The sequence below is a fragment of the Heptranchias perlo genome, chromosome 20, assembly GCF_035084215.1.
Source record: "Heptranchias perlo isolate sHepPer1 chromosome 20, sHepPer1.hap1, whole genome shotgun sequence".
Classification (NCBI taxonomy): Eukaryota; Metazoa; Chordata; class Chondrichthyes; order Hexanchiformes; family Hexanchidae; genus Heptranchias; species Heptranchias perlo.
In genome coordinates, this window is record NC_090344.1 from 2716494 (window position 1) to 2787748 (window position 71255).

At 43.5% G+C, this 71255-nt stretch overlaps 16 non-coding genes across 16 annotated transcripts; 11 read left to right on the top strand and 5 right to left on the bottom strand.

Moving 5' to 3' along the window:
* Positions 1-9825: 9825 nt before the first annotated feature.
* trnai-aau (transfer RNA isoleucine (anticodon AAU)) lies at positions 9826-9899 on the top strand. Its single transcript has one exon. It is a non-coding gene; the product is annotated as a tRNA-Ile (tRNA).
* Positions 9900-10428: 529 nt separating this feature from the next.
* On the bottom strand, positions 10429-10518 carry trnap-ugg (transfer RNA proline (anticodon UGG)). The gene is given in 2 exon segments: positions 10429-10464; positions 10483-10518. It is a non-coding gene; the product is annotated as a tRNA-Pro (tRNA).
* Positions 10519-12401: 1883 nt separating this feature from the next.
* trnai-gau (transfer RNA isoleucine (anticodon GAU)) lies at positions 12402-12474 on the top strand. The gene has a single exon. It is a non-coding gene; the product is annotated as a tRNA-Ile (tRNA).
* Positions 12475-14982: 2508 nt separating this feature from the next.
* trnai-aau (transfer RNA isoleucine (anticodon AAU)) lies at positions 14983-15056 on the top strand. Its single transcript has one exon. It is a non-coding gene; the product is annotated as a tRNA-Ile (tRNA).
* A 2490-nt stretch (positions 15057-17546) lies between these two features.
* On the top strand, positions 17547-17620 carry trnai-aau (transfer RNA isoleucine (anticodon AAU)). The gene has a single exon. It is a non-coding gene; the product is annotated as a tRNA-Ile (tRNA).
* A 3654-nt stretch (positions 17621-21274) lies between these two features.
* trnap-ugg (transfer RNA proline (anticodon UGG)) lies at positions 21275-21364 on the bottom strand. The gene is given in 2 exon segments: positions 21275-21310; positions 21329-21364. It is a non-coding gene; the product is annotated as a tRNA-Pro (tRNA).
* A 1874-nt stretch (positions 21365-23238) lies between these two features.
* trnai-aau (transfer RNA isoleucine (anticodon AAU)) lies at positions 23239-23312 on the top strand. The gene has a single exon. It is a non-coding gene; the product is annotated as a tRNA-Ile (tRNA).
* Positions 23313-26966: 3654 nt separating this feature from the next.
* trnap-ugg (transfer RNA proline (anticodon UGG)) lies at positions 26967-27056 on the bottom strand. The gene is given in 2 exon segments: positions 26967-27002; positions 27021-27056. It is a non-coding gene; the product is annotated as a tRNA-Pro (tRNA).
* A 1876-nt stretch (positions 27057-28932) lies between these two features.
* trnai-aau (transfer RNA isoleucine (anticodon AAU)) lies at positions 28933-29006 on the top strand. Its single transcript has one exon. It is a non-coding gene; the product is annotated as a tRNA-Ile (tRNA).
* Positions 29007-32662: 3656 nt separating this feature from the next.
* On the bottom strand, positions 32663-32752 carry trnap-ugg (transfer RNA proline (anticodon UGG)). Its single transcript is given in 2 exon segments — positions 32663-32698; positions 32717-32752. It is a non-coding gene; the product is annotated as a tRNA-Pro (tRNA).
* A 1875-nt stretch (positions 32753-34627) lies between these two features.
* trnai-aau (transfer RNA isoleucine (anticodon AAU)) lies at positions 34628-34701 on the top strand. The gene has a single exon. It is a non-coding gene; the product is annotated as a tRNA-Ile (tRNA).
* A 9661-nt stretch (positions 34702-44362) lies between these two features.
* On the top strand, positions 44363-44436 carry trnai-aau (transfer RNA isoleucine (anticodon AAU)). Its single transcript has one exon. It is a non-coding gene; the product is annotated as a tRNA-Ile (tRNA).
* Positions 44437-52866: 8430 nt separating this feature from the next.
* On the bottom strand, positions 52867-52938 carry trnac-gca (transfer RNA cysteine (anticodon GCA)). The gene has a single exon. It is a non-coding gene; the product is annotated as a tRNA-Cys (tRNA).
* A 10416-nt stretch (positions 52939-63354) lies between these two features.
* On the top strand, positions 63355-63426 carry trnac-gca (transfer RNA cysteine (anticodon GCA)). Its single transcript has one exon. It is a non-coding gene; the product is annotated as a tRNA-Cys (tRNA).
* Positions 63427-67189: 3763 nt separating this feature from the next.
* On the top strand, positions 67190-67261 carry trnac-gca (transfer RNA cysteine (anticodon GCA)). The gene has a single exon. It is a non-coding gene; the product is annotated as a tRNA-Cys (tRNA).
* Positions 67262-69544: 2283 nt separating this feature from the next.
* trnac-aca (transfer RNA cysteine (anticodon ACA)) lies at positions 69545-69616 on the top strand. The gene has a single exon. It is a non-coding gene; the product is annotated as a tRNA-Cys (tRNA).
* The last annotated feature ends 1639 nt before the right edge of the window (positions 69617-71255 follow it).

Consider the following 71255-nt stretch of genomic DNA (forward strand, 5'->3'; position numbering starts at 1 on the left):
AGAGCCGTGCAGCCACTGTAAAATTTCGCTGCCACGCAGCCGATCAGCCATCCTTTCAGAACACCATGGACAGCCATTCTCGCTTTCTTCTACAATATATGATGTACAGCGAGATCAGATTCAACACCAATTATTTCTAGTCAACAATATTATCCTCTCTTCAACAAATTCGTTTTGAATGTACGACTTGTATTATAATGAAACACATTGCAGAATGAATTGCTCTGAAGCTCCATAAATGTGGAGACATTGGCTATGAATTCATCAGCTGGGTTGTAACTTTACCATTCCTAACATCTCAGCCTGCTGGTGTTGCCGGTTAGATCAGCTTTCACATTCCTGGAAGCCTGAGAATTCTAAAAGGGAACGAAACCGAGAGACAAGAGACAGAGTCAGTGACAGATACAGAGATGCATGCAAATAAACAAAGAGTATAAATGCCAGGTTCTGCAAACTAGCAGAATTCAAGATACTGATTGGGAGATATTCCTTCTCGTGTCTTGAAATCTTGCTGGAGAACAATGGGCGCCCGCCACGGTGGAATGCCTCTCCTGCTTTGAAAAAGGTAAATGCGGTCAATTAGTTCCAGTTTATTCATTTGGACATTGAACAGATCGTTGAACAGCAACTAACCGAGTAGAATTTAAACCGGTGCAAGAAAATTCCAGTGGGGTATGAGTCGAACTCTTCAAACACTGGGCCATCGCAGATGCACACAGCAGTTCTTGCACAGCTGCAGGCCAGTCTGCGTCGGGTTGTCACAGGACCTCCGCCAGACTGCATGTGTTTTCAAACAGGATTCCAAATGGACACATACAGCAAATAGCCAAGTGAGGATTGATGGTATTCGTGTTGAATTCTCGCCTGCTGATTATGCGACCCGGGTTTGATACCTGGCCAATGCAGGATCGTTTTGCATTCTGCACCAATGAGGAACACGGGAAGAGGAGTCGGCCATTTCGCCCAACAAGCCTGTTCCGCCATTCAGTCCACAAAAAGCAGGACAAATCGAATCTGGACAATTGCCGCACCATCAGTCTGCTCTCCATCAACAGCAAAGTGATGGAAGGTGTCGTCGACAGTGCTATCAAGCGGCACGAACCCACCAATAACCTATTAATCGATGCTCAGTTTGTGTTCCACCAGGACAAATAGGCTCGAGATCTGATGACAGCCTTGGTCCAAACATGGACAAAAGAGCTGAATTCCAGAGGTGAGGTGAGAGTGACTGCCCTTGACATCATGGCAGCATGTGACATCAAGAAGCCCTATTAAAATTGAAGTCAATGCGAATTAAGGAGAAAACTCTCCAGTGTCTGGAGTCATACCTAGCACAAAGGAAGACGGTAGTGGTTGTTGGAGGCCAATCATCTCAGCCCCAGGACATTGCTGCAGGAGTTCCTCAGGACAGTGTCCTAGGCCCAACCATCTTCAGCTGCTTCTTCAATGACCTTCCCTCCATCATAAGGTCAGAAATCGGGGTGTTCGCTGCTGCTAATGTTTAATTTGATTCGCAACCCCTCAGATAATGAAGCAGTCCGTGCACGCATGCAGCAAGACTTGGATAAAATGCCGGCTTGGGCTGATAAGTGGCAAGTAACATTCGTGCCAGACAAGTGCCAGGCAAGAGACTTTCTAACCACCTCCCCTTGACTTTCAACGGCATTACCATCGCACAATCCCTCACATCAACGTCCTGGGGGTCATAATTGATCAGAAACTTAACTGGACCAGCCATATAAGTACTGTGGCTACAAGAGCAGGTTAGAGGCTGGGTATTCTGCGGCGAGTGAATCACCTCTTCACTCCCCAAAGCCTTTCCATCATCAACAAAGCACAAGTCAGAAGTGTGATGGAATGCTCTCTACTTGCCTGGATGGATGCAGCTCCAACAACACTCAAGAAGCTCGATACCATCCAGGACAAAGCAACCCGCTTGATTGGCACCCCTTCCACCACACTAAACATTCACTACCTTCACCACCATCGCCCCGCTGCTCCAGTGTATACCATCCTCCAGATGCACTGCAGCAACTCGTCAAGGCTTCTTCAACGGCGCCTCCCAAACCCACGACCTCTACCACCTAGAAGGACAAGGGCAGCATGTACATGGGAGCAACACCGCCTGCACGTTCCTCTCCAAGTCACACACCATGCCGACTTCGAAATATATTGCCGTTCCTTCATCGTCACTGGGTAAAAATCCTGGAATTCCCAATTTAAGAGCATTGTGTGAGAACCTTCACCGCACTTACTGCAGCGGCTCAAGATGGCGACTCACCACCACCTTCTCTAAGGCAATTGGAGATGGACAATAAATGCTGGCCTTGCCAGAGACGCCCACATCCCATGAATATTCAAAAAAATGGCTGACCTGTGACCTAACTCCAAAAACCCACCTTAGCCCCATATCTCTTAATACCTTTGGTTAGCAAAAACCTGTCAATCTCAGATTTAAAATTTACAATTGATCTCGCATCAACTGCCGTTTGCAGAACTGTGTTCCATACTTCTACCAACCTTTGCGTGTAGAAGTGTTTTTTAACTTTTCTCCTGAAAGTCCTGGCTCTAATTTTTAGGCGATGTTCCCTAATCCTTGACTCCCAACCAGCAGAAATAGTTCATCTCTATCTACCCCTTCAGTTCCCCTTAATATCTTGAAACTTCGATCAAATCATCCCTTAATCTTCTGAATTCCAGGGAATGCAACCCTAGTTTGTATAATTTCTCCTCGTAATTTAACGCTTAGAATCCAGGTATCATTCTAGTAAATCTATGCTTCACTCTTTCGAAGGCCGATATATCCTTCCTAAGCTGCGGTGCCCAGAATTGATCACAGTACTCCAGGTTTGGTCTAACCAGAAGCTTCATATAGCTGCAGCATGACTTTTACCCCCTTTGTATTCTAGCCCTCTAGATATAAGGGGCAACATTCCATTAGCCTTTTTGATAATGTTATGTACCTGTCCATGACATTTTAATGATGGATGTACATAGACCCCTAAGTCCCTTTGAACCTCAACAGTTTCGAGTAATTCACCATTTCGAAAGTATTCTGATCTAAACTTTTTGGGTCCAAAGTGGACGGCCTCACACGTCCTTCCATTGAAATCCATTTGCCACAGTTTTGCCCATTCACTTAATCTAGTAATATCTCTCTGTAATCTCATTCTTCCATCTACACTGCTTCCGATTCTGTGTATCTTTGTGTCATCGGCAAACTTGGATATGTGGTTCTCGATCCCGTCATCGAATATCAATGAGACCGCCCAAACTGGGGTAAATTCACAATCAGCTTCAATTTCCAAATCATCTTGAGACATTTTATTTACTCCGCGTGTGTTGCGCCTTGTAAACTTCTGCACTTTATCATCTGGACATCAACTATCATTCAATTCTCACAACTGCAAAGATGTCAGAATCCAATTGGTGACTTTTCACTAAAAACATTGATATAACAGGAATCGTCTGGAATTTGAACCCGGGACCTCTCGCATATTCAATTAATGAAACGCCCAAAGCGAGAATCATACCCCTAGACCAACGAGCCACTGGGTGCAAGGCCGTGCAGCCAGTTTAAAATTTCACCACCCTCTTCAGCCGATCGGCCATCCTTTCAAACCGCTCCTGTCCATCCAATCTCGTTTTCGATTCCTATGCACAGCAATATCAAGTAGTATACTAACTATTTCCAGTCACCAATATTAGCCTCTCTTTACTAAATTCGTTTACAATGTACGACTTGTTTTATCAAATAAGACTTTTCAGAATTAGTTAATCTGAAGCTACATTGGCATCTGTCTCGGCATCGTCAGAGTATACAAGCTACCAGAGGTACACTTTACTCAAATTGCTGTTTTCTATCGCTGTGAGGGCGAAGAGACACAAATGTGGAGACATTAGCTACGAATTGATCAGCTGGGTTGCACCTTTACTTTTCCGACCGTCTCAGTCTTTTTTTCCTTTACCTTTCGCTGCTGGTGTTGCAGGTTAGATCAGCCTTTACCGTTCCAGGAAGCCTGAGAATTCCATCAGCGGACAAAACAAAGAGGCAAGAGACAGGGAGAGATAGAGAGATACATGTAAATAAAGTAGAGTATAAATGGGTGGTTCTGCAAAGTAGCAGAATTTTAGTTGCAGATTGGGCAAGATGCTTTCTTGTGTATTTAAATTTTGCAAGCTTACATTGGGCACCCAATTAAAAACGCCAGCTACGCTGGAGTATCTCTCATGGTCGGAGAGAGATAAATGAAGTCAATCAGATCTAGTTCATTCATTTGAGCATTGAACGGATCTTTCAATAATAATTTAGCCACCAGAATTCGAACCTGCGAAGGAAAACTCCATTTGATCTTTAATTTATTGCTTCAACCACTCGGCGATCGCAGCGGCACATGGCAGTTCTTGCATGGCTCTCGGTCAGACTGAGTTGGGTTATCACAGGAGCTCTGTCCGACTGCATGTTCTTTCAGATAAGATTCCAAAAGGACACATGCATTTACTGATGATGTAAGTATTGGTGGTTCAGGGGGCGAATTCTCGCTCACCACCTGAAAGGTTTGATTTCTGACCAATGCAGGATCCTTTTGACTTCCAACAGCATCCACCGAAAACCGGACCACGTGAAACTTTCTTGGCGCCTCATTGGGCAAATCAGGGTCAGTAAATCACAGTTTCGGAGTTTGGACAGCCGAGCCGGTCTCAGGCGTTGCTTTTAGGTCTCCACCTCTCCTGGAGGCGTGGGTTGGATTCTGAATTCCGGCATTTAATCCTTTACAATTACCGAGATTTTTTTGTTCCTTTGGCTTTGGTTGATTTTTCTGAGCTGTTGATTTGATCCTTCCAGAAAATCAACCCGATATCCGTCCACGGCAGGTTTATTTTTAAGTAAACCAGCAAGAAATATAAGAACGGATTGTCCTTCACAGCAGCTGCTTCGCACTCGCCTCCAAGCATCTCCACGACCAGCAGAGAAATCTTGCCTTGGGTTGGCCCGCTCCCTGAATACATTAATTACTTTGCTTCAATCAGCTGTGTCGAGCATTAGCAAGTGAACAACAGCAGAACGGGAAACCACAGTAATCATGAATGATGCTGAGAAGAGCCCGAGCCTCTGGAAGACAGATCAGGTTACCGGAAAGAAACAGCCGCCGCGAGCTTTCGGAAGCAGGGAAAGACTGTCTGTCTGACTGACTGGGAAAAGATTTTTTGCATGAAAGTGAGTGCGGTTTGACGTGTTGCAGCTCGAAGGCGCTCCCTTCTGGTGAGGAGAGGCAAATGCTCCAGCAAAACAGCCGTGTTCGAGCAGACACAGAAAGCCTGAAGATTTGAGAAAGGAAAAGAGGCGTCCTGATCCACAGCGCCAAAATTTTGAGCTGTAAACTTCCGAGAGCGGCCTTGAGCTAATTGCTGCTTGATCGCTCCTGTGAGACGGAATTGAACCAACGATCGTAAAGATCTACTCATTTGAAGTGTTCTGTTCGACCAGCAAAGCTGTCGGAGGCCGAAAAAAAACTTACCTCTCTTTGGTAATTGTTTAGTGAGCGCCTTTTGATGCCCTCAGACTCGTGGTGTCCCGTGCTCATGACCGAGGCTGACTCGGAACCTGTTCATCTCGCAGCGCTGTGAGAGTGTGAGCTGCTGCTTACTCTCTGCAATCTGAGCCAGTGGTGCAGTAAATAACGTATCTTCTAATAGATTTAAACCATTATAGGTTCGACTCTTACTCGGTTTAAAGGCTTCTGAATTTTTTTGTATTACTTTATGACTTACAATGTGTAAAATGTTAAAAATTCATCACATGCAAAGAGCAAAAATCTTATTAAAGTTTTGACTGTCTCTTGATGACCATGTCAGTATCTCCTTCAGTCTGAAATAAAAAGTTATCTGTTGATTAATGCTGATTCAAACAATGATGCAACGACGAACTGCGATTAATTTGCTTCATGCAGTTAATTCAATCGGTTCTTAATTCTTGTCTAACGTTCATTCCCTGACTGGGAATCGAACCACGTGGCGGTGAAATCACCGAATTCTAACCACCAGCCCACCGGGGAGTTCTCAACATTCCGCACCAAACACTGTGGAACTGATGACATTTATTTCTCTTTCACTCTTTCGTGATTCATTCAGCTCTGTGTTTATTCTCAGGCCTCTGATCTCTCCATTTCTTTCAGCATTTGATTCCGGATATTCTTGTAGTTAAATAGGAATAAGATACCATATCTCACAGCCCCGGTATAATTGCTGTTTCTCTCTGCAGTTCTGTACAAAATCAAACTGTACGCAGATACCGACAGTGTCTCTCTCTCTCTCACTCCCCACAGAAGCAGCAGGAGATGCCACTTTAAACTGCCAGTTGCTTCAAACGATGCCCGATAGACCTGCGTTGTCTTGCAGCTTTCCCAGGAGCTACATTTGATTCGGTGCGTGAATTTTGGGAAATTGAATGATTTTCACCGGCAGCTTGTGGTAGTATATTACCTCACTTTCTATTTCGTGTATATGGCTACTTGCACTTGGTGCTGTCATTGCCTGAACATCACCTTTTGTCCCGATCGTAGTTCGAATAGAAAATGCTGTTTTGTGCGAGCAGCTTGCCTGGCCCGAAAATGACAAATGACATTCTTTGCTGCTTGATCGCAGCAAAGAATGTTCAGCGTTACCTTGTGATCTAGTGTTTAGCATTGGGCGCTTTCATCGCCACGACAACAGTTCGTTTGGTATCTGTCTCAACATCTGCCTATTATACGCTCTACCAAAAGTATGCTGCACTCAAATTGCTGATTTTTTCACTGTGAGGGCGAAGAGACATTAGGGGACATTAGTTCTGAATTCATCAGCTGCATTGCAACTTTGCTTCTCCTACCGTCTCCGCCTTCCTATCTTTACACTTCTCTGCAGCTTCAATCATCCTTGGCCGTTTAATAAAGCCTGAGAAGTCCATGAGGTGAAAACACAGAGAGTCAAGAGACAGATTAAAGTATAGAAACAAATATCAAGTTCTGCGAACGAGCAAGAATTTAACATGGAGCTCGGGAGAGATTCCTTCAAATGTCTTGTAAGAGACTATTGGACACTCGTCCGCTGAAGTATCTGTTTGAAGGAGAGAAATGTGGTTGGTTAAATCTGGTTCACATTCATTTGAGCTTCAAACAACATTGAAAAACTGGACCTCGCTCAGAATCAATCGTCAAATATTCCAAAGCGAGAATCATACCCCAAGCCGAACAAGCCACCGGTAACAAACCACCGGTAATAAACCACTGCAGCCACTGCCCAATTAAGTACCAACCGCAGCCGATCGGTTATCCTTTAAGATCTCTTCGATCCATTCAATCACGTTTTCGATTCCGATGAAGAGAAATGTCGAGTTGCACACTAACTGTTTCCTCTGTTCTCTTTCGCAAACACATCACTGAACAAAACTGCACAAGTCACCCAGGCAAAATAATTCAGTTCAACATCATGAGCTTCCGAAGGACCTGCGAGGACAGGGTGACCAAGCCTGCGTTCAGTCGTGAAGTTCAGTTGGTTCGAGCGTGGTGCGACTAACACCAATGATCGTGGGTTCGATCCCCGTACGGTCGATGAGGTTCTTATTGCAATATTTTGGTTACTTTTATAAGTTTGGCATACTTCAGAAACAAGCGAATCCACACAATATGTCATAAGATTAATTTTTTTTAGAGTAGCATCCATTAATATGTTTTCTGATCTATTTTTTGAGGTTCAAAGTGGACGGCCTCACACTTGCTGACGTTGAAATCCATTTGCCGCAGTTTTGCCCATTTACTTAATCGAGTAATATCTCTCCGTAATCTCATTCTTCCATCTACACTGCTGATAATTCTGTCCATCTTTGTGTCATCGGCAAACTTGGATATGTGGTTCTCGATCCCGTCATCTAATATCAATGAGACCGTCTAAATTGGGGTAAATTCACATTCAGCTTCAATCTCCACATCATCTTGAGACATTTTATTTACTCCGTGTGTGTTGCGCCTTGGGAACTTCTGCACTTTGTCCTCTGGAGCTCAAATAGAATTCAATTCAAACAACTGCAAAGATGTCAGAATCCAATTGGTGACTTTTCACTAAAAGCAGTGAGATAACAGTACTCGTCCGTGAGTTGATCCCGGGACCTCTCGCATATTCCATTAGAAAAACGACCAGAGCGAGAATCATACCCCTAGACCAACGAGCCGCTTGCTAGAGAACCCTGCAGCCGGTCTAAAATTTCACCATAGTCTTCAGCCGATCGGCGATCCTTTCCAACCGCTTCTGTCCACCCAATCTCGTTTTCTATTCCTATATACAGCAATATCAAGTTGTACACTACCTATTTCCAGTCACCAATATTAGCCTCTCTTTACTAAATTCGTTTACAATGTACGACTTGTTTTTTCAAATGATACTTTTCAGAATTAGTTAATCTGAAGCTGCATTGGCATCTGTCTCGGCATCGTCAGAGTATACAAGCGACCAGAAGTATACTTTACTCACATTGCTGTCTTCTTTCACTGTGAGGGCAAAGAGACAAAAATGTGGAGACATTAGCTACGAATTTATCAGCTGGGTTGCACCTTTACTTTTCCGACCGACTCAGTCTTTTTTTCCTTTCCCTTTCCCTGCTGGTGATGCAAGTTCGATCAGCCTTTACCGTTCCAGGAAGCCTGAGAAGTCCATCAGGGGACAACATAGAGACAAGAGACAAGGAGAGATAGAGAGATTCATGTAAATAAAGTCGAGTATAAATGGGTGGTTCTGCAAAGTAGCAGAATTTTAGTTGCAGATTGGGCAAGATTCTTTCTTGTGTATTTGAATTTTGCAAGAGTACATTGGGCACCCAATTAAAAGCGCCGGCCACGCTCGAGTATCTCTCATGCTCTGAGAGAGATAAATGAAGTGAATTAGATCCAGTTCATTAATTTGAGCATTGAACGGATCTTTAAACAATAATTCAGCGAGCAGAAATCAAACCTGCGAAGGAAAACTCCATTTGATCTTGAATTTAACGCTTCAACCACTCGGCGATCGCAGCGGCTGCAGAATTCGGTGCCACCCACAGCCGATCGGCCATCCTTTCAGACCTCTTCTATCCATCCAATCACGTTTTCTATTCCGATGTAGAGAAATGTCGAGTTGCACACTAACAATTTCCTCCGTTCTCTTTCGCAAACATATCACTGAACCAAACTTCACAAGTCACTCAGGAAAAATAATTCAGTTCAAAACCATAAGCTTCCGAAGGACCTGCGAGGACAGACTGACCAAACCTGCGTTCAGTCGTGAAGCTTGTGGGTGTGTTGTGATCCTAAGGGACAGAGACAGGCCTGCGACACAGAGCGAAGACAGGAACTCAGAAATGTGGCCATAAATGGGCAGACAGTCAGTCACAGTCATTGATTCTGACACACGGCCCGGTAGTTGTTCAATCAGTCGGGGAGCGAGGCCTGCAGCCAGCAAACAAAAAGCCTGGCCTGAGAATAAGGCCGAGACCCAATCAGACGGATAAACAGACAGACAGACAGACAGACAGGCAGCTCAGGGTCCTGCCCACAGGTTTTATAGCGGGGCAGTGTTTTATGGATGGGCTGTTCATTGTTGGTAAAATAATATTGATCGGAATTTAATTTGTTACATTAAAGTGCTCTTTGTTTGTTAATTTTGATCTACATCCTCGACAGTATATACAGAAACAAGTAACAATGTTTAAGGGATGTGGTTTATTCAATATTCGTTGTAAAACCCTGTCAGCTGGTGTAAAAATAAACACAAACTACCCAACACGCGGGTAAGCCCACAAAGCTAAGACGTCTACATGGCCGGTTAGCTCAGTTGGTTAGAGCGTGGTGCTAATAACGCCAAGGTCGCGGGTTCGATCCCCGTACGGGCCATAATTTGGTATATTTTGCAATATTTTGGTAACTTTTAAAAGTTTGGCAGACTTGAGAAACAAGCGAATCCACACAAAATGTCATGAGGTCAATTTTTTGGAGTAACATCCATTAATATGTTTTCTGATCTATCTTTTTGAGGTCCAAAGTGGACGGCCTGAAACTTGCTTACGTTGAAATCCATTTGCCGCAGTTTTGCCCATTCACTTAATCTAGTAATATCTCTCTGTCATCTCATTCTTCCATCCACACTGCTTATAATTCTGTCTATCTTTGTGTCATCGGCAAACTTGGATATGTGGTTCTCGATCCCGTCATCTAATATCAATGAGACCGCCTAAATTGGGGTAAATTCTCATTCAGCTTCAATCTCCACATCATCTTGAGACATTTTATTTACTCCGTGTGTGTTGCGCCTTGGAAACTTCTGCACTTTGTCCTCTGGAGCTCAAATATAATTCAATTCGAAAAACTGCAAAGATGTCAGAATCCAATTGGTGACTTTTCACTAAAAAGCAGTGAGATAACAGGGCTCGTCCGGGATTTGAACCCGGGACCTCTCGCATATTCCATTAGAAAAACGCCCAAAGCGAGAATCATACCCCTAGACCAACGAGCCGCTTGCTAGAAAGCCCTGCAGCCGGTCTAAAATTTCACCATAGTCTTCAGCCGATCGGTTGTCCTTTCCAACCGCTTCTGTCCACCCAATCTCGTTTTCTATTCCCATATACAGCAATATCAAGTTGTACACTACCTATTTCCAGTCACCAATATTAGCCTCTCTTTACTAAATTCGTTTACAATGTACGTCTTGTTTTTTCAAATAATACTTTTCAGAATTAGTTAATCTGAAGCTGCATTGGCATCTGTCTCGGCATCGTCAGAGTATACAAGCTACCATAAGTATATTTTACTCACATTGCTGTTTTCTTTCACTGTGAGGGCGAAGAGACAAAAATGTGGAGACATTAGCTACGAATTTATCAGCTGGGTTGCACCTTTACTTTTCCGACCGTCTCAGTCTTTTTTTCCTTGCCCTTTCCCTGCTGGTGTTGCAGGTTAGATCAGCCTTTACCGTTCCAGGAAGCCTGAGAAGTCCATCAGGGGACAACATAGAGACAAGGAGTGATAGAGAGATTCATGTAAATAAAGTCGCTTATAAATGGGTGGTTCTGCAATGTAGCAGAATTTTAGTTGCAGATTGGGCAAGATTCTTTCTTGTGCATTTGAATTTTGCAAGAGTACATTGGGCACCCAATTAAAAGCGCCGGCCACGCTCGAGTATCTCTCATGCTCTGAGAGAGATAAATGAAGTGAATTAGATCCAGTTCATTAATTTGAGCATTGAACGGATCTTTAAACAATAATTCAGCGAGCAGAAATCAAACCTGCGAAGGAAAACTCCATTTGATATTGAATTTAACGTTTCAACCACTCGGCGATCGCAGCGGCACATGGCAGTACTTGCATGGCTGCAGATGCTACTTTAAACTGACAGTTGCTTCAAACGATGCCCGATAGACCGGCGTTGTCTTGTAGCTTTCCCAGCAGCTTCATTTGATTCGGTGGGTCAAGTTTGGGAAATTGAATGATTTTCACCGGCAGCTTGTGGTAGTATATTACCTCATTTTCATTACCGGGAATGAACCACTGCAGCCACTGCAGAATTCGGTGCCACCCACAGCCGATCGGCCATCCTTTCAGACCTCTTCTATCCATCCAATCACGTTTTCTATTCCGAAGTAGAGAAATGTCGAGTTGCACACTAACTATTTCCTCCGTTCTCTTTCGCAAACATATCACTGAACAAAACTTCACAAGTCACTCAGGAAAAATAATTCAGTTCAAAATCATTAGCTTCCGAAGGACCTGCGAGGACAGACTGACCAAACCTGCGTTCAGTCGTGAAGCTTGTGGGTGTGTTGTGATCCGAAGGGACAGAGACAGGCCTGCGACACAGAGCGAAGGCAGGAACTCAGAAATGTGGCCATAAATGGGCAGACAGTCCGTCACAGTCATTGATTCTGACACACGGGCCGGTAGTTGTTCAGTCAGTCGGGGAGCGAGGCCTGCAGCCAGCAAACAAAAAGCCTGGCCTGAGAATAAGGCAGAGACCCAATCAGACGGATAAACAGACAGACAGATAGACAGACAGACATCTGATTCAACGTCAAAACGCAGCGTGATCGAATCACGTTGCGGTGATATCATTTTCTCAGCAGCTCAGGGTCCTGCCCACAGGTTTTATAGCGGGGCAGTGTTTTATGGATGGGCTGTTCATTGTTGGTAAAATAATATTGATCGGAATTTAATTTGTTACATTAAAGTGCTCTTTGTTTGTTAATTTTTATCTAAATCCTCGACAATGTATACAGAAACAAGTAACAATGTTTAAGGGATGTGGTTTATTTGATATTCGTTCAAAAACCCTGTCAGCCGGTGCAAAAATAAACACAAACTACCCAACACGTGGGTAAGCCCATAAAGCTAAACTGTATACATAGCCGGTTAGCTCAGTTGGTTGGAGCGTGGTGCTGATAACGCCAAGTCGTGGGTTCGATCCCCGTACGGGCCATAAGGTTCCTATTGCAATATTTTCATAACTTTTAAAAGTTTGGCAGACTTGAGAAACAAGCGAATCCACACAAAATGTCATGTGGTCAATTTTTTGGAGTAACATCCATTAATATGTTTTCTGATCTATCTTTTTGAGGTCCAAAGTGGACGGCCTCAAACTTGCTTCCGTTGAAATCCATTTGCCGCAGTTTTGCCCATTCACTTAATCTAGTGATATCTCTCTGTAATCTCATTCTTCCATCCAAACTGCTTATAATTCTGTCTATCTTTGTGTCATCGGCAAACTTGGATATGTGGTTCTCGATCCCGTCATCTAATATCAATGAGACCGCCTAAATTGGGGTAAATTCACATTCAGCTTCAATCTCCACATCATCTTGAGACATTTTATTTACTCCGTGTGTGTTGCGCCTTGGAAACTTCTGCACTTTGTCCTCTGGAGCTCAAATATAATTCAATTCGAACAACTGCAAAGATGTCAGAATCCAATTGGTGACTTTTCACTAAAAAGCAGTGAGATAACAGGGCTCGTCCGGGATTTGAACCCGGGACCTCTCGCATATTCCATTAGAAAAACGCCCAAAGCGAGAATCACACCCTTAGACCAACGAGCCGCTTGCTAAAAAGCCCTGCAGCCGGCCTAAAATTTCACCACAGTCTTCAGCCGATCGGCTGTCCTTTCCAACCGCTTCTGTCCACCCAATCTCGTTTTCTATTCCTATTTGCAGCAATATCAAGTTGTACACTACCTTATTCCAGTCACCAATATTAGCCTCTCTTTACTAAATTCGTTTACAATGTACGACTTGTTTCTTCAAATAATACTTTTCAGAATTAGTTAATCTGAAGCGACATTGGCATCTGTCTCGGCATCGTCAGAGTATACAAGCTACCATAAGTATATTTTACTCACATTGCTGTTTCCTTTCACTGTGAGGGCGAAGAGACAAAAATGTGGAGACATTAGCTACGAATTTATCAGCTGGGTTGCACCTTTACTTTTCCGACCGTCTCAATCTTTTTTTTTCCTTTACCTTTCCCTGCTGGTGTTGCAGGTTCGATCAGCCTTTACCGTTCCAGGAAGCCTGAGAAGTCCATCAGGGGACAACATCGAGACAAGAGACAAGGAGAGATAGTGAGATTAATCTAAATAAAGTCGCTTATAAATGGGTGGTTCTGCAAAGTAGCAGAATTTTAGTTGCAGATTGGGCAAGATTCTTTCTTGTGTATTTGAATTTTGCAAGAGTACATTGGGCACCCAATTAAAAGCGCCGGCCACGCTCGAGTATCTCTCATGCACTGAGAGAGATAAATGAAGTGAGTTAGATCCAGTTCATTCATTTGAGTATTGAACGGATCTTTAAACAATAATTCAGCGAGCAGAAATCAAACCTGCGAAGGAAAACTCCATTTGATCTTGAATTTAACGCTTCAACCACTCGGCGATCGCAGCGGCACTTGGCAGTACTTGCATGGCTGTAGATGCCACTTTAAACTGCCAGTTGCTTCAAACGATGCCCGATAGACCGGCGTTGTCTTGTAGCTTTCCCAGGAGCTTCATTTGATTCGGTGGGTCAAGTTTGGGAAATTGAATGATTTTCAGCGGCAGCTTGTGGTAGTATATTACCTCATTTTCATTACCGGTAATGATCCACTGCAGCCACTGCAGAATTCGGTGCCACCCACAGCCGATCGGCCATCCATTCAGACCTCTTCTCTCCATCCAGTCACGTTTTCTATTCCGATGTCGAGAAATGTCGAGTTGCACACTAACTATTTCCTCCGTTCTCTTTCGCAAACATGTCACTGAACAAAACTTCACAAGTCACTCAGGAAAAATAATTCAGTTCAAAATCATTAGCTTCCGAAGGACCTGCGCGGACAGACTGACCAAACCTGCGTTCAGTCGTGAAGCTTGTGGGTGTGTTGTGATCCTTAGGGACAGAGACAGGCCTGCGACACAGAGCGATGGCAGGAACTCAGAAATGTGGCCATAAATGGGCAGACAGTCAGTCACAGTCATTGATTCTGACACACGGCCCGGTAGTTGTTCAGTCAGTCGGGGAGCGAGGCCTGCAGCCAGCAAACAAAAAGCCTGGCCTGAGAACAAGGCAGATACCCAATCAGACGGATAAACAGACAGACAGATAGACAGACAGACATCTGACTCAACGTCAAAACGCAGCGTGATCGAATCACGTTGCTGTGATATCTTTTTCACAGCAGCTCAGGGTCCTGCCCACAGGTTTTATAGCGGGGCAGTGTTTTATGGATGGGCTGTTCATTGTTGGTAAAATAATATTGATCGGAATTTAATTTGTTACATTAAAGTGCTCTTTGTTTGTTAATTTTGATCTACATCCTCGACAGTATATACAGAAACAAGTAACAATGTTTAAGGGATGTGATTCATTCAATATTCGTTGTAAAACCCTGTCAGATGGTGTAAAAATAAACACAAACTATCCAACACGCGGGTAAGCCCATAAAGCTAAAATGTATACATGGCCGGTTAGCTCAGTTGGTTAGAGCGTGGTGCTAATAACGCCAAGTTCGCGGGTTCGATCCCCGTACGGGCCGTAAGGTTCCTATTGCAATATTTTGGTAACTTTTAAAAGTTTGGCAGACTTGAGAAACAAGCGAATCCACACAAAATGTCATGTGGTCAATTTTTTGGAGTAACATCCATTAATATGTTTTCTGATCTATCTTTTTGAGGTCCAAAGTGGACGGCCTCAAACTTGCTTACGTTGAAATCCATTTGCCGCAGTTTTGCCCATTCACTTAATCTAGTCATATCTCTCTGTAATCTCATTCTTCCATCCACACTGCTTATAATTCGGTCTATCTTTGTGTCATCGGCAAACTTGGATATGTGGTTCTCGATCCCGTCATCTAATATCAATGAGACCGCCTAAATTGGGGTAAATTCACATTCAGCTTCAATCTCCACATCATCTTGAGACATTTTATTTACTCCGTGTGTGTTGCGCCTTGGAAACTTCTGCACTTTGTCCTCTGGAGCTCAAATATAATTCAATTCGAACAACTGCAAAGATGTCAGAATCCAATTGGTGACTTTTCACTAAAAAGCAGTGAGATAACAGGGCTCGTCCGGGATTTGAACCCGGGACCTCTCGCATATTCCATTAGAAAAACGCCCAAAGCGAGAATCACACCCTTAGACCAACGAGCCGCTTGCTAAAAAGCCCTGCAGCCGGCCTAAAATTTCACCACAGTCTTCAGCCGATCGGCTGTCCTTTCCAACCGCTTCTGTCCACCCAATCTCGTTTTCTATTCCTATTTGCAGCAATATCAAGTTGTACACTACCTATTTCCAGTCACCAATATTAGCCTCTCTTTACTAAATTCGTTTACAATGTACGACTTCTTTCTTCAAATAATACTTTTCAGAATTAGTTAATCTGAAGCGACATTGGCATCTGTCTCGGCATCGTCAGAGTATACAAGCTAGCATAAGTATATTTTACTCACATTGCTGTTTCCTTTCACTGTGAGGGCGAAGAGACAAAAATGTGGACACATTAGCTACGAATTTATCAGCTGGGTTGCACCTTTCCTTTTCCGACCGTCTCAGTCTTTTTTTCCTTTACCTTTCCCTGCTGGTGTTGCAGGTTAGATCAGCCTTCACCGTTCCAGGAAGCCTGAGAAGTCCATCAGGGGACAACATCGAGACAAGAGACAAGGAGAGATAGTGAGATTCATCGAAATAAAGTCGCTTATAAATGGGTGGTTCTGCAAAGTAGCAGAATTTTAGTTGCAGATTGGGCAAGATTCTTTCTTGTGCATTTGAATTTTGCAAGAGTACATTGGGCACCCAATTAAAAGCGCCGGCCACGCTCGAGTATCTCTCATGCACTGAGAGAGATAAATGAAGTGAGTTAGATCCAGTTCATTCATTTGAGCATTGAACGGATCTTTAAAAAATAATTCAGCGAGCAGAAATCAAACCTGCGAAGGAAAACTCCATTTGATCTTGAATTTAACGCTTCAACCACTCGTCGATCGCAGCGGCACTTGGCAGTACTTGCATGGCTGTAGATGCCACTTTAAACTGCCAGTTGCTTCAAACGATGCCCGATAGACCGGCGTTGTCTTGTCGCTTTCCCAGGAACGTCATTTGATTCGGTGGGTCAAGTTAGGGAAATTGAATGATTTTCACCGGCAGCTTGTGGTAGTATATTACCTCATTTTCATTACCGGTAATGAACCACTGCAGCCACTGCAGAATTCGGTGCCACCCACAGCCGATCGGCCATCCTTTCAGACCTCTTCTATCCATCCAATCACGTTTTCTATTCCGATGTCGAGAAATGTCGAGTTGTACACTAACTATTTCCTCCGTTCTCTTTCGCAAACATATCACTGAACACAGCTTCACAAGTCACTCAGGAAAAATAATTCAGTTCAAAATCATTAGCTTCCGAAGGACCTGCGAGGACAGACTGACCAAACCTGCGTTCAGTCGTGAAGCTTGTGGGTGTGTTGTGATCCTCATGGACAGAGACAGGCCTGCGACACAGAGCGATGGCAGGAACTCAGAAATGTGGCCATAAATGGGCAGACAGTCAGTCACAGTCATTGATTCTGACACACGGCCCGGTAGTTGTTCAGTCAGTCGGGGAGCGAGGCCTGCAGCCAGCAAACAAAAAGCCTGGCCTGAGAATAAGGCAGATACCCAATCAGACGGATAGACAGACAGACATCTGACACAACGTCAAAACGCAGCGTGATCGAATCACGTTGCTGTGATATCATTTTCACAGTAGCTCAGGGTCCTGCCCACAGGTTTTATAGCGGGGCAGTGTTTTATGGATGGGCTGTACATTGTTGGGAAAATAATCTTGATCGGAATTTAATTTGTTACATTAATGTGCTCTTTGTTTGTTAATTTTGATCTACATCCTCGACAGTATATACAGAAACAAGTAACAATGTTTAAGGGATGTGATTTATTCAATATTCGTTGTAAAACCCTGTCAGACGGTGTAAAAATAAACACAAACTACCCAACACGCGGGTAAGCCCATAAAGGTAAGATGTTTGCATGGCCGGTTAGCTCAGTTGGTTAGAGCGTGGTGCTAATAACGCCAAGGTCGCGGGTTCGATCCCCGTACGAGCCATAAGGTTCCTATTGCAATATTTTGGTAACTTTTAAAAGTTTGGCAGACTTGAGAAACAAGCGAATCCACACAAAATGTCATGTGGTCAATTTTTTGGAGTAACATCCATTAATATGTTTTCTGATCTATCTTTTTGAGGTCCAAAGTGGACGGCCTCAAACTTGCTTACGTTGAAATCCATTTGCCGCGGTTTTGCCCATTCACTTAATCTCGTGATATAAGAACATAAGAACATAAGAAATTGGAGCAGGAGTCGGCCAATCGGCCCCTCGAGCCTGCTCCGCCATTCAATAAGATCATGGCTGATCTGATCCCAACCACAAATCTAAAGAACACAAGAAGTCGGAGCAGGACCCGGCCACATAGCCCCTGGGCCTTCTCCGCCACCCACAGGGCATTGACCGCTCCGAACTCAGCTTCATGTCCAATTTCCTGCCCGCTCCCCATAACCCCTAATTCCCTTTACTTCTAGGAAACTGTCTATTTCTGTTTTAAATTTATCTAATGATGTAGCTTCCACAGCTTCCTGGGGCAGCAAATTCCACAGACCTACCACCCTCTGAGTGAAGAAGTTTCTCCTCATCTCAGTTTTGAAAGAGCAGCCCCTTATTCTAAGATTATGCCCCCTAGTTCTAGTTTCACTCATCTTTGGGAACATCCTTACTGCATCCACCCGATCAAGACCCTTCACAATCTTATATGTTTCAATAAGATCGCCTCTCATTCTTCTGAACTCCAATGAGTAGAGTCCCAATCTACTCAACCTCTCCTCATATGTCCGCCCCCTCATCCCCGGGATTAACCGAGTGAACCTTCTTTGTACTGCCTCGAGAGCAAGTATGTCTTTTCTTAAGTATGGAGACCAAAACTGTATGCAGTATTCCAGGTGCGGTCTCACCAATACCTTATATAACTGCAGCAATACCTCCTTGTTTTTATATTCTATCCCCCTAGCAATAAAAGCCAACATTCCGTTGGCTTTCTTGATCACCTGCTGCACCTGCATACCAACTTTTTGATTTTCTTGCACTAGGACCCCCAGATCCCTTTGTACTGCAGTACTTTCCAGTCTCTCGCCATGAAGAAAATAACTTGCTCTCTGATTTTTCCTGCCAAAGTGCATAACCTCACATTTTCCAATATTATATTGCATCTGCCAAATCTCCGCCCACTCACCCAGCCTGTCTATATCCCCTTGCAGGTTTTTTATGTCCTCCTCACTCTCTACTTTCCCTCCCATCTTTGTTTCATCTGCAAATTTTGATATGTTGCACTCGGTCCCCTCCTCCAAATCGTTAATATAGATTGTAAAGAGTTGGGGACCCAGCACCGACCCCTGTGGAACACCACTGGTTACTGGTTGCCAGTCCGAAAATGAACCATTTATCCCAACTCTCTGCTTCCTGTTCGATAACCAATCCTCCACCCATGCCAGAATATTACCCCCAATCCCGTGATTTTTTATCTTAAGTAATAATCTTTTATGTGGCACCTTGTCGAATGCCTTCTGGAAGTCTAAATACACTACGTCCACTGGTTCCCCTTTATCCACCCTATACGTTATATCCTCGAAGAACTCAAGCAAATTTGTCAGACATGACTTCCCCTTCATAAAGCCATGCTGACTTTGTCCTATTAAATTATGCTTATCTAAATGTTCCGTTACTGTCTCCTTAATAATAGACTCCAAAATTTTACCCACCACAGATGTTAAGCTAACTGGCCTATAATTTCCAGCCTTCTGCCTACTACCCTTTTTAAATAACGGTGTTACATTAGCAGTTTTCCAATCTGCCGGGACCTCTCCTGAGTCCAGGGAATTTTGGAAAACTATCACCAAAGCATCCACAATCCCTACTGCCACTTCCCTCAAGACCCTAGGATGGAAGCCATCAGGTCCAGGGGATTTATCCGCCTTGAGTCCCATTATTTTACTGAGTACGATCTCCTGAGTGATTTTAATCGTATTTAGCTCCTCCCCCCCGAGAGTCCCCTGTTTGTCCAGTGTTGGGATATTCTTAGTGTCCTCTACTGTAAAGACTGAAACAAAATATTTGTTCAGCATTTTTGCCATCTCCATGTTTCCCACCATTAATTTCCCGGTCTCATCCTCTCAGGGACCTATGTTTGCCTTAGCCACCCTTTTTCTTTTTATATAACTATAGAAACTCTTGCTATCTGTTTTTATGTTTTTTGCTAATTTCTTTTCATAATCTAACTTCCCTTTCTTAATCAATCTTTTAGTTACTTTTTGCTGTCTTTTGAAGAATTCCCAATCTTCTATCCTCCCACTCAGTTTGGCTACCTTATATGTCCTTGTTTTTAGTCGGATACTATCCTTGATTTCTTTACTTAGCCACGGATGGCTGTCATTTCTTTTGCACCCTTTTTTCCTCAGTGGAATATATTTATTTTGAACGTTGTAAAATAACTCCTTGAATGAACACGACTGCTCATGTACCGTCTTACCCTTTAATCTATTTTCCCAGTCCACTTTAATCAATTCCGCTCTCATACCATCATAGTCTCCTTTATTCAAGCTCAGTACGCTTGTTTGAGAATCAACCTTCTCACCCTCTAATTGGATATGGAATTCAACCATGTTGTGGTCGCTCGTTCCAAGGGGATCCTTAACTAGGACATTATTAATTAATCCTGACTCATTACACAGGACCAGGTCCAAGGTTGCCTGCCCCCTTGTAGGATCAGTTACATACTGCTCAAGAAATCCATCCCTGATGCACTCAATGAACTCGTCCTCAAGGCTGCTCTGCCCAATTTGATTTGTCCAGTTAATATGATAATTAAAATCCCCCATAATTATGGCTGTTCCCTTATTACATGCCCCGACTATCTCCTGATTAATACTTCTTCCAGCAGAGTTGCAACTATTAGGAGGCCTATATACTACGACCACGAATGTTTTTTTTCCCTTATTATTCCTTATCTCCACCCAAACTGTTTCATTATCTTGATGCTTTGTCCCAATATCATTTCTCTGTATTACAGTGATTCCTTCCTTTATTAACATAGCCACCCCACCTCCCCTTCCTTCCTGCCTGTCCTTCCTGATTGTTAAATACCCTGGCATATTTAATTCCCAGTCGTTGTCACCCTGCAGCCATGTTTCTGTAATGGCCACAAGATCATACCCATACGTAGTTATTTGTGCCGTTAACTCGTCCATTTTATTACGAATGCTACGTGCATTCAGATAAAGAACTTTCAAATCTGTTTTGTGACGCTTAGTTCCTGCTTTTTCCTTTTTTAAAAATTTACCTATTACTCCATACCTTCTGTCCCTTCCTGTTACGCTTTCCTCTCTCTCCCTGCTCAGGTTCTCAACCCCCTCTGTAATCTCATTCTTCCATCCAAACTGCTTATAATTCTGACTATCTTTGTGTCATCGGCAAACTTGGATATGTGGTTCTCGATCCCGTCATCTAATATCAATGAGACCGCCTAAATTGGGGTAAATTCACATTCAGCTTCAATCTCCACATCATCTTGAGACATTTTATTTACTCCGTGTGTGTTGCGCCTTGGAAACTTCTGCACTTTGTCCTCTGGAGCTCAAATATAATTCAATTCGAACAACTGCAAAGATGTCAGAATCCAATTGGTGACTTTTCACTAAAAAGCAGTGAGATAACAGGGCTCGTCCGGGATTTGAACCCGGGACCTCTCGCATATTCCATGAGAAAAACGCCCAAAGCGAGAATCATACCCCTAAACCAACGAGCCGCTTGCTCGAAAGCCCTGCAGCCGGTCTAAAATTTCACCATAGTCTTCAGCCGATCGGCTATCCTTTCCAACCGCTTCTGTCCACCCAATCTCGTTTTCTATTCCTATTTGCAGCAATATCAAGTTGTACACTACCTATTTCCAGTCACCAATATTAGCCTCTCTTTACTAAATTCGTTTACAATGTACGACTTCTTTCTTCAAATAATACTTTTCAGAATTAGTTAATCTGAAGCGACATTGGCATCTGTCTCGGCATCGTCAGAGTATACAAGCTAGCATAAGTATATTTTACTCACATTGCTGTTTCCTTTCACTGTGAGGGCGAAGAGACAAAAATGTGGACACATTAGCTACGAATTTATCAGCTGGGTTGCACCTTTCCTTTTCCGACCGTCTCAATCTTTTTTTCCTTGCCCTTTCCCTGCTGGTGTTGCAGGTTCGATCAGCCTTCACCGTTCCAGGAAGCCTGAGAAGTCCATCAGGGGACAACATCGAGACAAGAGACAAGGAGAGATAGTGAGATTCATCGAAATAAAGTCGCTTATAAATGGGTGGTTCTGCAAAGTAGCAGAATTTTAGTTGCAGATTGGGCAAGATTCTTTCTTGTGCATTTGAATTTTGCAAGAGTACATTGGGCACCCAATTAAAAGCGCCGGCCACGCTCGAGTATCTCTCATGCACTGAGAGAGATAAATGAAGTGAGTTAGATCCAGTTCATTCATTTGAGCATTGAACGGATCTTTAAAAAATAATTCAGCGAGCAGAAATCAAACCTGCGAAGGAAAACTCCATTTGATCTTGAATTTAACGCTTCAACCACTCGTCGATCGCAGCGGCACTTGGCAGTACTTGCATGGCTGTAGATGCCACTTTAAACTGCCAGTTGCTTCAAATGATGCCCGATAGACCGGCGTTGTCTTGTCGCTTTCCCAGGAACGTCATTTGATTCGGTGGGTCAAGTTTGGGAAATTGACTGATTTTCAGCGGCAGCTTGTGGTGGTATATTACCTCATTTTCATTACCGGTAATGAACCACTGCAGCCACTGCAGAATTCGGTGCCACCCACAGCCGATCGGCCATCCTTTCAGACCTCTTCTATCCATCCAATCACGTTTTCTATTCCGATGTCGAGAAATGTCGAGTTGTACACTAACTATTTCCTCCGTTCTCTTTCGCAAACATATCACTGAACACAGCTTCACAAGTCACTCAGGAAAAATAATTCAGTTCAAAATCATTAGCTTCCGAAGGACCTGCGAGGACAGACTGACCAAACCTGCGTTCAGTCGTGAAGCTTGTGGGTGTGTTGTGATCCTCATGGACAGAGACAGGCCTGCGACACAGAGCGATGGCAGGAACTCAGAAATGTGGCCATAAATGGGCAGACAGTCAGTCACAGTCATTGATTCTGACACACGGCCCGGTAGTTGTTCAGTCAGTCGGGGAGCGAGGCCTGCAGCCAGCAAACAAAAAGCCTGGCCTGAGAATAAGGCAGATACCCAATCAGACGGATAGACAGACAGACATCTGACACAACGTCAAAACGCAGCGTGATCGAATCACGTTGCTGTGATATCATTTTCACAGTAGCTCAGGGTCCTGCCCACAGGTTTTATAGCGGGGCAGTGTTTTATGGATGGGCTGTACATTGTTGGGAAAATAATCTTGATCGGAATTTAATTTGTTACATTAATGTGCTCTTTGTTTGTTAATTTTGATCTACATCCTCGACAGTATATACAGAAACAAGTAACAATGTTTAAGGGATGTGATTTATTCAATATTCGTTGTAAAACCCTGTCAGACGGTGTAAAAATAAACACAAACTACCCAACACGCGGGTAAGCCCATAAAGGTAAGATGTTTGCATGGCCGGTTAGCTCAGTTGGTTAGAGCGTGGTGCTAATAACGCCAAGGTCGCGGGTTCGATCCCCGTACGAGCCATAAGGTTCCTATTGCAATATTTTGGTAACTTTTAAAAGTTTGGCAGACTTGAGAAACAAGCGAATCCACACAAAATGTCATGTGGTCAATTTTTTGGAGTAACATCCATTAATATGTTTTCTGATCTATCTTTTTGAGGTCCAAAGTGGACGGCCTCAAACTTGCTTACGTTGAAATCCATTTGCCGCGGTTTTGCCCATTCACTTAATCTCGTGATATAAGAACATAAGAACATAAGAAATTGGAGCAGGAGTCGGCCAATCGGCCCCTCGAGCCTGCTCCGCCATTCAATAAGATCATGGCTGATCTGATCCCAACCACAAATCTAAAGAACACAAGAAGTCGGAGCAGGACCCGGCCACATAGCCCCTGGGCCTTCTCCGCCACCCACAGGGCATTGACCGCTCCGAACTCAGCTTCATGTCCAATTTCCTGCCCGCTCCCCATAACCCCTAATTCCCTTTACTTCTAGGAAACTGTCTATTTCTGTTTTAAATTTATCTAATGATGTAGCTTCCACAGCTTCCTGGGGCAGCAAATTCCACAGACCTACCACCCTCTGAGTGAAGAAGTTTCTCCTCATCTCAGTTTTGAAAGAGCAGCCCCTTATTCTAAGATTATGCCCCCTAGTTCTAGTTTCACTCATCTTTGGGAACATCCTTACTGCATCCACCCGATCAAGACCCTTCACAATCTTATATGTTTCAATAAGATCGCCTCTCATTCTTCTGAACTCCAATGAGTAGAGTCCCAATCTACTCAACCTCTCCTCATATGTCCGCCCCCTCATCCCCGGGATTAACCGAGTGAACCTTCTTTGTACTGCCTCGAGAGCAAGTATGTCTTTTCTTAAGTATGGAGACCAAAACTGTATGCAGTATTCCAGGTGCGGTCTCACCAATACCTTATATAACTGCAGCAATACCTCCTTGTTTTTATATTCTATCCCCCTAGCAATAAAAGCCAACATTCCGTTGGCTTTCTTGATCACCTGCTGCACCTGCATACCAACTTTTTGATTTTCTTGCACTAGGACCCCCAGATCCCTTTGTACTGCAGTACTTTCCAGTCTCTCGCCATGAAGAAAATAACTTGCTCTCTGATTTTTCCTGCCAAAGTGCATAACCTCACATTTTCCAATATTATATTGCATCTGCCAAATCTCCGCCCACTCACCCAGCCTGTCTATATCCCCTTGCAGGTTTTTTATGTCCTCCTCACTCTCTACTTTCCCTCCCATCTTTGTTTCATCTGCAAATTTTGATATGTTGCACTCGGTCCCCTCCTCCAAATCGTTAATATAGATTGTAAAGAGTTGGGGACCCAGCACCGACCCCTGTGGAACACCACTGGTTACTGGTTGCCAGTCCGAAAATGAACCATTTATCCCAACTCTCTGCTTCCTGTTCGATAACCAATCCTCCACCCATGCCAGAATATTACCCCCAATCCCGTGATTTTTTATCTTAAGTAATAATCTTTTATGTGGCACCTTGTCGAATGCCTTCTGGAAGTCTAAATACACTACGTCCACTGGTTCCCCTTTATCCACCCTATACGTTATATCCTCGAAGAACTCAAGCAAATTTGTCAGACATGACTTCCCCTTCATAAAGCCATGCTGACTTTGTCCTATTAAATTATGCTTATCTAAATGTTCCGTTACTGTCTCCTTAATAATAGACTCCAAAATTTTACCCACCACAGATGTTAAGCTAACTGGCCTATAATTTCCAGCCTTCTGCCTACTACCCTTTTTAAATAACGGTGTTACATTAGCAGTTTTCCAATCTGCCGGGACCTCTCCTGAGTCCAGGGAATTTTGGAAAACTATCACCAAAGCATCCACAATCCCTACTGCCACTTCCCTCAAGACCCTAGGATGGAAGCCATCAGGTCCAGGGGATTTATCCGCCTTGAGTCCCATTATTTTACTGAGTACGATCTCCTGAGTGATTTTAATCGTATTTAGCTCCTCCCCCCCGAGAGTCCCCTGTTTGTCCAGTGTTGGGATATTCTTAGTGTCCTCTACTGTAAAGACTGAAACAAAATATTTGTTCAGCATTTTTGCCATCTCCATGTTTCCCACCATTAATTTCCCGGTCTCATCCTCTCAGGGACCTATGTTTGCCTTAGCCACCCTTTTTCTTTTTATATAACTATAGAAACTCTTGCTATCTGTTTTTATGTTTTTTGCTAATTTCTTTTCATAATCTAACTTCCCTTTCTTAATCAATCTTTTAGTTACTTTTTGCTGTCTTTTGAAGAATTCCCAATCTTCTATCCTCCCACTCAGTTTGGCTACCTTATATGTCCTTGTTTTTAGTCGGATACTATCCTTGATTTCTTTACTTAGCCACGGATGGCTGTCATTTCTTTTGCACCCTTTTTTCCTCAGTGGAATATATTTATTTTGAACGTTGTAAAATAACTCCTTGAATGAACACGACTGCTCATGTACCGTCTTACCCTTTAATCTATTTTCCCAGTCCACTTTAATCAATTCCGCTCTCATACCATCATAGTCTCCTTTATTCAAGCTCAGTACGCTTGTTTGAGAATCAACCTTCTCACCCTCTAATTGGATATGGAATTCAACCATGTTGTGGTCGCTCGTTCCAAGGGGATCCTTAACTAGGACATTATTAATTAATCCTGACTCATTACACAGGACCAGGTCCAAGGTTGCCTGCCCCCTTGTAGGATCAGTTACATACTGCTCAAGAAATCCATCCCTGATGCACTCAATGAACTCGTCCTCAAGGCTGCTCTGCCCAATTTGATTTGTCCAGTTAATATGATAATTAAAATCCCCCATAATTATGGCTGTTCCCTTATTACATGCCCCGACTATCTCCTGATTAATACTTCTTCCAGCAGAGTTGCAACTATTAGGAGGCCTATATACTACGACCACGAATGTTTTTTTTCCCTTATTATTCCTTATCTCCACCCAAACTGTTTCATTATCTTGATGCTTTGTCCCAATATCATTTCTCTGTATTACAGTGATTCCTTCCTTTATTAACATAGCCACCCCACCTCCCCTTCCTTCCTGCCTGTCCTTCCTGATTGTTAAATACCCTGGCATATTTAATTCCCAGTCGTTGTCACCCTGCAGCCATGTTTCTGTAATGGCCACAAGATCATACCCATACGTAGTTATTTGTGCCGTTAACTCGTCCATTTTATTACGAATGCTACGTGCATTCAGATAAAGAACTTTCAAATCTGTTTTGTGACGCTTAGTTCCTGCTTTTTCCTTTTTTAAAAATTTACCTATTACTCCATACCTTCTGTCCCTTCCTGTTACGCTTTCCTCTCTCTCCCTGCTCAGGTTCTCAACCCCCTCTGTAATCTCATTCTTCCATCCAAACTGCTTATAATTCTGACTATCTTTGTGTCATCGGCAAACTTGGATATGTGGTTCTCGATCCCGTCATCTAATATCAATGAGACCGCCTAAATTGGGGTAAATTCACATTCAGCTTCAATCTCCACATCATCTTGAGACATTTTATTTACTCCGTGTGTGTTGCGCCTTGGAAACTTCTGCACTTTGTCCTCTGGAGCTCAAATATAATTCAATTCGAACAACTGCAAAGATGTCAGAATCCAATTGGTGACTTTTCACTAAAAAGCAGTGAGATAACAGGGCTCGTCCGGGATTTGAACCCGGGACCTCTCGCATATTCCATGAGAAAAACGCCCAAAGCGAGAATCATACCCCTAGACCAACGAGCCGCTTGCTCGAAAGCCCTGCAGCCGGTCTAAAATTTCACCATAGTCTTCAGCCGATCGGCTATCCTTTCCAACCGCTTCTGTCCACCCAATCTCGTTTTCTATTCCTATTTGCAGCAATATCAAGTTGTACACTACCTATTTCCAGTCACCAATATTAGCCTCTCTTTACTAAATTCGTTTACAATGTACGACTTCTTTCTTCAAATAATACTTTTCAGAATTAGTTAATCTGAAGCTACATTGGCATCTGTCTCGGCATCGTCAGAGTATACAAGCTACCATAAGTATATTTTACTCACATTGCTGTTTCCTTTCACTGTGAGGGCGAAGAGACAAAAATGTGGAGACATTAGCTACGAATTTATCAGCTGGGTTGCACCTTTACTTTTCCGACCGTCTCAATCTTTTTTTTTCCTTGCCCTTTCCCTGCTGGTGTTGCAGGTTCGATCAGCCTTTACCGTTCCAGGAAGCCTGAGAAGTCCATCAGGGGACAACATCGAGACAAGAGACAAGGAGAGACAGTGAGATTCATCCAAATAAAGTCGCTTATAAATGGGTGGTTCTGCAAAGTAGCAGAATTTTAGTTGCAGATTGGGCAAGATTCTTTCTTGTGTATTTGAATTTTGCAAGAGTACATTGGGCACCCAATTAAAAGCGCCGGCCACGCTCGAGTATCTCTCATGCACTGAGAGAGATAAATGAAGTGAGTTCGATCCAGTTCATTCATTTTAGCATTGAACGGATCTTTGAACAATAATTCAGCGAGCAGAAATCAAACCTGCGAAGGAAAACTCCATTTGATCTTGAATTTAACGCTTCAACCACTCGGCGATCGCAGCGGCACGTGGCAGTACTTGCATGGCTGTAGATGCCACTTTAAACTGACAGTTGCTTCAAACGATGCCCGATAGACCGGCGTTGTCTTGTAGCTTTCCCAGGAGCTTCATTTGATTCGGTGGGTCAAGTTTGGGAAATTGAATGATTTTCAGCGGCAGCTTGTGGTAGTATATTACCTCATTTTCATTACCGGTAATGAACCACTGCAGCCACTGCAGAATTCGGTGCCACCCACAGCCGATCGGCCATCCTTTCAGACCTCTTCTATCCATCCAATCACGTTTTCTATTCCGATGTCGAGAAATGTCGAGTTGCACACTAACTATTTCCTCCGTTCTCTTTCGCAAACATATCACTGAACAAAACTTCACAAGTCACTCAGGAAAAATAATTCAGTTCAAAATCATTAGCTTCCGAAGGACCTGCGAGGACAGACTGACCAAACCTGCGTTCAGTCGTGAAGCTTGTGGGTGTGTTGTGATCCTAAGGGACAGACACAGGCCTGCGACACAGAGCGATGGCAGGAACTCAGAAATGTGGCCATAAATGGGCAGACAGTCAGTCACAGTCATTGATTCTGACACACGGCCCGGTAGTTGTTCAGTCAGTCGGGGAGCGAGGCCTGCAGCCAGCAAACAAAAAGCCTGGCCTGAGAATAAGGCAGATACCCAATCAGACGGATAGACAGACAGACATCTGACACAACGTCAAAACGCAGCGTGATCGAATCACGTTGCGGTGATATCATTTTCTCAGCAGCTGAGGGTCCTGCCCACAGGTTTTATAGCGGGGCAGTGTTTTATGGATGGGCTGTTCATTGTTAGTAAAATAATATTGATCGGAATATAATTTGTTACATTAAAGTGCTCTTTGTTTGTTAATTTTGATCTACATCCTCGACAGTATATACAGAAACAAGTAACAATGTTTAAGGGATGTGATTTATTCAATATTCGTTGTAAAACCCTGTCAGATGGTGTAAAAATAAACACAAACTACCCAACACGCGGGTAAGCCCATAAAGCTAAGATGTATACATGGCCGGTTAGCTCAGTTGGTTAGAGCGTGGTGCTAATAACGCCAAGGTCGCGGGTTCGATCCCCGTACGAGCCATAAGGTTCCTATTGCAATATTTTGGTAACTTTTAAAAGTTTGGCAGACTTGAGAAACAAGCGAATCCACACAAAATGTCATGTGGTCAATTTTTTGGAGTAACATCCATTAATATGTTTTCTGATCTATCTTTTTGAGGTCCAAAGTGGACGGCCTCAAACTTGCTTACGTTGAAATCCATTTGCCGCAGTTTTGCCCATTCACTTAATCTCGTGATATAAGAACATAAGAACATAAGAAATTGGAGCAGGAGTCGGCCAATCGGCCCCTCGAGCCTGCTCCGCCATTCAATAAGATCATGGCTGATCTGATCCCAACCACAAATCTAAAGAACACAAGAAGTCGGAGCAGGACCCGGCCACATAGCCCCTGGGCCCTCTCCGCCACCCACAGGGCATTGACCGCTCCGAACTCAGCTTCATGTCCAATTTCCTGCCCGCTCCCCATAACCCCTAATTCCCTTTACTTCTAGGAAACTGTCTATTTCTGTTTTAAATTTATCTAATGATGTAGCTTCCACAGCTTCCTGGGGCAGCAAATTCCACAGACCTACCACCCTCTGAGTGAAGAAGTTTCTCCTCATCTCAGTTTTGAAAGAGCAGCCCCTTATTCTAAGATTATGCCCCCTAGTTCTAGTTTCACTCATCTTTGGGAACATCCTTACTGCATCCACCCGATCAAGACCCTTCACAATCTTATATGTTTCAATAAGATCGCCTCTCATTCTTCTGAACTCCAATGAGTAGAGTCCCAATCTACTCAACCTCTCCTCATATGTCCGCCCCCTCATCCCCGGGATTAACCGAGTGAACCTTCTTTGTACTGCCTCGAGAGCAAGTATGTCTTTTCTTAAGTATGGAGACCAAAACTGTATGCAGTATTCCAGGTGCGGTCTCACCAATACCTTATATAACTGCAGCAATACCTCCTTGTTTTTATATTCTATCCCCCTAGCAATAAAAGCCAACATTCCGTTGGCTTTCTTGATCACCTGCTGCACCTGCATACCAACTTTTTGATTTTCTTGCACTAGGACCCCCAGATCCCTTTGTACTGCAGTACTTTCCAGTCTCTCGCCATGAAGAAAATAACTTGCTCTCTGATTTTTCCTGCCAAAGTGCATAACCTCACATTTTCCAATATTATATTGCATCTGCCAAATCTCCGCCCACTCACCCAGCCTGTCTATATCCCCTTGCAGGTTTTTTATGTCCTCCTCACTCTCTACTTTCCCTCCCATCTTTGTATCATCTGCAAATTTTGATATGTTGCACTCGGTCCCCTCCTCCAAATCGTTAATATAGATTGTAAAGAGTTGGGGACCCAGCACCGACCCCTGTGGAACACCACTGGTTACTGGTTGCCAGTCCGAAAATGAACCATTTATCCCAACTCTCTGCTTCCTGTTCGATAACCAATCCTCCACCCATGCCAGAATATTACCCCCAATCCCGTGATTTTTTATCTTAAGTAATAATCTTTTATGTGGCACCTTGTCGAATGCCTTCTGGAAGTCTAAATACACTACGTCCACTGGTTCCCCTTTATCCACCCTATACGTTATATCCTCGAAGAACTCAAGCAAATTTGTCAGACATGACTTCCCCTTCATAAAGCCATGCTGACTTTGTCCTATTAAATTATGCTTATCTAAATGTTCCGTTACTGTCTCCTTAATAATAGACTCCAAAATTTTACCCACCACAGATGTTAAGCTAACTGGCCTATAATTTCCAGCCTTCTGCCTACTACCCTTTTTAAATAACGGTGTTACATTAGCAGTTTTCCAATCTGCCGGGACCTCTCCTGAGTCCAGGGAATTTTGGAAAACTATCACCAAAGCATCCACAATCCCTACTGCCACTTCCCTCAAGACCCTAGGATGGAAGCCATCAGGTCCAGGGGATTTATCCGCCTTGAGTCCCATTATTTTACTGAGTACGATCTCCTGAGTGATTTTAATCGTATTTAGCTCCTCCCCCCCGAGAGTCCCCTGTTTGTCCAGTGTTGGGATATTCTTAGTGTCCTCTACTGTAAAGACTGAAGCAAAATATTTGTTCAGCATTATTTGCCATCTCCATGTTTCCCACCATTAATTTCCCGGTCTCATCCTCTCAGGGACCTATGTTTGCCTTAGCCACCCTTTTTCTTTTTATATAACTATAGAAACTCTTGCTATCTGTTTTTATGTTTTTTGCTAATTTCTTTTCATAATCTAACTTCCCTTTCTTAATCAATCTTTTAGTTACTTTTTGCTGTCTTTTGAAGAATTCCCAATCTTCTATCCTCCCACTAAGTTTGGCTACCTTATATGTCCTTGTTTTTAGTCGGATACTATCCTTGATTTCTTTACTTAGCCACGGATGGCTGTCATTTCTTTTGCACCCTTTTTTCCTCAGTGGAATATATTTATTTTGAACGTTGTAAAATAACTCCTTGAATGAACACGACTGCTCATGTACCGTCTTACCCTTTAATCTATTTTCCCAGTCCACTTTAATCAATTCCGCTCTCATACCATCATAGTCTCCTTTATTCAAGCTCAGTACGCTTGTTTGAGAATCAACCTTCTCACCCTCTAATTGGATATGGAATTCAACCATGTTGTGGTCGCTCGTTCCAAGGGGATCCTTAACTAGGACATTATTAATTAATCCTGACTCATTACACAGGACCAGGTCCAAGGTTGCCTGCCCCCTTGTAGGATCAGTTACATACTGCTCAAGAAATCCATCCCTGATGCACTCAATGAACTCGTCCTCAAGGCTGCTCTGCCCAATTTGATTTGTCCAGTTAATATGATAATTAAAATCCCCCATAATTATGGCTGTTCCCTTATTACATGCCCCGACTATCTCCTGATTAATACTTCTTCCAGCAGAGTTGCAACTATTAGGAGGCCTATATACTACGACCACGAATGTTTTTTTTTCCCTTATTATTCCTTATCTCCACCCAAACTGTTTCATTATCTTGATGCTTTGTCCCAATATCATTTCTCTGTATTACAGTGATTCCTTCCTTTATTAACATAGCCACCCCACCTCCCCTTCCTTCCTGCCTGTCCTTCCTGATTGTTAAATACCCTGGCATATTTAATTCCCAGTCGTTGTCACCCTGCAGCCATGTTTCTGTAATGGCCACAAGATCATACCCATACGTAGTTATTTGTGCCGTTAACTCGTCCATTTTATTACGAATGCTACGTGCATTCAGATAAAGAACTTTCAAATCTGTTTTGTGACGCTTAGTTCCTGCTTTTTCCTTTTTTAAAAATTTACCTATTACTCCATACCTTCTGTCCCTTCCTGTTACGCTTTCCTCTCTCTCCCTGCTCAGGTTCCCAACCCCCTCTGTAATCTCATTCTTCCATCCAAACTGCTTATAATTCTGACTATCTTTGTGTCATCGGCAAACTTGGATATGTGGTTCTCGATCCCGTCATCTAATATCAATGAGACCGCCTAAATTGGGGTAAATTCACATTCAGCTTCAATCTCCACATCATCTTGAGACATTTTATTTACTCCGTGTGTGTTGCGCCTTGGAAACTTCTGCACTTTGTCCTCTGGAGCTCAAATATAATTCAATTCGAACAACTGCAAAGATGTCAGAATCCAATTGGTGACTTTTCACTAAAAAGCAGTGAGATAACAGGGCTCGTCCGGGATTTGAACCCGGGACCTCTCGCATATTCCATGAGAAAAACGCCCAAAGCGAGAATCATACCCCTAGACCAACGAGCCGCTTGCTCGAAAGCCCTGCAGCCGGTCTAAAATTTCACCATAGTCTTCAGCCGATCGGCTATCCTTTCCAACCGCTTCTGTCCACCCAATCTCGTTTTCTATTCCTATTTGCAGCAATATCAAGTTGTACACTACCTATTTCCAGTCACCAATATTAGCCTCTCTTTACTAAATTCGTTTACAATGTACGACTTCTTTCTTCAAATAATACTTTTCAGAATTAGTTAATCTGAAGCTACATTGGCATCTGTCTCGGCATCGTCAGAGTATACAAGCTACCATAAGTATATTTTACTCACATTGCTGTTTCCTTTCACTGTGAGGGCGAAGAGACAAAAATGTGGAGACATTAGCTACGAATTTATCAGCTGGGTTGCACCTTTACTTTTCCGACCGTCTCAATCTTTTTTTTCCTTGCCCTTTCCCTGCTGGTGTTGCAGGTTCGATCAGCCTTTACCGTTCCAGGAAGCCTGAGAAGTCCATCAGGGGACAACATCGAGACAAGAGACAAGGAGAGATAGTGAGATTCATCCAAATAAAGTCGCTTATAAATGGGTGGTTCTGCAAAGTAGCAGAATTTTAGTTGCAGATTGGGCAAGATTCTTTCTTGTGTATTTGAATTTTGCAAGAGTACATTGGGCACCCAATTAAAAGCGCCGGCCACGCTCGAGTATCTCTCATGCACTGAGAGAGATAAATGAAGTGAGTTCGATCCAGTTCATTCATTTTAGCATTGAACGGATCTTTGAACAATAATTCAGCGAGCAGAAATCAAACCTGCGAAGGAAAACTCCATTTGATCTTGAATTTAACGCTTCAACCACTCGGCGATCGCAGCGGCACGTGGCAGTACTTGCATGGCTGTAGATGCCACTTTAAACTGACAGTTGCTTCAAACGATGCCCGATAGACCGGCGTTGTCTTGTAGCTTTCCCAGGAGCTTCATTTGATTCGGTGGGTCAAGTTTGGGAAATTGAATGATTTTCAGCGGCAGCTTGTGGTAGTATATTACCTCATTTTCATTACCGGTAATGAACCACTGCAGCCACTGCAGAATTCGGTGCCACCCACAGCCGATCGGCCATCCTTTCAGACCTCTTCTATCCATCCAATCACGTTTTCTATTCCGATGTAGAGAAATGTCGAGTTGCACACTAACTATTTCCTCCGTTCTCTTTCGCAAACATATCACTGAATAAAACTTCACAAGTCACTCAGGAAAAATAATTCAGTTCAAAATCATTAGCTTCCGAAGGACCTGCGAGGACAGACTGACCAAACCTGCGTTCAGTCGTGAAGCTTGTGGGTGTGTTGTGATCCTAAGGGACAGACACAGGCCTGCGACACAGAGCGATGGCAGGAACTCAGAAATGTGGCCATAAATGGGCAGACAGTCAGTCACAGTCATTGATTCTGACACACGGCCCGGTAGTTGTTCAGTCAGTCGGGGAGCGAGGCCTGCAGCCAGCAAACAAAAAGCCTGGCCTGAGAATAAGGCAGAGACCCAATCAGACGGATGGACAGACAGACATCTGACACAACGTCAAAACGCAGCGTGATCGAATCACGTTGCGGTGATATCATTTTCTCAGCAGCTGAGGGTCCTGCCCACAGGTTTTCTCGCGGGGCAGTGTTTTATGGATGGGCTGTTCATTGTTAGTAAAATAATATTGATCGGAATTTAATTTGTTACATTAAAGTGCTCTTTGTTTGTTAATTTTGATCTACATCCTCGACAGTATATACAGAAACAAGTAACAATGTTTAAGGGATGTGATTTATTCAATATTCGTTGTAAAACCCTGTCAGATGGTGTAAAAATAAACACAAACTACCCAACACGCGGGTAAGCCCATAAAGCTAAGATGTATACATGGCCGGTTAGCTCAGTTGGTTAGAGCGTGGTGCTAATAACGCCAAGGTCGCGGGTTCGATCCCCGTACGAGCCATAATGTTCCTATTGCAATATTTTGGTAACTTTTAAAAGTTTGGCAGACTTGAGAAACAAGCGAATCCACACAAAATGTCATGTGGTCAATTTTTTGGAGTAACATCCATTAATATGTTTTCTGATCTATCTTTTTGAGGTCCAAAGTGGACGGCCTCAAACTTGCTTACGTTGAAATCCATTTGCCGCAGTTTTGCCCATTCACTTAATCTAGTGATATCTCTCTGTAATCTCATTCTTCCATCCACACTGCTTATAATTCTGTCCATCTTTGTGTCATCGGCAAACTTGAATATCTGGTTCTCGATCCCGTCATCTAATATCAATGAGACCGCCTAAATTGGGGTAAATTCACAGTCAGCTTCAATCTCCACATCATCTTGAGACATTTTATTTACTCCGTGTGTGTTGCGCCTTGGAAACTTCTGCAGTTTGTCCTCTGGAGCTCAAATATAATTCAATTCGAACAACTGCAAATATGTCAGAATCCAATTGGTGACTTTTCACTCAAAAGCAGTCAGATAACAGGGCTCGTCCGGGATTTGAACCCGGGACCTCTCGCATATTCCATTAGAAAAACGCCCAAAGCGAGAATCATACACCTAGACCAACGAGCCGCTTACTCGAAAGGCCTGCAGCCGGTCTAAAATTTCACCATAGTCTTCAGCCGCTCGGCTATCCTTTCCAACCGCTTCTGTCCACCCCATCTCGTTTTCTGTTCCCAGATGCAGCAATATCAAGTTGTACACGACCTATTTCCAGTCAGCAATATTAGCCTCTCTTTACTAAATTCGTTTACAATGTACGACATGTTTTTTCAAACAATACTTTTCAGAATTAGTTAACCTGAAGCTACATTTGTAAACAATTTTACAACACCAACTTAACGCGCATCAAGGTAGATAAATCTCCGGGACCTGATGAAATGTATCCCAGGACGTTCTGGGAGGTTAGGGAGGAAATTGCGGGTCCCCTAGCAGAGATATTTGAATCATCCACCGCTACAGGTGAGGTGCCTGAAGATTGGAGGGTAGCAAATGTTGTGCCTTTGTTTAAGAAGGGCGGCAGGGAAAAGCCTGGGAACTACAGACCGGTGAGCCTGACATCTGTAGTGGGTAAGTTGTTGGAGGGTATTCTGAGGGACAGAATCTACAGGCATTTGGAGAGGCAGGGACTAATTAGGAACAGTCAGCATGGTTTTGTGAGAGGAAAATCATGTCTCACGAATTTGATTGAGTTTTTTGAAGGGGTAACCAAGAAGATAGATGAGGGCTGTGCAGTAGACGTGGTCTACATGGACTTCAGCAAAGCATTTGACAAGGTACCGCATGGTAGGTTGTTACATAAGGTTAAATCTCATGGGATCCAAGGTGAGGTAGCCAATTGGATACAAAATTGGCTTGACGACAGAAGACAGAGGGTGGTTGTCGAGGGTTGTTTTTCAAACTGGATGCCTGTGTCCAGCGGTGTGCCTCAGGGATCGGTGCTGGGTCCGCTGTTATTTGTTATTTATATTAATGATTTGGATGAGAATTTAGGAGGCATGGTTAGTAAGTTTGCAGATGACACCAAGATTGGTGGCATTGTGGACAGTGAAGAAGGTTATCTAGGATTGCAACGGGATCTTGATAAATTGGGCCAGTGGGCCGATGAATGGCAGATGGAGTTTAATTTAGATAAATGTGAGGTGATGCATTTTGGTAGATCGAATCGGGCCAGGACCTACTCCGTTAATGGTAGGGCGTTGGGGAGAGTTATAGAACAAAGAGATCTAGGAGTACAGATTCATAGCTCCTTGAAAGTGGAGTCACAGGTGGATAGGATGGTGAAGAAGGCATTCAGCATGCTTGGTTTCATTGGTCAGAACATTGAATGCAGGAGATGGGATGTCTTGTTGAAGTTGTACAGGGCATTGGTGAGGCCACACTTGGAGTACTGTGTACAGTTCTGGTCACCCTATTATAGAAAGGATATTATTAAACTAGAAAGAGTGCAGAAAAGATTTACTAGGATGCTACCGGGACTTGATGGTTTGACTTACAGGGAGAGGTTAGACAGACTGGGACTTTATTCCCTGGAGAGTAGGAGGTTAAGGGGTGATCTTATAGAAGTCTATAAAATAATGAGGGGCATAGATAAGGTCGATAGTCAAAATCTTTTCCCAAAGGTAGGGGAGTCTATAACGAGGGGGCACAGATTTAAGGTGAGAGGTGAGAGATACAAAAGGATCCAGAGGGGCAATTTTTTCACTCAAAGGGTGGTGAGTGTCTGGAACGAGCTGCCAGAGGCAGTAGTAGAGGCGGGTACAATTTTGTCTTTTAAAAAGCATTTGGACAGTTACATGGGGAAGATGGGTATCGAGGGATATGGGCCAAGTGCAGGCAATTGGGACTAGCTTAGTGGTATAAACTGGGCGACATGGACATGTTGGGCCGAAGGGCCTGTTTCCATGTTGTAACTTCTATGATTCTATGATTCTATGATTCTATATTCCAGCAATTTTTTTTAAAATTCACAAGCTTTCGGAGGCTTCCTCCTTCGTCAGGTGAACGATGTGAAAATCGTTCACCTGACGAAGGAGGAAGCCTCCGAAAGCTTGTGAATTTAAAATAAAATTGCTGGACTATAACTTGCTGTTGTAACATTGTTGACAATTGTCAACCCCAGTCCATCACCGGCGTCTCCACATCATGAAGCTACATTGGCATCTGTCTCGGCATCGTCAGAGTATACAAGCTATCATAAGTATATTTTACTCACATTGCTGTTTTCTTTCACTGTGAGGGCGAATAGACAAAAATGTGGAGACATTAGCTCCGAATTTATCAGCTAGGTTGCACCTTTACTTTTCCGACCGTCTCAGACTTTTTTTCCTTTACCTTTCCCTGCTGGTGTTGCAGGTTAGATCAGCCTTTCCCGTTCCAGGAAGCCTGAGAAGTCCATCAGGGGACAACATGGAGACAAGAGACAAGGAGAGATAGAGAGATTCATGTAAATAAAGTCGCTTATAAATGGGTGGTTCTGCAAAGTAGCAGAATTTTAGTTGCAGATTGGGCAAGATTCTTTCTTGTGTATTTGAATTTTGCAAGAGTACATTGGGCACCCAATTAAAAGCGCCGGCCACGCTCGAGTATCTCTCATGCTCTGAGCGAGATAAATGAAGTGAGTTAGATCCAGTTCATTCATTTGAGCATTGAACGGTTCTTTAAACAATAATTCAGCGGGCAGAATTCGAACCTACGAAGAAAAACTCCATTTAATTTTGAATTTAACGCTTCAATCCCTCGGTGATCTCAGCGGCACATGGCAGTTCTTGTATGGCTGTCGTTCAGACTGCGTTGGATTTTCACAGGAGCTCTGTCAGACTGCATTTTCTTTCAGGTCGGATTCCAAATGGACACATGTATTCACTGATCACAACACAACTGGTGTTGGTGGTGCATTGGTCGAATTCTCGTTGATCACTTGAAAGACACAAGTTCGATTTACGACCAATGCGGGATATTTTTGCCTTCCAACTTCATCCACTAAAAACCGGAAGAAGTGAAACTTTCTTGGCGCCTCTTTGGGCAAATCAGGGTCAGTAAATTACAGTTTCGGAGCGAGCATGCTCGAGCCGGTCTTCGGCGCTTCTTTCAAGTCTCCACCTCCCCTGGAGGCGTGGGTTGGATTCTGAATTCTGGCACTTAATCGTTTACAAATATTTGTTTTCTATTTTTTGTTCCTTTGGCTGTCGGTGATTTTTCTTCGCGGTTGATTTGATTCGTCCAGAAAATCAACCCGATATCCGTCCACGGTGGGTTTGTATTTAAGTAAACCAGCAAGAAATATAAGAACGGATTGTCCTTCACAGTAGCTGCTTCGCACTCGCCTCCAAGCAGCTCCACGACCAGCAGAGAAATCTTGGCTTCCGTTGGCCCGCTCTCTGAATACATTAATTACTTTGCTTCAATCCTCGGTATCGAGCAACAGCAAGTGAACAACAGCAGAACGGGAAACCACAGTAATCATGAATGATGCTGAGAAGAGCACGAGCCTGTGGAACACAGATCAGGTCATCAGAAAGGACCAGTCGCCCCGAGCTTGAGGGAACAGCGAGAGTCTGTCTGACTGACTGGGAGAAGATTTTTTTGCCTGAAAGTGAATGCGGTTTGAAGTGTTGCAGCTCGAAGGCACTCCCTGCTGGCGAGGAGAGGCAAATGCTCCAGCAAAACAGCCGTGTTCGAGCAGACACAGAAAGCCTTCAGGTTTGAGAGAGGGAAAGAGGCGTCCTGTGCCACAGCGCCAAAAAGTTCAGCTGTAAACTTACGAGAGCGGCCTTGAGCTCATTGCTGCTTGATCGCTCCTTTGAGATAGAATTGAACCAACGATCTGAAGATTGATTCTTTTGAAGTGCACTGTTCGACCAGCAAAGCTATCGTGGACCGGAGAAAAATTTACCTCTCTTTGGTAATTGTTTAGTGAGCGCCTTTTGATGTTCCCAGACTCGTGGAGTCTCGTGCTCATGACCGAGGTTGACTCGGGACATGTTCATACCGCAGCGCTGTGGGAGTGCGAGCTGCTGCTAATTCTCCGCAATCTGAGCTAATAAATAGCGCATCTCCTGATGGGTCAGAATATTCTCGATTCGACCTCAATCTGGTTTAAAGGCTTCTATCGTTTTTGTATTAGTTTATGGCTTTCGATAGTTTGTAAAGTGATCAAATTTCATCACATGCAAAGCACAACAATCTTATTAAAGTTTTGACTGTCTCTCGGCAACCACGTCAATATCTCCTTCAGTCTGAAATAGAGAGTTAGCTGTTGATTAACGCAATGATTCAACTACAAACTGCGATTAATTAGCTTCATGCAGTTAATTTAATAGGATCTTCACTCTTGTTAGAGTTAATTCCCTGACCGCGAATCGAACCAAGCGGTGGTGGGAGCAGCGCAATCGTAAACCACCAGTCCATCGGGGAGCTTTCAAGATTGCGCACCAGACACCGGAGATCTGATAACATTTATTTCTTTTTCACTCTTTCGTGATTCATTCAGCCCTGTGTTTATTCTCAGGCCGCTTATCTCTCCCTTCCTTTCAGATTCTGACTGCGGATATTCTTGTGGTTCAATATGAATAAGATACCATATCTCACAGCCCCGGTATATTTGCCGTTTCTCTCTGCAGTTCTGTACAAAATCAAACTGGACGCAGATACCGACAGTGTCTCTCTCTCACTCCCCACAGAAGCAGCAGGAGATGCCACTTTAAACTGCCAGTTGCTTCAAACGATGCCCGAAAGAGCTGGGTTGCCTTGCAGCTTTCCCAGCAGCTGCATTGATTCGGTGGGTGAATTTTGGGAAATTGAATGATTTACACCGGCAGCTTGTGGTTGTAATTTATCTCACTTTCTATTTCATGTACATGCCTACTTGCACTTGGTGCTGTCGTTTCCTGAACATCATCTTCTGTCGCGATCGTCGTTCGAACAGAAAGTGCCATTTTGTGCGAGCAGCTTGTCTGGCCCGAAAATGATCTGAATCACAAAGGGGCAAGTAGGAAAGGCCGCGTTGCTCTGCTTGTTCACAGCAAAGAATGTTCAGCGTTTCCTTGTGGTCCAGTGTTTAGGATTCGGCGTTTTCATCACCATGGCAACGGTTCGATTGTTGTCTGTCTCAACATCCGCATCTTATACACTCTACCATAAGTGTACTGTAATCAATTTGCTGATTTTTTTACTGTGAGGGCGAAGAGATATAAATATGGAGGCATTAGTTGTGAATTCATTAGCTCGGTTACACCTTTGCTTCTCCTACCGTCTCAGTCTTCCTATCTTTACAGTTCTCTGCAGGTTCGATCATCCTTGGCCGTTTAATAAAGCCTGAGAAGTCCATGAGGGGAAACCACAGAGAGTCAAAAGACAGATTAAAGTATAGAAACAAATGTCAAGTTCTGCGAACGAGCAGAATTTAACATGGAGCTCGGGAGAGATTCCTTCAGATGTCTTGTCAGAGACAATTGGCCTCCGAATTAAACACGTCTGCGGCGCTGACATATCTCATTGAAGGAGAGAAATGCGGCTGGTTAACAGCAGTTTATATTTATTTTAGCATTGAACAACACGATAAGAAACGGCACTGTGAGCAGGATTATGAATCTGCGGGGGAAAACCCTCTTGGATTTTAAGTCCAACGCCTTCAGCACTCGGCCATCGCAGCTGCAAGCAATTGAAATGCACAGCTGTAAATCAGAATGCGTCGGATTATCACAAAAGATCTGTGACATGATGTGCTTTCAGGCAGGTTTCCAACTATACACTTGCAGACCCTCACAGTGCGGACATTGCTGTTTTAGTGATAGAATTCTCGTCTGCCAAGAAGGAGGCCTGGGTTCAACCTCTCGTCCAATTCAGGACAATTGGCATTCTGCGTTCATGAGAACGCGTGAAATAGGATACATTCGCTCTTCGCTTCAATCTGCGCACCATTTTGAGACATTTTCCTTTCTCCATGTGTGTTGCGTCGAAAAACCACATTGCAAGTCCAACGCCTTAATCGTTGGGTCATCGCAGCTGCGAGCGACAAATCCTGCACGGCTGTGGATCAAAATGCTGAAGGTTAAAACAGGCGATCTGTGAGACTGTATGTTCTTAGCTTCCAGCTGAACACATGCAACCGGCTGTTTCAACAGTAGAATTCTCACCTGCTACTCGGGAAGCCCGAGTTCGGTTACCGATTAATGTCGGAGTATTTTTATTCTGCGTTCATGTGAATTGGGATACATTTATATTTCGATTCATGTTCAGCATCAACCTGCACACCATCTTTAGACATTTATTTTCTCCACGTGAGTTGCGTCGACAGAGCCTTAACATTCTGTACTCTCGGGCTCCAACATGCTCATTCCTGCCTTCCACACACTGTCAAGACGTGAAAAACCAATTACTGAACTTGCACTTAAAATGGCAACACAGGGCTCCTCCTGGATTTAAATGCCCAAATCGAGCTTCATACCCCTAGACCAAAGAGCCAGCGGTAACACACAACTGCAGCCACTACAGAATTCGGTGCTTCCTTTTACCGATCGGCCATCCTTTAAGAACTCTTCTATCCATCCAATCACGTTTTCTGTTCCGATGTACAGCAATGTGAAGTTGTACACTAACTAATTCATATCAACAATATTAGCCTCTCTTTACCACATTCGCTTTGAATGTGTGACTTGTATTATCAAGTGAGACTCTGCGGAGTTAATTGCTCTAAAGCTACATTGTTATCCATCTTAGCATCCGCAGATTATCCACTCTACCACAAGTATAAAAGTGACGACACTTCAAAAATACCTCATTGGCTGTAAAGCGCTTTGGACGTCATGAGGTGGTGAAAAACGCTTTATAAATACAAGACTTTCTTTCTTTTATACTGGGATAAAATTACTGACTTTTCACTGTGAGGAAAACGAGACATGAATGTATTAAGCAGAATTTAGCATTAAAAAGTGTCATTAATGGGAGTATTGGGACTGAGAAATGCTTAAACAGTCGTCAGGCACAACCCCCGTAGGATTGGAAGATTATGGACAGAAACTCTGCAGTTTCCACCCTTACTTCCCTTTGCAACCAAGGATGCATCGCATCCAGACCGGGTGACATATCCACTTTAATTACAGCCAGCCTTTCTAGTACCAGCTCTTTATCAATTTTTATCCCATTCAGTATCCCAACCAACCCCTGTTTTCCTGTCTTCGGCAGCATCTTCTTCCTTGGTGAAGACAGATGCAAAGTGCTCATTTAGTATCTCAGCCTTGCCCTCTGCCTCCGTGCATACATCTCCTTTTTGGTCCTTAATCGCACTTTCTGTTCCGATGTGCGGTAATCTCAAGTTGTACACTAACTATTTCAAGTCAACAATATTCGCCTCTCTTCATCAATTTCCTTTATGGTGCATTTTCTTGCAGTAAAAACACGTTTTGAAATCCCGGGCATTGTACCCTCCCTGAGTGGTCTCCACCCACCAACTTTTCGGTTAACGCGCTAAATAATTACGCCAGAGAGATAAATTTTCTCACGTTAAACAAAAGTGCTTTTTCACCGAGCTAAAGCTTGAGGTTACAGTGAGTAATGAACGCTATCAAATTAATTAATTAAACTAATAAAAGTCTGTGAAAGAACAAGAATTGTTGTAATCGCCTTTGGTCAACCGATAACTTTCTGGTGCCGACTCATGGAAATATAACATGGATAGTGAAACTTTAAATACGTTTTTGCGTTTTGCATGTGATGAACTTTCACCGATTTTCGTTTTCCAGACAGTATTTTAACAGTCTGGTTAAAAATGTTAAGGGCACAAGGAATTTGATGCAACCGTTCTAAAATTTAACATGAGCGACCAGTGACCACTCCTTTTTAGAGATCAAGTTTATGGCGGGAGGTTCGTCTGGAGCAAGTTCCCAAATAACGCTTGAACCCGGCATCGAACCGGAGACTTTGTGTCTTGGAAACAAACGAAATGACCTCCATACTACGGAAACCCGAACTAATCAAAAAACCCTCATAGGATGTGTTCAGCTGGAACGTAAATCACTGAGTCCTTTTTTTTATTCGTTCATGGGATGTGGGCGTCGCTGGCAAGGCCAGCGTTTATTTCCCATCCCTAATTGCTCTTGAGAAGGTGGTGATGAGCCGCCTTCTTGAAACGCTGCAGTCCGTGTGGTGACGGTTCTCCCACAGTGCTGTTGGGTAGAAAGTTCCAGAATTTTGACCAGGCGACGATGAAGGAACGGGGATATATTTCCAAGTCAGGATAATGTGTGACTTGAAGGGGAACGTGCAGGTGGTGCTGTTCCCATGTGCCTGCTGCCCTTGTCTCTCTCTGCATTGAATGTGATCGAGTTGCTTCTCCGTTAAACTTCATCACTTCTGTCCCTTATGAAAGACTCTCAATCCTTTTCCTTCCTTTCTCTTTCGCAAACATTTCACTGACCAAAACTTCACAAGTCACCCAGGAAAAAGACTTCATTTCAAAATCATGAGCTCCCGAAGGAGCTGCGAGGACAGAATGACCAAACCTGTGTTCAGTCGCGAAGCTTGTGGGTGTGTTGTTATCCTGAGAGACAGAGACAGGCCTGCGACACAGAGCGAAGGTTGGAACTCAGAAATGTGGCCATTCAGGTCCATAAATGGGCAGACACTCAGTCAAAGTCATTGATTCCGATACACGGCCCGGTAGTTGTTCAGTCATTCGGGGAGGGAGGCCTGCAGCCAGCAAACAAAAAGCCTGAGATTAAGGTAGAGACGCAATCAGACGGATATACAGACAGACAGATAGACAGACAGACATCTGACACCACGTCAAAACGCAGCGTGATCGAATCACATTGGGGTGATATCAATTTTACAGTAGCTCAGGGTCCTGCCCACCGGGTATCGCGGGGCAGTGTTTTTCGGATGGGCTGTTTATTATTAGCAAAATAATATTTATCAGAATTAAATTTGTTGCATTAAAGTGCTCTTTATCTGTTCATTTTGATATACATCCTCATCAGTTTGATACAGAAACAAGTAACAATGTTTAAGGGATATGGTTTATGCAATATTTGTGCAAAAACCCTGTCCTCCAGTTTAAGAAATAAAAGAAAAACTACCCAGCACGTGGCTAAGCCCATGAGGTGATACAGCATGTATGGTCTGTTAGCTCAGTTGGTTAGAGTGTGGTGCTAATAACGCCAAGGTCGTGGGTTCGATCCCCGTGCGGGCTATGGGATTCTATTACAGTGTTTCAGTAACTTTTAAAAGTTTGGTGGACTTCAGAAACAAGCAAGTCCACACAAAATGTCATAAGGTAAATGTTTTTGAATAACATCCATTGATATGTTTGACATGTATTTGCCCTTGGAGCGGAGGCACACAACTTTCTCCTTATTTTTATTTTTTCCTTCTTTTCCCACTCACCTTTCTGTGTCTCCATCTCTTTCTATCTGTCCCTTTTCTCTCTTTTCCTATTTCTCTATTTCTTTCCATTTCCGGAATCATTTTTCCTGGTATGTTTACTGACAAACATTACAATCTGTGTCACTCAGTGTCCGGGAATGTTTACTGACGCACATTACAATCTGTGTCACTCAGTATCCGGGTATGTTTACTGACGCACATTACAATCTGTGTCACTCAGTATCCGGGTATGTTTACAGAGACACATTACAATCTGTGTCACTGAGTATCTAACAATGTGAGGCAACGAGTATTTTTCCCCCTGCGTTACCTCTCTGTCGCTTTGCTGATAAAAGTTTAAATCGAGGCCTGTTCCCGTTCATGGTCACAAGCAGTAACAAACAGACAGAGCGTGTCTGACCGCCCCGAGATGTGGAAAAGGCACCAGTTTAGGAATCAAATGCTTCAAATCAAATGTTCGCCCGGCACCGAGAGAGGCAAAAAACAAAGAAAAATGCAGAAGGAAATGGAGAAATAAAGCTAAATAAAGATGCTATCAATATTTCTCATCCACGATGCCTCTCTGCTCCTTCCCCAAGCCTCCACTGCCGGTTAAAATTTCAGTGTAAATAATTGCGAGATTCGGCACAAAGAACGAGAGCAAAACAACCAAATATTGCTGAAATTCGGAATTGCACCAGGAACCTTTCCATTTTCCCACTCTCAACTGAACTATTCCGGCTCCATCGCAAGTGGGACAATTTGGCGTCGCCTGGAAGAAAATATAAACCGGGTGGAATTGCCTCTCCCGCTCATTCCTGACTTCGGGGGAATGGGACCCGACCAGATCTCGGAGCTCAGGTTATGTTAATGTTCTGCTGATGATATCTGAATATTATCTTGTGTTTGGCCACTTTTAACCAGGTTCTTGGACATATTCGTCCATCATCCCGTCTCCCACATCGCGCCTCTCTCTCATTCATTCTTTCCTCCATTCAATCCATCAGGGAGCGGGAATCAGAGTTCACCCTCGAACCACCTACACACAAACCCTCGTTCAACAATTTTCACATTTATAAACACAAAATGTCTGTAAACCAGGGGAGACCTCATAGTGTTGGACACGGAACGAAACACATCGAAGTGTTTATAAAGACAGAAAGCTGACACTCCGGCGGAGGCCTCACATTGTTGGACACGGAGTAAATTGCACTGAAATGTTTATGAAAAGTTGCAGAACACATTCTGTGTGTCAAATTCTCGGTTGTTTTCTCGGTACTGATGTATTGTGAAGGGAGAGGCGAGCCCAAAGTCCCTCTGATGGTTTGTGAGGAGAGGCAAAATAAACTAAATGGTACAATGCTGAAGGAATGCAGGAACAGAGAAACCTAGGGGTATATGTGCACAAATCATTGAAGGTGGCAGGACAGGTTGAGAAAGTGATTAAAAAAGGAACGGGATCCTGTGCTTTATAAATGGAGGCATGGAGTACAAAATCAAGAAAGTTATGTTGAACCTATATAAAGCACTGGTTCGGCCACAGGTGGAGTATTGTGTCCAATTCTGGACACCGCATTTTAGGAAGGATGTGAAGGCCTTCGGGCCAATGCAGAAAATATTTACTAGAATGGTTCAAGGGATGAGGGACTTCAGTTACGTAGACCCGAGAAGCTGGGGTTGTTCTTCTTAGAACAGAGAAGGTTAAGAGGAGATTTGATAGAAATGTTCAAAATCATGAAGTGTTTAAGTAATGTAAATAAAGAGCGACTGTTCCCATTGGCGGAAGGGTCGAGAACCAGAGGACACAGATGTAAAGTGATTGGCAAAAGAATCAACGGCGAAATGAGTATTTTTTTCTTTTAACGCAACGAGTAATTATGATCTGGAATGTGCTGCCGGAAACGGTGGTTGAAGCAAATTCAATCGTGACTTTCAAAAAGGAATTGGTTAAATACTTGTCGGAAAAACATGCAGGGCCACGGGGAAAAAGGACTAACTGGATTGCTCCTGCAAAGACCCAGCACAGGATCGATGGGCCAAATGGCCTCCTTCTCTGCTGGAACCATTCTATAATTCTATGATTGGATGGATAGAAGAGGCCTGAAATGATGGGCGATCGGTTGTGGGTAGCAGGGAAATTTTACACTGGTTGTCTGGTAGTGTTACTGACGGCTCGTTGGTTTAGGATTGTGGTTATCCCTTTCCGCCTTTTACTGATTGATATGCGAGAGGTCCTGTGTTCAAATCCCAGGCGAGCCCTGCTGTGTTATCATTTTTTGTGGAAATTCACTGATGTGTTTCTCACATCTTGTCAGCGTTGCAGAAGGCGGGATTGATTTAATTCTCGAGCATGTTTGAGGTCCACAGGACAGAAGACAGAGGCTTTGTCGATGCAACAGACATGGAGAAAGAAATGTCTCACAGCGGTGACCAGATTGAAACTGAAGGTTAATTTAACCCAACTCAGGCGATCTCATGAGTGCAGATTGAAAATGCTCCTGAATTGGCCGGGAATCGAAACCCAGCCCCTCGCGTGGCAGACTAGAATTCTACCACTGAAACAGCAATGCGGTTGATGTGGTGGATATAGACTTTCGAAAGACGTTTGATAAAGTGCCATGTAATAGGCTTGTCAGAAAAATTGAAGCTCATGGAATAAAGGGAACAGTGGCAACATCGATACAAAATTGACTAAGTGACAGGAAACAGAGAGTAGTGGTGAACGATTGTTTTTGGACTGGAGGAAGGTACACTGGTGTTTCCCAGTGGTCGGTACTCGGACCACTGCCTTTCTTGATATATAGTAATGACTTGGACTTGGGTGTACATGGCATAATCTCAAAAATTGAAGATGACACTAAACTTGGAAGGGTAGTTAACAGTGAGGAGGACAGTGATGGACTTCAGGGGGACACAGAAAGGAAGGTTGCATGGGTGGACACGCGGCAGATGAAATTTAATACAAAGAAGTGCAAAGTGATACATTTTGTCAGGAAGAAACAGGAGAGGCAATGTAAACTAGAGGACACAATTTTAAAGGTGGCGCGGGAACAGAAAAACCTGGGGTTTTGTGAACACAAATCTTTGAAGGTGGCAGGAGAGGTTGAGAAAGCGGTTAAAAAAGCATACGGGATCCTGTGCTTTAAAAATAGAGGCATAGAGTACGAAAGCAAGGAAGTTGTGCTGAAACTTTATGAAACACTGGTTCAGCCACAACTGAAATATTTTGTCCAACACTGGACACCGCGCTTTAGGAAGGACGTGAAGGCCTTAGAGAGGATGCAGAAGAGATTTACGAGAATGGTGCCAGGGACGAGGGACATCAGTTACGTGGATAGACTGGAGAAGCTGGGGTTTTTCTCCTTGGAACAGAGAAGGTTGAGAGGATATTTGATAGAAGAATTCAAAATCATGAAGGGTCTACATGAAGTAAATAACGTGAAACTGTTCCCATTGGCGGAAGGGTCAAGAAACAGAGGACACAGATTTAGTTGATTGGCAAAAGAACCAATGGTGACATGGGAAACAATTTTTTTTACGCAACGAGTGTTTAGAATCTGGAATGAAAAGAATCTTCATCAGTTATTCTGGGAGTGGAAACATTTTCTCTGTGTCTAAAAATTTCATTATCTTAAAGATCTTTATCAGGTCACCCCACAGCCTTCTCTTTTCTCGGGAAAAGAGCCCCAGCCTGTTTAATATTTCCTGATAAATATATCCTCTCTGTTCTGGTATCATCCTTGTGAACGTTATTGCAACACCTCCATTGCCTCGATATCCTTTTTATAATATTGTGTATATTTTATAATTTTATGTATTATGTACAGACAAGGATGCACAAACAATTGTTCTTTCATTATTGGCCCGATTGTTCTTCTGTTTAGAGGAATATATTTCTCCTGAACTCTATTGGTCTCCATTTCAAATATTTACCTCTCCTGTTCTGTCTCTTTGCCTGTCAAAATTTATTACAGGTTATCTTCCCCAGTTCCATTCTCATCCCCTCAAAATGAGCTTTGTTCCAATCTATTATTTTGATCCTTGTTTTAAAACTGTCTTTCTCAATCTTTTACGGTGGAGGGATTGAGCGAGCGAGTGAGTGTGTGAGGGAGTGGATGAGTGTGTGAGTGAATTAGTGAGTGAGTCTGTAAGTGAGAGAGTGTGCAAGTGAGTGAGTCCGTGAATGAGAGTGAATGCATCAATGAGTGTGTGAGTGAATGAATGTGTGAGTTTGTGAATGAGTGACTATGTGAATGGGTGAGTGAGTGAATGAGTAAGTGAGTGATTGAGTGAGTGTGTGATAGAGGCAGGGAGGGCCTGCAGGATCGATTAAATGTCAAAAGGGAGACAGGCAGGCAAGAGAGGCATCGTTGCTGGATTTAGTAATGGGACATAAACCGGAACAGATAAGTGAATTAATCGGAAGGAAAGATGTCGGCACCAGCAATCATAACATAATAAGGATTAAAAGAATGATGGAGGAAGAGGGCTACAATTCTGTCATCAGCAATTTCTGCTTGCATTTGACGACCAAAGATGGCCTTTCAGCATTTTCCACTTTCATTTCCTGGAGAATTCACAATTTGGACACTCACAGCCTCTTATTGCATGGCCAGAATGTGAATTCTGCATTTTACACACTTTTCCATTCGGTAAGACCCACTTCTGTTCCGCAACCTATAACTGAATGTATTGACTTAACACATGTTACAGTCACTTCACACACTGTCTCCTCCTGTCCACACTTGCCCAATGCGTCCTAGATGATTATTTATTCTATTGATGTGATATTCTGTACTGTTACATATATGGCACTGAAAGCATGATCTTGTGAAAATGCACATTGAACCTCGTGTTTCTTGTGTTGACTGCATGATCCAAAGAGCTTGGGTCAGAGCACAGTGAGAGAGCATTTGATTGGAGCTGGAGAAGCCTCTGGTTGAAATTCAGGTGTCGGTTTGGTTGGTGCTTCTCGTTCGTGTTCCGTGGTGAGGAAGTGCTCACTGAAGCTTAGTGACAAGACTTTCCGTGTTGGATTGTGCACCGCATCTGTACACAGTCGTGTGACTCACTCCACTCATGAAACATTTCAGATTGACAGAGTTATTTTTCTCCAAGAATAACTGATGAAGCTTCTTTTCAGCATGGCGATATCACACACAAGGTACTGAGCTCCATTACCCTGTGTGTGCCAAACATCGTTATAGCTGTGGGGGTGTAGCTCAGTGGTAAAGCATTTAACTGTACATTAAGAGGATTTTGCTTCAAATCGAGGCGCCCCCTCCACCTTTTAAGTGTTTCCTGTTGGGAGTCACACTGTCAGTCCCCCTTCGTGCAGCTTCAGGATTGTCATTTATATTGAGTCGACAGTCGGCCATTTGGCTCAATTGTTCTATGCCAGCGTTCATGCTCCACACGAGCCTCTTCACTCCCTCGTTCATCTAACCCGATCCACATACCCTTCCATTCCATTCTCCCTCATGTGCTTATCTAGTTTCCACTTAAATGCATCCATGTTATCTGCCTCAACTATTCCGTGTTGTAGCGAGTTCCACATTCTTACAACTGTTTGAGTAAGGAAGTTTCTCTTGAATTCCTTATTGGATTTATTAGTGACTATCTGACATTGATAACCTCCAGTTTTGGACTCCCCACAAATGGAAACATTTTCTCTATTTTTACCCTGTCAAACCCTTTCATTATCTGAAAGACCTCTGTCAGGTCACCCACCGATCGTCTCTTTTCCAGAGAAAAGAGCCGCAGCTTATTTAAACTTTCCTGATAGATGTATGTTCTTAGTTTTGGTATCATCCTAGTAAATATTTTTTGCACCTTCTCCAATGCCTCTATATCCTTTGTATAATATGTAGAATAGATCGATACACAGTGTGGTCTTAACAAAGTTCCTTACAAGTTTAACGTAACTTCCCTAATTTTCAATCCTATCACTCAAGAAATGAACCCCAGTGCTTGGTTTGCCTTTTTAAGGCCATTTTAACCTCTGTTGCTGCTTTTATTAATTTGAGAATCTATATCCCCAGATCCCTTTACTCCGCCACTCCATTTAGACTCTTATTAACCAAGCAATATGTGGCCTCCTTATTCTTCCTACCACAATGCACCACCTCACCCTTATTTACATTGGAATTCAATTGCCAATTTCACGCCCATTCTACAAGATTATTAATGTCTTCTTGCAATTTAACTCATTCTTCCTTTGCATTAACTGCACTCCCCAGTATCGCAATGTCTGCAAATTTTGAAATTGTACTATTGATTTCCGAGTGGAAGAACAGTGGTCCCAGCACCGATCCCTGTGGAAGATCACTTCCCACTTTTTGCGAGTCTGAGTAACTACCTTTAACCCCTACTCTCTGTTTTCTGTTTTGTGGACAGCATGCTATGCATTCTGCTACCTGTCCCCTGACTCCACACGCCCTGATCTTAATCATGCGTCTACAATGTGTTAACATATTGAAGGCCGATTGTAAATCCAAATATATTACATCTACTGCTTTACTCTTGTCCACTCTTTCTGTTACTTGGTCAAATGATTCAATAAGTTTGGTCAAGCGTGACGTTCCCTTTTGATATCCGTGCTCGCTACACTTTATTATGATTCAGTTTTCTAGATATTTTTCTCTTTCATCTTTGAGTAATGATTCAATTATTTTTTTTCCCACCAACATTGAACTAACTGGTTGAACTAACTTGTTCGATCCCCCTTTTTGTTTTCAGAATAACATTACCTGTCCGCCAGTCCTCTGACACTATTCCCTTTTCTAGTCAATGTATTTATATTTGCAATATTGCCTCTGCTGTCTCTTCCCTAACTACTTTTGATATGTACTGATCCACTTTCTCCAGACTGGAGGTTTTATCTTCTCTAAGTTTGATTAGTTTATCAATTAACTCCCCCTTTCATTCTTAAATATCTTTACACCTTTTCTGATCTCTTCTTCTAATATCCTGCCCACCTTGTTAGTCTCCTCTGGTAAATACTGAGGCAAAGTAAGTATTCAATATTTCTGCCACTTCACTGTCATTATCTGTGAGTTTATCTTGTGTATCCCTTAGTGGCTCAATTAATTTGATAAGTACCCTTTTGTTATTGATGTGTCTGCAGAATAATTTATTATTTCTTTTTATATTCCTTGAGAATTAATTTCCTAGTTTCTCATTGCTTTCTGAATTGTTTTTTGACAACCTTCCTAACCTTTTGCCCCAGAGACTGACACCTCCCTGAAAGTGCGAAGGCTCCCCCAGAGTCTGACTCCTTCCCCAGAGTCTGACTCCTCCTCCAGAGCCTGACCGCTCCCCCAGAGCCTGACTCCACCCTCAGAGTCTGACTTCGCACCCAGAGACCGGACTCCGCCCCCAGAGACCTGACTCCCCCGCACAGTTTCTGACACCTCCCCAATGTCTCACTCCTCCTCCATAGTCTGACTCCTCCCCCAGAGCCTGACTCCGCCCCCAGAGTCTGACCCCTCCCCCAGACACTGTCTCCTCCCCCAGAGGCTGACTCCTCCTCCAGAGCCTGATTCCTCCACCAAAGCCGGACTCCTCCAGAATTTGACTCCTTCCACTGAGCCTGATTCCTCTGCTTGCCTCAGTTTCTTTGACTTTTATCAGGCACTGTACAGACACAGAATCTTACAATCATTAACTGGTTACAGCACAGAAGGAGGCCATTTGGTCCATCGAGCCGGTGCGAGCTCTTTGTAAGAGCAATCCAGTTAGTTCCATTCCCCCGCTCTTTCCTTGTAGTCTTGCAAATTTAAACCCTTCAAGTGTTGATCCAATTCCCTTTTTGAAAGCTGCAATTGAATCTACCTCCACCATCCTATCTGGCAGCACATTCCAGATAAGGAACACTTACTTTAAGATAATTAAAATGTTCCATATGGCGGACAGAGAGAGGAAATGTTTCTATCTTGCGGCGGAGGCCAGAACGAGAGATCATCGATATCAGATGGTCTCTGATGTGTTGAGAATGAGGAACTCGCCAGCACGAGGAGCAGTCGGAGCAAACAGGACAGATTGATCACAGGGGAAGATGGAGGAGCACTGGAGGGGAGGGCGATAGGGTGAGATGAAGTGGGGAGGGAGGAGGCTCGTGTGGAGCTTCAACAGTGGCATGGACCAAACGAGATGAGTGGCCTGTTTCCCTGCTGTCGACTCGACGTAAACATCAATCCTGCTGCTGCACGGAAAGCAGACTGAGTTTGTGGTTCCCAAGATAAGAACTTAAAAGGTAGAGAGAGCATTTGGATTTGAACCAAAGACCTCTTAATCTGCAGTCAAATGCTCTACCACTGAGCTACACCCCCCACCTCTATGATGATTTCTTGCACACACAAGTTAACGGAGCTCAGTACCTGGCCGTCACCAATGTTGATACAACCAACCTGAATAGAAGCTTCATCAGTTATTCTGGGAGACAAATAACTACGGCAATCAGAAATGTTTCATGAACGGAGTGAGTTACACTATTGTGTACAGATGCGATGTACAACCCAACATGGACAGTGTTGTCACTAAACTTCAGTGAAGACATCCTTCCCACAGAACGCAGAACTCGAAGCACCAGACAAACGACAGCTGAATTTCAACGAGACGTTTCTCCAGCTGCAGTCAAATGCTCTCTCACTGTGCTCTGCCCCCAGCTCTTTAGATCATTGCAGTCAACACAAGAAACACCACGTTCAATGTGCAGTTTCTCAACATCATGCTCTCAGTGCCATATATGGAAGTGTACAGAATATCGCACCAATGTAATAAATATTCATCTAGCAGGCATTAGGCAAGTGTGGACAGGAGGAGACAGTGTGTGAAGCGACTGTAACTTACATGAAGTCAGTAAGCTCGTTTGCAGGTTGCGGAACAGAAGCGGGTCTTAATGAATGGAAACGTGTGTAAATTGCAGAATTCACATCCTGGCCATGAAATAAGAGGCTGTGAAAGTTCAAAGTGTGAATCCTCCAGGAATTAAAAGTGGAAAATGCTAAAAAAAAGTATCTTTTCATCCATCAGATGCAAGCAGAAAGTTCTGGTGACAGGGTTGTGGCCGTCTTTCTCAATCATTATTTTAAACCTTATTATGTTATGATCGCTATTACCCAGATGTTTCCCTACCCTGACATTTCTTAACTCCTCCGTTTCACTTCCCATTACGAGATCCAGCAGTGATTCATCTCTTGTCTGCCTGTCTTTGTTTTATCATTTCATCACTCCAGCCTGCTCTCCCTGCCTCACTCTCCCACTCAATCACTCACTCATTCACTTCTTCAATCACACACTCACTCATTCACTCACACACTCATTCACAAACTTCCTCATTCACTCACTTACTCAGTCGTTCATTCGCTCATTCACTAACTCACTCACTCATTCACTCATGCACTCACTCGTTTACTCGCACACTCAATCACTCACACTTTCACTGAATCCCTCACTCGCTCATTCACTCATGCACTCATTCACGCACTCACCCGTTCACTCACACACTCACTCACTCAGTCACTCTCACTCACTCACTCACTCAGTCTCACTCACTCACTCAGTCTCACTCACTCACTCACTTATTTACTCTCACTCACACACTCACTCACACAATCGTTCCACCCGAAGAGATTGAGAAAGACATAATTAAGACAAGGACCAAAGTGATAAATTGGATCAAAGCTCCTTTTGAGGGGATCAGAATGGAACTACGTCAGATAAACTGGAAAACATTTTGACAGACAACGAGATAGAACAGCAGAGGTAAATGTTTAAAACGGAGATCAGGAGAAATATATTCCTCAAAAAAACATGAACAAACTCGTCAATAATGAAACACCATTTGGTTGCCCATCCCAATATGTACACAATACATAAAATAATAAAATTACATAATATTATGAAAAGGTTATAGGGGCGTTGGAGAAGATGCAAAAAAAACGATTTACCAGGATGATACCAGAACTGAGAGGATGTAACTATCAGGAAAGATTGAACAGGCTGGGGCTCTTTTCTCTAGAAAAGAGAAGGCTGTGGGGTGAACAGATAGAGGTCTTTAAGATTATGAAATTGTTAGACATGGAGAAAATGTTTCCACTTATGGGGGAGTACAAAACCATAGGTCATAAATATAAGATCGTCATTAATAAATTCAACAGGGAATCCAGGAGAAACTTCTTTACCCAGAGAGGTGAAGAAAAGGCGGAATTCGCAACCATAAGGAATAGTTGAGGCCAGTAGCTTAAATGCATTTAAGGGGAAGCTAGATAAAATAACAAAGGATAAAGTAAAGGCATGGAAGGGTTTGCTGATACGCTTAGATGAAGTAGGGAGGAGGTTGACGTGGAGCATCAATGCCGGCATAGACCAGTTGGGCCAAATGGCCTATTTCGCTGCTGCAGACTCAATGTAATTCAACATAAAGAACATTCCTGCAGCTGCAGGGAAGGCAGATTGAGGGTCTGACTCACAACAGGATGAACTGAAAAAAAAAGGGGGCGTTTGGATTGGAACCATAGACTTCTAGACCTGCAATCAAATGTTCTAATACTGAGCTGCAGCCACAGATCTGCGATGATTTTTTGCACGCACAAGGTAACGGAGCTCAGTACCTGGCCGTCACCAATGTTGATATAACCAACCTGAACAGAAGCTTCATCAGTTATTCTTGGAGACAAACAACTACGGCAATCAGAAATGTTTCATGAATGGAGTGAGTCACACTATTGCGTACAGATGCGATGCACAACCGCACATGGAAACTCTTGTCACTGAGCTTCAGTGAACACATTCTTACCACAGAACGCGGAACTGGAAGCACCAGATAAACGACACCTGAATGTCATCCAAATGTTTCTCCAACTGCAGTCAAATCTCTCTCACTGTGCTCTGACCCCAGCTCTTTCGATCGTTGACGTCTACACAAGCAACACCAGGTTCAATGTGCAGTTTCACAAGATCATGCGATCAGTGCCATATATGTAAGTGTACAGCATATCGCATCAATGTAATAAGAACATAAGATAAGAACATAAGAAATAGGAGCAGGAGTGGGCCATACAGCCCCTCGAGCCTGCTCTGCCATTCAATCAGATCATGGCTGATCTTCGACCACAACTCCACTTTCGCTTTCTATCCCCAAATCCCTTGATTCCCCGAGAGTCCAACAATCTATCCATCTCAGCCTTGAATATACTCAGCGACTGAGCATCCACAGCCCTCTGTGGTAAAGAATTCCAAAGATTCACAATCCTCTGAGCGAAGAAATTCCTCCTCATCTCAGTCTTAAATGACCGACCCCTTATCCTCAGACTATGCCCTCTACTTCTAGACTCTCCAGAAACATCCTCTCAGTAACTATCCTGTTAAGTCCCCCAATAATCTTGTTTGTTTCAATGTGATCACCCGTCAGTCTTCTAAACTCCAGAGAGTACAGGCCCATTCTACTCAATCTCTCCTCATAGGACAACCCTCTCATCCCAGGAATTAATCCAGTGAACCTTCGTTGCACCGCCTCTAAGGCAAGTATATCCTTCCTTAGATGAGGAGAGCAATACTGTAAACAGTACTCCAGGTGAGGTCTCACTAAAGCCCTGTACTATTGCAGCAAGACTTCCTTACTTATTTACTAAAAACCCACTTGCAATAAAGGCCAACATGTAACTTGCTTTCCTAATTGCTTCATAAATAAGCATCCAGCAGGGATTCGGCAAGTGCGGAGAGGAGGAGCTCGTGTGCAAAGCAATGGTAGCACATGTTAAGTCAATACATTCAGTTGCAGGTTACGGAACAGAAATGGGTCTGAACTAAAGTCACCAAACAATGTGCGCAGTGGGGAAAGTAATAAATCAACTTCACCACAAGAGGCTAAAATGACACATTAGTAAGGTGCGTCGATGGATTTGGACTAAGAACGTTTCTGATTTATCGTCAAGTGTTCCACTGCTGATCTAAACCCACACAGGACAATATCCACTGTTACAGCCTTGTTCAAAAAAGGGTGTATGGATAAACCCGGCACCTACAGGCCAGTGAGTTCAACCGCAGTGGTGAAGAAGCTTTTCGAAAGAATAATCCAGGACGGAATTAGTAGTCACTTGGACAAATGTGGATTAATAAATGAAAACCAGCACGGATTTGTTGAAGGCAAATCGTGTTTAACTAACTTAGAATAAAATCATAGAAATGTTACATCAGGGAAGGGGGCCATTTAACCCATCAATTCCGTGCCAGCTCCATGCAAGAGGAATCCAGCAAGTCCCAATCTCGGTCGCCCTGCACATTTTTTCGTTTCAAGTACTTATCCAGTTCCCTTTTGAAGGCCATGATTGAATCTGTCTCCATCAGCCCCTAGTGCATTGCATTCCAGATCCTAACCACTCGCTGTGTAAAAAAGTGTCCTCATGTATTATGGACCGACGAGGATCCACAAACAAGTGTTCTTTCATTATTGGCCCGATTGTTCTTCTGTTTAGAGGAATATATTGCTACTGAACTCTATTGGTCTCCGTTTTAAATATTTGCCTCTCCTGTTATATCTCTTTGTCCGTCAACATTTATTGCAGTTTATCTTCCCTAGTTCCATTCTCATCCGCTCAAAATGAGCTTTGTTCTAATCTATCACTTTGGTCCTTGTCTTACTTCTGTCTTTCTCAATCTTTTACAATGGAGGAATTGAGGGAGGGAGTGACTGTGTGAGGATGTGAATGAGTGAGTTAGTTAGTGAATGAGTGAGTGAGTCTGTAAGTGAGAGAGTGTGAACGTGAGTGAGTCTGTGAATGAGTGAGTGAGTGATTGAGTGAGTGTGAGATAGGGGCTGGGACGGCTGGCAGTATCAACGAAATCACAAAAGGGAGACAGGCAGACAAGAGAGGCATCATTTTTGGATCTAGTCATGGCAAATAAAACGGATGAGATGAGAAACGTAATCGCAGGGGAACAAATCGGCACTAGCGATCATAACATAATAGGGATAAAAAGAATGAAAGAGGAAGAGGGCCAGAAGTCAGTCATCAGCACTTGCTGCCTCCATTTTACGGCCAAAGATAGCCTTTCAGCATTTTCCACTTTTATTTCATGGACAATTCACACTTTGGACACTCACAGCTTCTTATTTCATGGCCAGGATATGAATTCTGCAATTTACACGCTTTTCCATTCATTAAGACACATTTCTGTTCCGTAACCTGTAACTGAATATTTTGACTTAACACATGTTACAGTCACTTCACACACTATCTCCTCCTGTCTACACTTGCCTAATGCCTGCTGGATGCGTATTTATTACACTGATGCGATATTCTGTAAAGTTACATATATGGCACTGAGAAACTGCAGATTGAACCTCGTGTTTATTGTGTCAACTGCAACGATCTAAAGAGCTTGGGAGAGAGAACAGTGAGAGAGCATTTAACCGCAGCTGGAGAAACCTCTGGTTCAAATTCAGGTGTCGTTTTGCTGTTGCTTCATATCCACGTTCTGTGGTCAGGATGTGTTCAATGAAGCTTAGTGACAAGGCTTTCCATGTTGGGTTGTGCATCGCATCTGTACACAATAGTGTGACTCTTTTCATTCATGAAACATTTCTGATTGCCGTAGTTATTTGTCTCCCAGAATAACTGATGCCGTTTCATTTCAGCATGGCGATATCAATATTGATGATGACCAGGTACTGACGTCCATTACCTTGTGAGAGCAAAATAACCGGATAGGTGTGGGGTTTTAGCTCGGTCGTATAGCATTTGACTAGCGATCAAGCTACTTTTGATTCAACTTCAGGCGCCCCCTCTATCTTTAAAATGTTATCTCTAGAGAGTCATACAGTAAGTCTGTTCCCGCAGCTGCAGGTTTGTTATTTACGTTGAGTTGCATTGAGTCCACAGCAGGCCATTTGGCTCAAGTGTTCTGTGCCAGCATCCAGACTCGTTCATCTAAAACTCTCCATCGACCCTTCCATTCCTTTCTCCTTCTTGTGCTAATCTGGTTTCCCCTTAAATGCATCGAAGTTATTTAACTCAACTATTCCATGTGGAAGCCTTTTTAACATTCTTGCAACCCTTTGGGTAAGAACGTTTCTCCTGAATTCCTTATTGGATTCATTAGTGATTATCTGATATTGATAACCTCCAGTAATGGACTCTCCACAAGTGGAGACATTTTCTCTACCTTTACCCTATCTTATGTATCCCCGAGTGGTCCTAATAATCTGGCAAGTATACTTTTGTCATTGATGTGTCTGTAGAATAATTTACTATTTCCTTTTATATTCCTTAAGAATTAATTTCCTAGTTTCTCATCGCTTTCTGAATTGTTTTTTGACATCCTTCCAAACCTCTTCCTATTCCCTTTTACCCCAAACCTCTTCCTATTCCCTTTTGCCTGACCAATCCCCCAGAGTCTGACCCCGCCCTCGGCGTCTGACTCCTAACGCAGAGACTGGACTGCTAACCAAGAGTCGGACCCCGCTCCTAGCGTCTGACGCCTGCCCCAGAGTCTAACCCCTCCATAGAGTCTGACTCCACCCACAGAGTCGAACTCCTCCACCAGAGCCTGAAAACTCATCCAGAGCCTGAGTCCTCCTCCAGACACTGACTCTTCCCCCAGAGTCTGACTCCTCCCAATGCCTCAGTTTCTTTGACTTTGATCAGTCACTGTGCAGACGTAGAATTATAGAATCAACGATTGGTTACAGCACAGAAGGAAGCCATTTGGCCCATCGAGCCCGTGCCGGCTCTTTGTAAGGGCAATGCAGTTAGTCCCATTGCCCCGCTCTTTCCCCGTCGCCCTGCAATTTTAATCCCTTCAAGTGTTTATCCAATTACCTTTCTGAAAGCTGCAATTGAATCTGCATCCACTGTCCGAATGAGGCAGCGCATTCCAGATCATAAACACTTTCCTTAAAATAGGGATGGAGGAAATGTTTCCATCATGTGGGGAAGACCAGAACGAGAGATCATCGCTGTAAGATGGTCACCAGTGAGGTGAGAATGTGGAACTCACCACCAGGAGGAGAAGTCGGAGCAAAAAGGACAGATGGGTGAAAGGGAAGATGGATGAGCACAGGATGGGGGACAGTGACGGAAGGGGAGTGTGATTGGGTGAGATGAAGTGGGGAGGGAGGATGCTCGTGTGGAGCATCAACAGCGGCATTGACCAAAGGAGATGAGTGGCCTGCTTCCCTGCTGTAGACTCGATAAAAACATCAATTCTGTTGTTGCAGGGAAGGACGGACTGAGTGTCTGATTCCCGAGATAAGAATTTAAAAGGAGGAAAATGGATTTGAACCAGAGACCTCTTTATCTGCAGTTAAATGCTCGGTGATGATTTCATGCACACACAAGGTAACGGAGCTCAGTATCTGGCAGTCACCAATGTTGATATAACCAACCTGAACAGAAGCTTCATAAGTTATTCTGGGAGACAAATAACTATGACAATCAGAATGTTTCCTGAATGGGGTGAGTCACACTATTGTGTATAGGTGCGATGCACAACCCAACATGGAAAGCCTTGTCACTAAGCTTCAGTGAACCCATCCTTACCACAGAACGCGGAACAAGAAGCACCAGCCAAACGAAACCTGAATTTCAACCAGAGGTTTCTCCAGCTGCAGTCAAATGCAATCTCACTGTGCTCTGCCCCAGCGGCCAACACAAGAAACAGCAGGTTCAATGTGCAGTTTCACAATATCATGCTCTGTCTGCCATATATGGAAGTGTACTGAATATTGCATCAATGTAATAAATAATCGTCCAGCAGGTATTAGGAAAATGTGGACAGAATGAGATAGTGTGCGAAGTGACTGTAAGTTGTTTTAAGTCAATACATTCGATTGCAGGTTGCGGAACAGAAGTAGGCCTCAATGAATGGAAAAGTGTGTAACATGCAGAATTCACAACCTGGCCATGAAATAGGAGGCTGTGAGTGTCCAAAGTGTGAATCCTCCAGGAAAAGAAAGTGGAAAATTCTGAAAAGTCTGATTTTTTCCGTCAGATGGAGGCAAAAATTGGTGGCGACAGGCTTGTGGCCGTCTTTCTCAATCATTATTCGAAACTTAGTTATGTTATGATCGCTATTGCCTAGATGTTCCCCGAAACTGACATTTCTCATCTCCTCCGTTTCACTTCCCATTACTAGATGCAGCAGTGATTCCTCTCTTGTCTGCCTGTCTCTGTTTTATCATTTCATCGCTTCAGCCTGCTCTCCCTGCCTCCCTCTCGCAGTCAATCACTCAAACACTCACTCATTCACACACTAACTCATTCATTCTCTCACTCCCACAATCCCTCTATCCGAAGAGATTGAGAAAGTCATTAGTAAGACAAAGTAATAGATTGGAACAAAGCTAATTTTCAGCGGATGAGATTGGAACTACGTTAAATAAACTGTAAAACATTTTGACAGACAAAGAGATAGAACAGCAGAGGCAAATATTGAAAACGGAGATCAATAGAGTTTAGCAGAAATATATTCCTCAAAAAACAAACTAGTCAATATTGAAACACCATTTGCTTGCCCATCCCCATCTGTAGACAATACATAAAATAATAAAATTACACAATATTATAAAAAGGATATCGAGGCATTGGAGAAGGTGCGTAAAAGATTTACTGGGATGATACCAGAACTGAGATGAGACATCTATCAGGAAAGATTGAACAGGCTGGGGCTCCTTTCTCTAGAAAAGAGAAGGCTTAGGGGTGACCTGATCGAGGTCTTTAAGATTATAAACATTTTAGACACAGAGAAAATGTTTCCACTTGTTCGGAGTCCAAAAGCATAGGTCATCAATATAAGATCGTCACTGATAAATCCAATAGGGAATTCAGGAGAAACTTATTTTCCCAGCGAGCGGTGAGAATGTGGAACTGGCTACCACAAGGAATAGTTGAGGGGAATATGTAGATGCATTTTAGTGGAAGCTGGATTATCATATGGGGGAGAAATGAATCGAAAGTTATGATGATAGGGTCAGATGAAGTCGGGAGGGAGGAGGCTATTGTGGAGCATCAATGTCAGCATAGACCAGTTGGGCCGAGTGGCCTGTTTCTCTGCTGTCGACTCAATTTTGCTCAACATAAACAACAAACCTGCAGCTGCAGGGAAGGTCGTCCGACGGAATGACTCCCAACAGGATGCAGTTAAAAAAGGGAGAGCGGATATCTGGATTTGCACCAACGACATCACGATTTGTAGTTAAATGCTCTGCCACTGAGCTACACCCCCACATCTGTGATGATTTCTTGCTCACAAAACGTAACGGACCTCATACCTGGCAGTCAGCAATGTTAATATAACCAACCTGAAAAGAAGCTTCATCAGTTTGTATGTGCACCAAATCATCACAGATGTCAAGGTGTGGCTCAGTGTTAGAGCATATAACTGCAGATTACAAGATTTTCGGTTCAAATCCAAACGCCTCCTTGCACGTTTAACTTCTTACCTTGGGAACCGTGCACTCAGTCTGCCTTCACTGCAGCAGTAAAATTGTTGTTTACATCGAGTCGACAGCAGAGAAACAGGCCCACTCGTTTGGTTTCTGCCATCGTTGATGCTCCACACAAGCATCCTCCCACCCGACTTCATCTCACGCGATCTCCCTCCCCTTCCGTTCTTTTCTCCCTCGTCTGCTGCTCCGGCGAAGAAACATAGAAAATAGGAGCATATTCGGCCCTTCGAGCCTGCTCTGCCATTCAATATGACCATGGCTGATCCTCTATCTCAATACCATATTCTCGCTCTCTCCTCATACTCCTTGATGCCTTCAGTGTCTTGAAATCGATCTCTCTCATTCTTCAACATATTCAGTGATTTGGCCTCCACAGCCTTCTGTGGTAGAGAATTCCACAGGTTTCCCACCGTCTGAGTGAAGAAATTTCTCGTCATCTCAGTCCTAAATGTCCTACCCCGTACCTGTGACCCCTTGTTCTGGACCCCTCGGCCAGCGGAAAAATCCTCCCAGTATCCAATCTGTCTCGTCCTGTCAGAATGTTTTTGTTTCAATGAGATCAGCTCTCATTCTTCTAAATTCGAGTGAATACAGGCCGAGTCAACCCAATCTCTCCTCTTCAGGGTCAGGCCCTGAGGGCGGAGTCAGATACAGGGGCGGGTTCACTTTCTGGGGGAAGAGTCAGATTATCGGGTCGGGGTGGGTGTCTGGCTCTGAGGCAGGATTAAAGCTCTGGGGAAGAGTCAGGCTCTGGGGGAGGAGTCAGTCTCTGGAGGCGGAATCAGGCTCTGGGGGAACAGTCAGACTCGGGGGAGGGGACCGACTCTGAGGGAGGAGTAAGGCTCTGAGGAGGAGTTAGACTCTGAGGGAGGAGTAAGGCTCTGAGGGAGGACTCAGACGCTGTGGAGGTGTCCGGCTCTGAGGGCGGAGTCAGTCATTGAGGTCGGAGTCAGTCATTGGGGGTGGAGTCAGTCATTAGGTGAGGAGTCAGGCTCTGGGACCGTGGTCAGACTCGGTGTCGGGTCAGACTCTGGGGGAAGGGTCAGACTCTGGGGCAGAGGTCAAAGGCTGGGGGAGGGGATCCGACACTGAGTGCCGTGTCAGATTCTGAGGGCGGAGGCAGACTCGAAGGGAAGAGTTAGATTCTGAGGGACGGGTCAGGCTCTGGAGGTGGAGTCATATTCTTGCCTATCAGAATAACTCATGAAGGTTCTTTTCAGAATGGTGCGATCAATGTTGATGATGGCCAGGTGCGAGACTCCATTGACTTGTGTGTGCTAACGCTTCACGTAGATGTGGGGGTGCAGCTCAGCGGTAGAGCATTTGACTGCAAATCAAGAGGTCTTTGGTTCAAATCCAAGCGCCCCCTCTATCTTTTAATTGTTCCCTGTCGGAAGTCATGCAGTCAGTCTGTTCCTGCAGCTGCAGGATTGTGATTGACATTGAGTCCACAGTCGGCCATTTTGCCCACTTGTTCGATGCCAGCGTCCATTCTTCCTCCCTCGTTCATCTCACCCTTCCATTCCCGTCCCCTCTCGACTTTGAGGGAGTGCCAGAGAGAGATTAATCAACTTCTTAAATATTTCCCACTCCTGTTCTATCTCTTTGTCAATTTTTTTCAACTTCCCCAGTTCTGTTCCAATCCGTTCAAAATTAGTTTGTTTCAAATCAATTACTTTGTTATTTGTCTTACTTAAGTATTTCTAAATATTTTACTGAGGAGGGATTGAGGGAGGGAGTGAGTGTGTGAGTGAGTGAAGGAGGGAGGAAGTGAGCGAGGGAGGGAGGGAGTGAGTGAGTTCGTGAGCGTTTGAGTGAATGAATGAGTGAAAGCGAGAGGGTGACGGATAGAGCAGGCAGGAACGATGTAATGATAAAAGGGAGACAGGTGGGCAAGAGAGGAATCACTGCTTGATCCAATAATGGAAAATGAAACGGTGCAGGTAAGAGTAGTAAGTGTAGGAGAATAGCCAGGCACTCGCGGCAAGATTTAAAATAATGATTGAGAAACACAGCCACAAGCCTGTGGCCAGCAATTTCGATTCGAATCCGGAGGGTCAAACAGAGGCTTTTGAGCATTGTCCACTTTGGACATTCACGGTCTCTTATTTCATGGTTAGGTTGTGAATTCTGCAATTTAGACACATTTCCATTTGATAAACCAACTTCTCTTCCGTAACCTGTAACTGAATACTTTGACTTAACACATGTTACAGTCGCTTCACACACTATCTCCTCCTGTCCACACTTGGCTAATACCTGCTGCAAGCTTATTTATTAAACTGATGCGATATTCTGTACACTTACATATATGGCACTGAGAGCATGATCTTGTGAAACTGCACATTGAACCTGTTGTTTCTTGTGTTGACTGTAACGATCTACAGAGCTAGGGGCAGAGCAGAGTGAGAGAGCACTTGACAGCTGCTGGAGAAAAATCTGGTTGAAATTCAGGTGTCCTTTGTCAGGTGCTTCCAGACAAACGTTCTGTGGGAAGCATGTGTTCACTGAAGTCTGAGGGAGTGAGTGAGTGTGTGAGTGAGTGAGGGAGGGAGGGAGTGAGGGAAGGAGGTAATGAGGGATGGATAGAGTGAGTGAATTAGCGTCTTCGTGAGTGTGCGAGTGACTGAATGAGTGAGAGCGAGAGGGAGGCAGGGAGAGCAGGCAGGAGTGATAAAACTACAAAAGGGAGACAGGCAGACAAGAGAGGAATCACTGCTGGATCTAGTAATGGGAAATGAAACGGAGGAGATAGGAGAAGTAAGTGTCGGCGAATATCGAGGCACAAGTGATAAGGTTTAAAATAATAATTGAGAAAGACGGCCACAAGCCTATTGCCAGCACTCTGCGAGCATCCGCGGGTCAAGTGGAGGCTTTCAGCATTTTCCACATTTATTTCCTGGCGACGTCACACTTTCGACACTCACAGCTTCTTATTTCATGGCCAGGATGCAATTTACACACTTTCTCTTTCGTTAAGTCCCACTTCTGTTCCGTAACCTGTAAATGAATCTATTGACTTAACAAATATTACAGTCACTTCACACACTATCTCCTCCTGTCCGCTCTTGCCAAATGCCTGCTGGATGTTTATTTATTACATTGATTCGATATTCTGTACACTTACATATATGGCACTGATAGCATGATCTTGTGAAACTGCACATTGAACCTGTTGTTTCTTGTGTTGACTGTAACGATCCACAGAACTAGGGGCAGAGCACAGTGAGAGAGCACTTGACAGCTGCTGGAGAAATATCTGGTTGAAATTCAGGTGTCGTTTGTCTGGTGCTTCCAGTTCCGCCTTCTGTGGTAAGGATGTGTTCACTGAAGTTCAGTGACAAGGCTTTCCATGTTGGGTTGTGCATCGCATCTGTGCACAATATTGTGACTCACTCCGATCAGGAATCATTTCTGATTGCTGGAATTATTTGTGTCCTATAATAACTGATGAAGCTTCTTTTCAGATTGGTTCTCACTTCAGTGATGGCTGCCAGGTACTGAACTCTGTTGCATTATTTCATCCGTGGACGATATCAGTGGGTGCATTGCTTAATTGCAGTGTTTCATTGTAAATCAAGCGATCGCTGGTTTAAATCCCGATACTCCCTCTTCTTTCTAAATAATTTTGTGATTCATACAGTAAGTCTGAATTCCCTGTAACAGCAGGATTGTTGTTTACATTGAAGCTTCAGCAGAGAAACAGGTTTGCTATCTCGATTGGTCAATTCCGGTATTTATGCACCACATGAGTCTCCTCCTGCCCGATTCCATCTCGTTCTATCAGCCATACATTCCTTTCTCTTTCATCTCTTTATCGAGCTTCCCCTTTAAAGCATCTATGCCATTTGCCTCAACGATTCCTTTTGGTGGCGAGTTCCACATTCTTACCGCCCTTTGGGTCAACAAGATTCTCCTGAATTCCCTCACAAATGGAAACGTTTTTTCTACGTCAACCCTATCGAACCCTTTCAAAATCTTAAAGACCTCTATCAGGTCACCCCTCAGTCTTCCCTTTTCTAGAGAAAAGAGCTTCAACCTGTTTAGTCCTCCTGAGAAGTATATGCTCCGAGTTCTATTGTCATCCTTGTGAATCTTTTTTTCAGCTTTGCCAATTCCTCTTTATTCTTCTTATAATCTGTCGACCAGAATTGTTCACGTTACTCCAAGTGTGGTTTCCTTTTTCACTTCACCTCTGAACTTTCCATTCTCAGCCTGGTTCTGACTTGTATTATCAACCTGACATCTGCCATACGGCCACTTCCTCTGCTTCATTTTATTCTCTATCTCCTTCGTCATCCAGAGAGCTCTGGCTTTAGTTGCCCGACCTTTTCCTCTTGTGAGAATGTACACAGACTGTACCCGAACAATCTCCTCTTCAAAAGCCGCTCTTTGCTCGATTACAGTTTTGATTCCATTTTACCAGGGCCGGATCAGTTCTCAATCCTCTGTAATTGACCCTCTTCCAATTAAGTATTTTTACTCCAGATTAATCCTTCTCCTTTTCCATTGTTATTCTAATCCTTGTGATACTCTGTTCGCTGTTCCCTGAATGCTCCCCCAAGGACACTTGCTCCACATTAACTATCTCAATCACTGGAACCAGGTTCAGCATTGCCTCCTAACTAATAGGTTACAGTTGCTTCACACACTAGCTCCTCCTGCCACACTTGTCAAATGCCTGCTGAATGCATCTTTATTATATTCTGTATACTTACATATATGACACTGATAGCATGAACTTGGAAAACCACGCATTGAACCTGGCACTGCATTTGTTGACTGCAAGTATCTAAAGAGCTGGGGGCAGAGCACAGTGACAGAGGATTTAAAGCAGCTGAAGACCTCTGCTTGAAATTCTGATGTTGTTTGGCTGGTGCTTCGAGTTCCGCATTCTGTGGTGAGGATGAATTCAATGAAGCAGAGAGACAAGGCGTTCCAAGTTTGGTTGTGCATCGCATCTGTACACAATAGTGTGACTCACTCCGTTCATGATTCATTTCTGATTGGTGTATTTATTTGTCTCCCAGAATAACTGATGAAGCTTCTTTTCATGTTGGTCATATCAACATTGGTGACTGCCAGCTACTGAGCTCCATTACATTGTGCGTGCAAGAATGGTCAACAGATGTGGGGGTGTAGCTCAGTGGTAGAGCATTTGACTGCAGATCAAGAGGTCTCTGGTTCGAATCCAGGTGCCCCTTTGAACATTCTAAGTGCTTCTTTTGGGGACTCAGAAAATCAGTAATCTGTCGCTGTCGTTGTTCATATTGAGTTTGCCGCACAGATCCAGGCTTTTTGACCCAACGGGTCTGTACCAGCCTTTCTGCTTCACACAAGACACCTCCCTCACGACTTCATTTGCCCCCATCCGCACACTCTTCCATTCCTTTCGCCCCGTGTGTTTATCTAGTTTGCCATTTCATGTATCGATGTTATTTGCCTCAACGACTCCTTAAAGTAGCGAATTCCACATTCTTGCAACTCTTTGGGAAAGAAGTTTCCCATGAATTCTCTATTGGATTTATTAGTGACTATCTTATATTGATAACCGATAGTTTTAGAGTCCCCTACGAGTGGAAACATTTTCTCTCCGTCGACCCAATCAAACCCTTTCATTATCCAAAGACCTCCATCATGTCAGCCATCAGCCTGTAAAATCTATCCTGACAGGTATTATCTTTCAGTTCTGGCATCATCATTATTTTCAACTTCGCCAATTCCTCGATATCCTTTTGATAATAGGGAGACCAGAAGTGTTCACAGTGCTCCAAGTGTGGTTTAACCAAGGATCTCGGACGACAGGTACACAAATCACTAAAAGTGGTGACGACATTAAAAAAACAAGCCAAGCACTGGGGTTCATTTCCAGGGAGATGGAATTGAAAAGCGGAGAAGTTATGTTAAGCATGTATAGTCTCCCTGATAAATACTGAGACAAAGTAACTATTCAATATTCCAGCCATTTCACTGTTATTACCTCTGAGCATATCTTGTGTATCCCTTGTTGGCCCTATCCCTATCCTGATGTTATTGACGTTTCAGTGGAATAATTGACTATTTCTTGATAATTTAATTTTGTGTTTCCTTTCTGCTTGCCTGATTGCTTATTGACATCCTTCCTAACGTCTTCATTTTCCCCTTCATCATCCTTTCCTTCATTGTCCATGTCGTTAGAATATGCATTTGTCAAATTTCAATTTTACCCTTATCTCTTTATTCATCCACAATGATTCATTATTGACAATTTGTTGTTTTTTTTAGAGGAATGTGTTTCTCTTGAACTCTATTGATCACCGTTTCAAATATTTCATAAAACCTGTTCTATATCTTTGTCAAGATTTTTTCCAAGTTCACCTTCCCAGGTTCCAATCTCACCCCCTCAAAAATAGTTTGTTTCCAATCTATTAAGTTGGTCTTTGTCATAACTGATGTCTCTCTCAATCTTTACGGTGGAGGGATTGAGGTAGGGAGTGATGTGTGAGTGAGTGAGGGAGGGAGTGAGGGAAGGAGGGAATGAGGGATGGATAGAGTGAGTGAATTGGCGTGTTCGTGAGTGTGCGTGTGACTGAATGAGTGAGAGCGAGAGGGAGGCAGGGAGAGCAGGCAGGAGCGATAAAATTACAAAAGAGAGACAGGCAGACAAGAGAGGAATCACTGCTGGATCTAGTAATGGGGAATGAAACGGAGGAGATAGGAGAAGTAAGTGTCGGCGAATATCGAGGCACTAGTGATAAGGTTTAAAATAATAATTGAGAAAGACGGCCACACGCCTATTGCCAGCACTCTCTGCGAGCATCCGCGGGTCAAATAGAGGCTTTCAGCATTTTCCACTTTTATTTCCTGGCGACGTCACAATTTCGACACTCACAGCTTCTTATTTCATGGCCAGGATGCAATTTACACACTTTCCCTTTCGTTAAGTCCCACTTCAGTTCCGTAACCTGTAAATGAATCTATTGACTTAACAAATATTACAGTCACTTCACACACTATCTCCTCCTGTCCGCTCTTGCCAAATGCCTGCTGGATGTTTATTTATTGCATTGATTCGATATTCTGTACACTTACATATAAGGTAGTGAGAGCATGATCTTGTGAAACTGCACATTGAACCTGTTGTTTCTTGTGTTGACTGTAACGATCTCCAGAATTGGCGCAGAGTGCAGTGAGAGAGCACTTGACAGCTGCTGGAGAAACATCTGGTTGAAATGTAGGTGTCGTTTGTCTGGTGCTTCCAGTTCCGCGTTCTGTGGGAAGGATGTGCTCACTGAAGTTTAGTGACAAGGCTTTCCATGTCGGGTTGTGCATCGCATCTGTACACAATAGTGTGACTCACTCCGTTCATGATTCATTTCTGATTGCTGTATTTATTTGTCTCCCAGAATAACTGATGAAGCTTCTTTTCATGTTGGTAATATCAACATTGGTGACTGCCAGCTACTGAGCTCCATTTCATTGTGCGTGCAAGAATGGTCAACAGATATGGGGATGTAGCTCAGTGGTAGAGCATTTGACTACAGATCAAGAGGTCTCTGGTTTGCATCCAGGCGCCCCCTTGCACAATCTAAGTGCTTCTTTTGGGGACTCAGAAAATCAGTAATCTGTCGCTGTCGTTGTTTGTATTGAGTTTGACGCACAGATCCAGGCCTTTTGACCCAACGGGTCTGTGCCAGACTTTATTCTTCACACAAGACACCTCCCTCCCTACTTCATTTGCCCCCATCCGCACACTCTTCCATTCCTTTCGCCCCGTGTGTTGATCTAGTTTGCCATTTCATGTATCGATGTTATTTGCCTCAACTACTCCTTAAGGTAGCGAATTCCACATTCTTGCAACTCTTTGGTAAAGAAGTTTCCCATGAATTCTCTATTGGATTCATCAGTGACTATCTTATATTGATAACCGATAGTTTTAGAGTCCCCTACGAGTGGAAACATTTTCTCTACGTCAACCCAATCAAACCCTTTCATTATCCAAAGACCTCCATCATGTCAGCCATCAGCCTGTTAAATCTGTCCTGACAGGTATTATCTTTCAGTTCTGGCATCATCATTATTTTCACCTTCGCCAATTCCTCGATATCCTTTTGATAACAGGGAGACCAGAAGTGTTCACAGTGCTCCAAGTATGGTTTAACCAACGATCTCGGACTACAGGTACACAAATCACTAAAAGTGGTGACGACATTAAAAAAAAACAAGCCAAGCACTGGGGTTCATTTCCAGGGGGATAGAATTGAAAAGCGGAGAAGTTATGTTAAGCATGTATAGTCTCCTGATAAATACTGAGACAAAGTAACTATTCAATATTCCAGCCATTTCACTGTTATTACCTCTGAGTATATCTTGTGTATCCCTTGTTGGCCCTATCCCTATCCTGATGTTATTGACATTTCAGTGCAATAATTGACTATTTCTTGATAATTTAATTTTGTATTTCCTTTCTGCTTTCCTGTTTGCTTGTTGACATCCTTCCTAACGTCTTCATGTTCCCCTTTATCATCCTTTCCTTTATTGTCCATGTAGTTAGAAAATGCATTCGTTCAATTTCAATTTCACCCTTATCTCTTTATTCATCCACAATGTTTCATTATTGACTATTTGTTTTTTTTTTAGAGGAATGTATTTCTCTTGAACTCTGTTGATCACCGTTTCAAATATTTCCCAAAACCTTTTCTATGTCTTTGTCAAGATTTTTTCCAAGTTCACCTTCCCAGGTTCCAATCTCATCCCCTCAAAAATAGTTTGATTCCAACCTATTAATTTGTTTGTCTTACTGATTTCTCTCTCAATCTTTACGGTGGAGGGATTGAGGTCGGGAGTGATGTGTGAGTGAGTGAGGGAGGGAGTGAGGGAAGGAGGGAATGAGGGATGGATAGAGTGGGTGAATTAGCGTGTTCGTGAGTGTGCGAGTGACTGAATGAGTGCGAGCAAGAGGGAGGCAGGGAGAGCAGGCAGGAGCGATAAAATTACAAATGAGAGACAGGCAGACAAGAGAGGAATCACTGCTGGATCGAGTAATGGGGAATGAAACGGAGGAGATAGGAGAAGTAAGTGTAGGCGAATATCGAGGCACCAGTGATAAGGTTTAAAATAATAATTGAGAAAGACGGCCACACGCCTATTGCCAGCACTCTCTGCGAGCATCCGCGGGTCAAATAGAGGCTTTCAGCATTTTCCACTTTTATTTCCTGG